Below are 72,089 nucleotides of genomic sequence, written 5' to 3'. Positions count from 1 at the left end.
TCAGCCTTTCACTTTGTTGTGCTTTCACGTGCTTTCGGAGAAACGGGACGAGGCTGTGTCTGTTTGGAATAGGACAGGGGTCCTTACTCTTAGAGGCGGCAGGGGCTTTGTACTTGAGGGGAGATTCGGTGCCCACCAATCCAGGGAACCTGCTAGGAAGGCAGCTGGTCTCAGGCAGGCATTTAGGTGGGAGAGGAAGACAGGGAGGGTATGGTCCATTTTACCAGGAGCAGAGCTTACAGTCCATTAATTTTAACATAATGCAAATCGGTTTATGGAAGTGCTGACATGCTGTTATTTAAAAAGCATGAGCAGCATGATAATTAAATCTCTGTCAATATTTTATTCTAGCACATTTATGGTATACCTTGCCCAGCTGGTGTGATAGATTTCCAGTCTTATAATTATATAAACTGCAAAGTCCCAGAAAGGGGGAGGGGGGAGTGAACCGCGATGGCAAAAACAAGGTGGGGCATATTAACTTAAGCTTCATTATTTTAAGCTGAACTTCATTTTGTCCCTGAGTTTGACCACATGCACTCACTAAATATACCCTGGAGTTACGCTTTCCAGTATATAACAGAGGGGAGTTTGGTGCCTGTTTAATGTTTCCTTTTGGCACCTTTGCTTTGAAGCGTGCATTCTTGGTGGGGAGCCGAGTGTCCTAGAATTCAGACAGTCATTCGCAGCCGAGCAGAGCAGTGGAACAGAAATGCACCCTTTGCTGGGAATCTGGAGCCCTGAGTTCTGCTTTGGGGCTGGCTGACTGGTCAAGTGACCTTCCCTCTGGGTTTCTGTGACATAAGGAGCCAAGGTGCTATAACTTCTAGTATGGACGCTTTGTGACTTGAGTTTTTCTTTTCTTATCCCTTAAAATAAAAATTCCCCTACATAACCCTTTACACAACTCTAAAGTTGAATTTCTTCTGTTCCAAAAAAATTCCACCACTGAGAATGGCCAACAAGCTTGAGGTGTCCGTGGAAGAGGGGGAGGAGGGCAAGGAGGAGAGAAGGGCTGGTCCTGAGGCCTTGAGGGAAGGGCAAGTATACAAAAGAACAGAGATGGGGACAAGGGTGGGCCACCCCCAGATTTGGGGGGTCTCCCCTTTATTCATTTATTTTTTTACACTTTTTTGTTTACTTATTTTTGAGAGAAAGAGCACAAGTGGAGGAGAGGCAGAGAGAGAGGGAGACACAGAATCTGAAGCAGGCTTTAGGTTCTGAGCTGTTAGCACAGAGCTCAACGTTGGGGCTCAAACTCAGGAACGGTGAGATCATGACCTGAGCCGAAGTTGGACGCTTACCCGACTGAGTTGCCCAGGCGCCCCGAGTCTCTCCTTTATAAGTGCATAGTTGCAGGCAGAGCATGTGGCTACACTTCCATCCTTTCCTTTGTATTAAGCCTGTTGGTAATTCATCTAAGAAATAACCACTGGGAGGATCGGTGGTTTTATTACCTTTACGCTGATCTGATATGTGAGCCACTCACGTCCCTGTGTTCAAGGAGCATAATCAGACAAGCCTGTCAACAGGCTGCAGTTGGAACAGCTTTGTGTTGAGTACCGGCTGGGGTACCAATTACCTCTGTTTGGGAAGTGCTTCCCAAGGCCATCTGTGGTCCTGGGGTATCAGGTGAGTGGTTGGGGAACTGCTGGGGAGCAGTAGAAGTCTGTGTATACTCCACAGGAAAAGGGCCCCGCGTCACAGTGAAATGTGGTAAATCAGTTGCAGGATGTGAGCCCTGCAAGAGGCTTTAGAGATCATCTCGCCCAAGTCTGTCTTTTGTGGAGGAAAGGCCCAAACTCAGCCAGTGAGGGACAGAGCCAATCCGCTGCTTGGTGCTGAACTGAACTGTCTGCGTTTCCCACTATAACACACTATATATATGTCACTGTTACCAAAAAAAAATAAAAATAAAAATAAAAATAAAAATAAAATAAAATAAAATAAAATAAAATAAAATAAAATAAAATCCCTTCTTTAGCGAAAGTAGACCTAAGTAAGACAGACATGTACAATCGGCCCTTAAACTACATTGCTTCTCTTGATTGATTTTACCCTCTAAATACTGTTTATTCCCTTAGTTTATGGATTTCATGAGACTTCCAACCTTACTGCTTCTCTCAGCCATCTGCTCTGTAGTTCTACCTTGTGTAAACACTAAACAACCCTTTTATAATCTCAAAATAATACTTAAACGTTTCTCACACATGCTCTTGCTCTCATGATCTGTGCTGAGGCCGCAAGTTCTCGGCCGCAGCTATTTGCAGGGTCTTAGCGGGATTCTCACCAGGGAGCGGAGAGGGCGTTTTCCTCGTTCCTCTCCCGGGCCGGTGATGGTTTTCTCCATGGGCAGACTATACTCAGCACAACATGGAAGCCAGTTTCCTTTCTAGTGTGTCCCCGATCCATCCATGCCTTTGCTTCTGTCTCTCTACTCCCTTCCAGCGGCCCTACCGAGCCAGGAGTCAGCTGCTAAGTCATGGCAACTTGCCGACTCTGGTCTGCATTTGGGAAGCCTGCTACTTTCTGTCACTTGACTTTTCCACCCACGGTTTGCCGTCACTGATTCTTTCTGGAACTTCTTGATACATTTGTGCAGCTAACCAATAAAAGCCCTTTTAAGAATCATGACAGCCCTGTACTTCTCATACCTTCCCTCTTTAGCTTCCTGAGGGGGCCTATTAATTAAACAAACAAAGAAAGATTACCCTGTCCGTTTATTTTTGGTAGGTTGGTGATTTGAACAGAGTTGATACTTTACTGTCCTCTCTTTTTGTAGCATCCTTTCCCAACCAAGAACATGTTGAATGTTCATGTGGAAAGACTGACACTTCCAGGACCATCAGGCCTGGTGTTACTGTTTCTCTTACGTGTAGTCCTTAGCCGGGTTAAGCTTTGATGATGGGTCCACAAGGGAAACTTCTGGCAGAAAACACATGGTCTGAGTTTATCTGAAGCCCTCACGCTTGCCAGCCATTCTTTCTGAGGAACAGACCTGTCTCTCCCTTGGCAATGACTTTGTATGGATATAAATTCCAGGATGGTCCCATAACCGAGTAACAGGCATTACCGTTTCCGCTGGGGGCAGTAATGAACACGACTGAAAGGCATGGGTCTTTTAAAATCAGGTAAATTGGAACATACTTGAACTCGACTAAAGCTTCTAGACTCGCTGGGACTTAGAAAAGAGCTTGAGAGGATTTGCTAGTATGGTGGAGTTCGTGTCAAAGAGTGCGTATGGACATCCTCTGTGGTCCTCTGTGGTGGTAGGGGTGCAAGTGTTAGAGACAGGGTCTGTCCTCCGGAGCGGACATATCAGAACAAAGGGATGAATAACTGTAGCACGGTATCATATGTGCTATGATGGAGGTTTAGCCACCGTGCTTTACAGGCTCCAGTGAGAGGAAAACGAATTCCAACCGGAGTTTGGGTATACATGGAGTAGCGGAAAGCTTAACATTTAAGCTGGATCTTGGTGCAATTTTCCATATGGATACATTGGTGGAAGGGCATTGCAGGAAGGAGGAATGGCATGGGTGAAGGCCCAGAAGTCTGAGAGCTCTGGGAAGTACTCCTTAGTCTGTGTGGCTTGTCTAGAAGTTGAGTCGGTAGGGGGATCAGGACAGGAGGCTATGAAAGTGGGCTGAGGCCAGCTTTCCAGGGACCTTTAGGCCATAACTCACATTCCTTCAACACCACCTCAGCCACCAGACACTTGCTAAACACTCTCTACTTGGTACTTCATTTAGCGATCACGGCACCTCCACCAGATCCTTCTGATATCAACGGACACGAGACACGTGAAGCAGGGATTGTCACACCTGGAAAAGCAGTGGGGCCTGAAGGAAATAAGATCTTCGTGTCACACAACTTGTTTGATTGGTTTAGGTTCTAGCGACATTTGTTTGTAACAAATCGGCCATGGTGATAAAAATCAGGCGTCCGGTTTTTTATCCGAAAGCACTTAATCTGATCACAAAATAATCCCTGATGTGCTGCAGTTTCCATTCACTTACTGGAGGCAAGTCAGAGCAGATGAGAAAGACAGTTTTATTTAGTGGTGTTTTTAAAAGTACTTCAGAGGTGTTTTCTGTGTCTTTACAAGATTGGTTCTTAAATTTGAGGTCCCCTCTGGGGCGCCTGGGTGGCTCAGTCGGTTAAGCGTCAGACTTCGGCTCAGGTCACGATCATGTGGTTTGTGAGTTTAAGCCCCACGTTGGACTCTGTGCTGACAGCTCAGAGCCTGGAGCTTGCTTCGGATTCTGTGTCTCATTCTCTCTCTCTGCCCCTCCCTCTCTCTCTCTCTCTCTCTCTCTCTGTCAAAAATAATAAACATTAAAAAAATAATAAAAAAAATTTGAGGTCCCTTACCCATAGGGAGTCATCAATGAGCTTCAAGGGGATCCAGGACAGTCTTTAAATTGTATACAAATGTTTTCTGTACTAACACATTAATGTGTCAGCTCTATGGAGAAAGTCCATGCTTTTATGCAATTTCAGAAAAGGTCTGTTGGTCCCCAAAATAATAGGAGCCTCTGATTAGTAGGTTATCTATGGAATATAATGTTCCAGCTAGTTCTTCAATGCCTGGATGATAAAATCTCAGCTTTTTGGTGCAGGAGCCATGCAGTTGAGAACCAGTCGGGGCTGGATTCAAATCCTGCCTCTGCCATTTGCTTCTCATGTGACCTCGGCCTGTGCGAAATATGGGAGCAGACAATGAGATCCACACACGTGTAATAGAGCAGGCAAGATTGCCGAATGATTGAGGAGGGAAGATGCTAAGGATGGAACCCTGGGGGCGTATCTGCATCCAAGGGGCCACTGAGGAGAGGGGACTGACAAAGGGGACGAGGAAAGGCCAGGAACCCGGGAGGGAAACCAGGAGGGAGTCCAGGAGCTCAGAGTGGTTTACACTAACCCAGTTGGATAAGAGATAAGGACTCAGAAAGCACCTTTGACTTTTCATTTTGATCTCAGATCTGACTCCTCCAAATTGTGCTCAGGAAGTAGTTGAACTAAAGAATTCAACATAATGGTGAATTCAGCATAAACCTACTGAATGCCCTCTGTTAATTCAACATAAACCTACTGAATGCCACTTGTGTACCTGGCAAAGCCATCAGTGCTACAGAGCTTGGTCCATGAGATCTCACCTTTAGAAACTTGAGGCTCCAGTGTGATTTCCGCCCCTGCATTTGCTAATGAGCATCGGGTGAACCCACCAGACAATATGTAGGTCCACCTCGTGGCCTTGAGTGGGCCACATGATCTCTCCAGGCCTGAGGCTTGGGAACTAGATTATCTGTAAAGTTTTCCCCATCTAAAATAAATCGTACAGCACTGCCCAGTCAAGATGGCGGAGGGGGTACTGGTCAATAAATGCCTTTCACATATAAACCTCTGGTTGTGTTTCCAGCCCATCATCTTGTAGGATGTCCTTCTATAAACTTCACACTCCTCCAGTTCTTCCTTGTGTTTTCTGTGCCTGTCGGGTGCCTGTCCCCGTGCTTGGTGGATGGATAAACGCATGGCATCTAAGAGTTGTTTTCCTCCCAGGGAATCCTCTTGTTTCAACACAAAAGTATTACAGATACTCTGTAAAGCAAAAATAACATTTGCTAAATGCCGGCCACGAGCTGGGCCCTGTGCTAGATTCTCTCATTATACATGACCTTGTTTGGGGTAAGAGTCCTCTTTATGGAGATTTCCATGCACTGCAGGCCAAATCATGTTTCAAATAAAGGTATTCCTGGAACAAAACCACAAGCCATAAAAGACTGATATAACTTGCTTAATGCATAAGGTTGAATGTTAATCCTGGCTACCTCACACCCAACTCACCAAGGAGCTCTTCTTTATTTGAAACTGGCCTCCAAACCTGATGACTTTCCAGGCAAGACATGCTTCCCTCCAGCTAGTTTGAAATTTGCCTCTTTCCTCTGTGTGTGTGTGTGTGTGTGTGTGTGTGTGTGCATACTCAAAATAGAAGCTCTAAATGAATGTCTGTCGGCTTATCGCCCTCTCAGCCCAGAGATATGTTTCTTGTTTTTGTGGCGAGTGCGGACCTATAGCCCCAAGGATCACGGGATTATGTCATGTTCAGTGGTGCCTTGGAAGACGGAAGGATCACGAGGTGCTGGCTCAGCCCCTGCTCAGCTGGGAATGTGCTCTTGGGCGGCCAGGCCTGGGCCTCGGATGCCAGGGCCCAAGAAGGATGCTCTTGCTTGACTGAGTTTCCATCAGCAGGACCCAGGGTCAAGGCATGAAGAAGTATTTTCTTCATGTGCCAAAAATGAAGTCTCAGCATAAGGCTTTCTGGGGAAAGTCTTCTAATTTAGTTTCTTCTGTCTAGTTCTACTTAATGTCCTCTTCCAGTGAGGCTGAGGACTCCCCCGCAGATAGTTGCTTCTGGGGCCCAAACACGTTCCAGGAGCACCCAGACCAAAGTGGCCGTGCAGTCACTCCCTGTTTGGTCCCCTGTTCCAGCTCTTTCCGCCACACCGACTACAGTCCAACGTGTGTGTGTGTGTGTGTGTGTGTGTGTGTGTGTGTGTGTGTGGAGGGACACCATAGGACATTACTTGATGAGAGTGGAGACTCATCAACCTCATTCCCTCCTGTGTTCCCAGAGCCTGGGAAAAATACTTGGTACATAGTAGGTGCTTAATGACCATGTGTTGAGGGGCCCCTGGGTGGCTCATTCAGTTAAGCATCTGACTCTTGATTTCAGTTCCGGTTATGATCTCACGGTTCAGAAGATTGAGCCTTGCTTTGGGCTCTGCGCTGACAGGTGGAGTCTGCTTAGGATTCCCTCTCTCCCCTCTCTACTCCACCCCAGTGTGCTTGTTCTCTCTCTCTCTCTCTCTCTCTCTCTCTCTCTCTGTCTCTCTCTCCCCCCCCTCAGAATAAATAAATAAACATTAAAAAAAAGAAAATGTGTTGAATGGATGAACAGGAAAGTGGAGGGAAGGAAAGAAAGGGAAGGAGAGAGGGAAGGAGGGAGGGAGGAGGTTTCAGCAGGGACAGTAACTCTTCTTGTATTGAGCAATCTGAGGTAGAGGAGACCCTAGTGGTCCAAGCTCTGGGGTGCCCTGCTCGGGGCCTCTGGGGTGTCCTGGGGTGTCCCAGGACATTAACAGTGCTATACAGTCAAAGACACCAAGGAACCGCATGCAGGAGGGCAATCGGGCCAGCCTAGGGGAGCTCCGGAGGCGTGGGGCTGCCCAGCTCAGCCTGCGCTCTCTCCTCCTCACAAGTATTATCCTCGTCCCTTTGGGGTGAGAAGAGCGTTGCCATGTCAGGACTCCCAGTGCTAAGTCGGGTGCACAGGACGTGGTAGTTGCTCCGTTCGTGTCCTGCCGCATCTGGGCCAAGGACCATTACTTCCCGGCATGCTCCTGCTCATTGTTGCGTAGAGGTGGAGAGAAACAAAGGAACGTCCCCCTCCTCCTGCCTGCCTGCCTCCCACCCCAGCTGGCTCACTGTTCACAGCCCCTCAGTTTGGGGGCTGCTGCCCGTGGGACAGGCGGTGTGCGCGGGACATCTGTGCCTTGGTGATGAAGCTGTTGCTGACCCTGCTACGGCTCAGCCCGGGAGGCGTGCGTTTCCTTGGCTACAGCTCCCGGCCCCGGGCGGGAACTGACACACGCCTCGGTGTGTGTTTCAGCAAGTCTGTCCGGGGGGGACGCCCTACAGCCCCACTTCTCCGAGAGGGCGTGGGCTGCACAGCCAAGAGCGGCGGGGGCCGCTGCCAGGTCTTGAGAAAGTATTTGAGGCATCGAGGCCACGCAGGGCCCCACGCCCTTGCTCCCTCTCTCCTCCTGGGTCTTGGGCCCGCAGTTTAATACGGGCGGGGGCCGGATTGACTGTCTTGCAGAATCTAGCCACCGGAGTCCTTTCTGGCAGAGGACGGGGAGTGCACATCAGGATCACATTCCAGATGCAGGGACAGAGATTTGGGAAGGATAAAGCAAAGAGAGTGAGAAAATTAAATGTGGCGAGGAATGGATTTTCCCTTTCTGCCGTCTGAAAACAATTGAGTTCTGTTATTCTGTAAAATAATCTGTTTGTGAGGTTTTTCCTGTTCCCCATCACACTACCAATTGCCTTACTGATTTGAAGAGGTGGGGGGAGAAAGGCATTCATTTTGGCCCCGTGCTGTGATTCCTACCAAATTCCTCAAACTTGGGCCAGGCTCTAAAGGTGGCTCCGCTGTCTGTCAAGACTGGGAAGGAGAACCTTGAGGCCTCCCCGGAGGAGGGGTGGCTAACTCCTCCCACTCTTCTAGACAAGTGCCTCACAGCATGGCCTCCCCCCGGGCCTCCCTTCTCTGGGTTTCGAAGGGCTTAGTCACATTTGGCCACAGACCTCAGAGGTGTCGGTCTCACCTCGCGATGTCTTGTCCATTTCCCTCCCTCTCCCACTCAGCTGTTTCTTGAATTCTGCTCCTGGCCTCTCTTGGCGGTGGTTTAATGGGGAGGTCCCACGACAGGGTTGCCCTTACAGTGAGATCTCTCGATTATCACTCCAGGGAATATCTAGTAACTGTTAAGAACTGTACTTTAATGGTGGAGTGCGGTAAGATGGGGCTTCGGGCAACTGTCCAACAGAAATCCCATCGGATAGGTGTCCGTGTGGAGGCAGCTTCACAGGGCGACAGACACGAACAAGCATAGGGCTTTCAGGAGCTTCAGCTCTGGAACCAGACGGCATAGATATACACCCCTGCTTAGCCACCGATCAGGGGGATGGCCTTGGCAAAGACGCCACTTCCTGTGCCTCACTTTCCCCATCCGCGAAACGGATGGGGAAACAGTATTTACCTCTCTGGCTGCTGTGCGGATTAAATGAAATGATAGACATAGCGTGCTTTGAACACTGCCAGCTGCTGCTCCCCCTGTTATTACATAACATCGTCGGCATGGCCATCGTCATTTTTACTCGCTCTCTGGGGGCTTTGTACAAGTTCCTTTGAGTCTCTGAACCTTACGTGTAAAATGAGCGTGATGCTAATAGGATTGTTGAGAGGATTCAGAGAGAATGGATGTGAGGACACTTAGCCCAGGGCTTGACACCCAGTGGAAACCTGGTGAAAATGGGTTCCCTTGTCCTGTCCGACCCAGACTGCCTCGGTACAGGCTGTCAGCTAGCGGGATGGAGGGACCCATTTTGCTCTGCGGTAGCAAGCACAGTCCTTGTTCTGTATTTTAATACGGTGCGAGTTAACATGATCTTCAGTCTGAACGGCCATCTCCTTTTCCCGCCTTTAGGTCTGCCCTTTGCTTCTTCTCTTCTGCCGCGAATCAGTCAGGCGGTTAGTCTTGAGGACCTCGTATGCGTCCGAGATACCGCCAGGTGGCCCAGAGCTCATGGGAGATGGTTGAGACTTCCTCCTTGGATGTCAGGCTCAACATGCCTAAAACTCTTTCCTGACCACCTACTCCCCACTTCCACATCATTCATGCCACCGTTCTCCCAGTCACCCTGAATGAAGGCCGTGGTCACCATGCTGGGTGACTTCACTTTGTCATCTCAGTGGTGTGCACCATAACCCTGGGAGATGGGAACTGTAAGCATCCCATTTTACAGATGAACAAACTGAGGCTTCAGGAGATTAAGAACCTTGTTGAAGGCCACTCAGTAGTAAGCTAAGCTGGGATTGAAAGCCACGTACGTGAGAGTCTGTCTTCTGCACTTCCCGCTCTGCTGTTTTGTGTCTGCTGGTTTCTTTAGGTTCTGGCTGTTTCTGTATAACAAACCACTCCAAAACTGAGTGACTTAAAATGACAGTGTATTTATGATTATTATGCTACTACCACTGCTACTACTCACAGTTCCGGGGGTGACTCCACTCAACTGAGTGATTCTTGCCTGGTCTCTTCTGTGCTCACATTCAGATGGTGGCAGACATTGGAGTCATCCAAAGGTTTCCACACTCGCATATTTGGCATCTGATCTAGGAAGAAATGGTGGATCAGGTGTCTTTCTCCCTGCATGACCCCTGCATGTGGCGAGCTTGGGCTTCCTCCCATTTCTGAGAGAGCAGCTGACTTTCCCCGGAGCAAGCTCTAAAAGATCCATTGAAAGCTACAAGACTTCTTACGGTCCAGCTTTAGGTATCCCAGACCCCTACTGCCAGCACATTTCATTGGTCGAGCAAGTTACTACGGTCATTCCAGATTCAGTGGAACCAGTTACTGGTCTTGATCTCTCAAGATGGGAAGCAGCATGTGAACACAGTGGAGGAAGTAATCGACGATTGTCATCTTTATCTATTCAGTTGTCGGGACCTATCTATGCTTTGCTTAAAAAGAAAAAAAAAACCCTCTTAGCCATTCTATTCTACCGCCACCACCTTAGTAGGATCCAAGTTTCTTGTGCTTCATCTTTTTGGTTCAGTACAAGCATCTCCTAATTGAGTTCTGACTTTCTTCCCAGCTCCTAATCCCTTGTGTATTTTGCTAGCATACAAAACCTCATCAGATGCCTCTTCCACCCATTGGTTCACAGATTCATAGATCCAAGAGGGACTTTATAAGTCATCCAATCTTACCCTCTCCTTTTTCAGAGGAGGAAACCAAGACCCCAAGAGGGCATGTTCAAAATTATATGGTTAATTTTTTATGGAGTTTCAAGTCAGTCAGTGTTTGTAAACTGTCTCCCTTCAGCCAGAAGAACAAGGGGAGAGAAGACTCAATTCCTGTCCTTGAAGAGATTACTAGGAGTGATGGATACCTTAGAGATAATTTTAATACAAGTTCGCACGTGGTCCCATAGGAGTACAGAAGAGAGGCATATAATATGATTTGCGGTTATCAATTCTTAGAGATTTGAAATCTTCCTTGATTTCTTAGAGAATGTGGCCCTTGAACTGAATCTTCAATTCTACTGACGTTATCTAGGCAAAGAAGTGGAGGGATGTTGGGACGGAGGGAATGGCCTGAGAAGCAAAGGTAAAGAGGCAGGAGCTGGGTAGGGGTGTAGGGTAGTACATGCTATTTGATGTTTCTAGAACATGAAGGACCCTGGATGTCATACTAAGGGCCATGACTTGATTCTTTAGGTAATAGGGAACCACTGAAGGGTAAGCCTAGTTCATTTATCTGGGAAGGAGTTTAAAAGCTTATTGACTAACTTCCTTCTCTGTCTTCAGACTGTATCATGGCTGTGTCACTTTGGATGGATTTTAAAGGGCCACCCTGCCCCCCCTCCATAAAAAAAGACCAGTAACCCCAAAATAAATGGACCAAAAGTACTTGAATGTATAGTTCTTAGAGATGCACATGCAAATGACTTAGCTATATGAGAAGATGCTCAGTTTCATTTATACCAAGGAAAAAGCAATTTTTAAAAAAAAATTTTTTTTTAATGTTTATTTTTGACAGAGAGGGAGAGAGAGACAGAGCATGAATGGGGTGGGTCAGAGAGAGAGGGAGACACAGAATCCGAAGCAGGCTCCAGGCTCTGAGCTGTCAGCCCAGAGCCCGACGTGGGGCTCGAACTCGTGAACCACGAGATCGTGACCTGAGCTGAAGTCGGACGCTCAACCGACTGAGCCACCCAGGCGCCCCGATAAAGCAATTTTTAAAAAAATCTTTTTAATGTTTATTTTTGAGAGAGAGAAAACACATGTGGGGGAGGGGCAGAGAGAGAGGGAGACAGAGGATCTGAAGCAGGCTCCACACTGACAGCACAGAGCCTGACGTGGGACTCAAACTCAGTAACTGTGAGATCGTGACCTGAGCTGAAGTCAGACGCTTCCAACTGAACCACTCAGGTGCCCTGGAAAAAGCAATTTTAAACTATATTAAGATAACTATTTGTCACATCTTAGAGCAGCAAAGATCAGAAAGGCTAATATCACCTGAGATGGTGAAGGTATGAGCTTTCTGATACATTGCTAGTAGAAGTGTAATTTTGGTACCTTCTCCATGGAAAACAATGTGGCAGTACCTATCAAAATTATAAATGCACATCAAATTATAAATGACCTAGCAATTCTACTTCTCAGCCTACAGATGTTCTTATATTTAGAGGAAGCAACAAATGCACACGATTGTTTATTGTAGTCTTGTTTATAATCGCAAAGGATTGGAAGTAATCTAAGTGCTCTGGAAAGAAAACTAGTCAAATAAATTATCTTTCATCCATACAAAGGAATGCTATGAAATCTCGGTAAAAGGGAATGAGAATTTCCATATACTGATCTGGATGGATTCCCAAATAAAGTATTGGATGAATAGGAAAAAAATGGAAAAAGAAACTGGAAAAATAAATATACATACATATTTGTTCAACTATATATAAAATGTCCCTGGAAGGAAGCATAAGAAGTTTATAATATGGCTCATAATGAGTAGCTGGGGTACAGAAGTAGGAGGAAACTATTTCATTGCTTAATCCTTTGTAACTTTAGAATTTTGAACCATATGAATCTTATTTAAAAAAAAATAAAAATGAAGTAAAACAAAAGCAGGAAATTCAAACAAATAAACCATTATGCCACCAAGAGTTTCTTCAGATCGGGGGGTAGAATAAATATTCCATGGATCCCCTTCATTTTACAGTCAATTAATGAGAGAGGAAACCCAGCCAAATCTTCCTAAATTAAAAAAAGGGAAAATAAAAGCTGAAACAAATGTGACAAAATATTAAACTGAGTTAAGCCCAGTACCTAAGTATTTCGTACTATCTTCTAACATGCTTATTTCATATTTTATAATAAAAAAGAAAAATTGTAGTAAGTAAATAATAGTTTATATGGCATGACTTCGGTGTTTATATTAGAATTATTGAAGGCAGTTAATTCCATTTTCATCCATACTCAACACCTCATTCTGTTTTATCACCCCCACCTTCCACCCCTGGGAACCCACTTAACTTATTGCCATTTTTGTATTCTCACCTGTGTATACTCATCACTTGCTTTCATAAGATTATAAAGTCTGTCAAGGAGAAAGATTGTATCTAACTCAGAAGTCAACAAACTTTTTCTGTAAAGGGTCAGACAGTAAATATTGTAGGTGTTGTGGGCCAATCTGTCTCTTGTGGTAACTACTCAGTTCTGCCACAGTAGCACAAAAGCCCTACGTAATGTGCATCAATGAATGCATGTGGCTGTGTTTCAATAAAACTTTATTTACAAAAAGGAGTGTTGAGCCAGATTTGGCCCAAAGGCCATAGCTTGCCATCACCTAATTCAGAGCTGTTTCTATCATTGAATTCATTGTTATATTCCCTTTTGCTCTCTTCCCTTTCCCTGTCTTCCTCTGGGAAAAGGCTGATGTTCCTGGTGTGTGTGCATTCATTTGCGTACAGGTATGTGCACATTTGTGGTCCCTGGGAAAGGGGAACTGAAGAAGGAAGAGAGAAACATTGTGTTGCTACATTAGTGAGGGATCCAGGCCTGACTAGAGAGTGAGTGGCTCAGGCAGAGGAAAAGGTTAGGGAATAACTTTTTAAGAAAAGGTTAAGTCATGACTCTCTTTCAAATATGAAATGAACATGTGTCAAAGACTTTATGTGACTCATTAATTAGCAAAGGAGTCGGTATGTTGTTACAACTGTTTCAAAAGGGGCAAGCAGGCACACATGAAGGCCGTCAGGGGTGCTGAAAGGAATTTGCTATCCATGTAAAACTGGCCTCGTGGGGAGCAAGGAGGGCTTATTATTTGCATTTCCACTGACAAAACCTATTTCCATTACTATCAGTTTTCTGCAGTTTATTGAGTTGTAAAACAGCTCAGCTAAAAACAGTGAAAGGTGCAGACCTATCAAATTAGATGATCTGGAGAAGGTTATTAAACAATGGCTCATTATTTGCTGGAAAAGATACTGAGAAATCTTCTTTTCCCCAACGTTGTTCGCAATGTTGTATGAAAGAACTAGAATTCAGAAAACTCCAGATTATAGAAGATCTTAAAATCTAGGCAGGAGGTTTTCAAACTCGCTTTGACGGGTGGTAGGCAGCCATGGCAGATTCTTCAGCCCGCTGTGGAGGAGGAAGGAGAGAGTGTGGGAGGAGAGAAGTTCCCCAGCACTACTTGAGGAGAGGACTGACCTCTGGCCAGCAGAGGTGGGCTTGCAGTTCTGGAGCCGCTTCAGAAGGGGCAGTGTGGTGACGTGGAATCATACAGGACTGGAGTTCGAGACCTGCCTCTGAGTCCCAGCCACGCGACTCACCATTCCTGCGTCGTTGGACAAGACTGGAACAGTTTGCTCACCTGTGGTTAGAGGCTATTATGAACTGCCGCAGAGGCCGCTGTGTTAAATGAGAAAGCACACGTCTTAATACTTAGCATTTTGGCTCTCATAGCAGTTTGTAATACATGTTAAGTTTCCCCCCTTCCGCGTGGGGCACTCACTGCACGCTGACAGTGTGCCCTTGGGCAAGTTACTTCAGCAAACGGAGCTTTGGTTTCTTTATCTGTTCAAATGCAGGGAGTGGCATCTACCTCATAGAGTTGCTAAGAGAATTGGCAGGTGGCCGTTTCCAGGAAATACTAGTTTCCCTTTGGGGGTTCAGGAAGGCCTCACAGAGGAGATGACCACGAAGTCAAGTCTTGATGGATGAGTAAATGTTGAATACATCAGCATTTCCAGATTTCCCAGCACGATCATCAGCATTGATAGAATTCAGTTTCATTTTATTTATTTTGATCACATCATTTGGGACCATTTGTGTTTTCTTCTTAGCCACGTATCGCATTGAGTTTTAAAGCATGTCCTGGTAAGGGGCATAGTGAGTGGGAAACTGTATGATATTGTTTGAAGCTTATTTGGCAGTGGGTTATATAAGTGGAACATACATTGCACATATGAATTCGTGGTTATTTCAAGCTCTTAAATTGTGGTTTGGGGGACAGCCCCAGTCACAAATATTTTGACCCATTGCTTCCACCTAAACAATAAGGCATCCTAGGAATTCTATTATTTGGCACTTAAATGACATCTCTCAGATTTTGTCTTTCCCCCCAAACAGTACAAAAATCATTTATCAGGCCATTGGAAACGATGCTCACTTTACAAGTTCATGAAATTGTTTCTGTGTGTGTGTATGTGTGTGCACACACGAGAGAGAGAGAGAGAGAGAGAGAGAGAGAGAGAGAGAGAGAGAAGAGACAGCTCAACTACCATGGCCCACTTTGTGTAACAACTTCAGTAATTTGCATGAGGATTCTAGGTGAATCAGAGAAAGCTCTAGCTCCTGGCTTTCTTAGCTCGCCTGCTGGTGGTCAGTCTTCTGTACCTCAAGTCACTGTTGCTGAAGTAACAGTAATAAGGCTGCCAAAATGGTGGTCCAGGCAGGACTTCAAAGTAGGAGCCTTAACTCAAGGGCGCCCTCTCCACTCCGTCAAGCTCTCTTTCTGCCTGGGATTCCTACCCTGTTGTCCTTGAGTCATAGTTGCCCTACGTCTCCCCTTCTAGTAAAAAGCCTTTTTCCGTCCTTGTAATGTCTTCCAGATCCTTCTTCTACCGTGTGTTTCCCTCTCTCCCAGCAATAGCCTTTAACAGCACAAGCTGCTAATACTCCATAGAAATACAGGGGAGTTGGGAGGGGGACAAGGAAGGGACTTTATAAAATGGAAGGTGGTCTCCTTTGTTTTTTGGATTCCTTTGGAACCCTTGATGTCATAGCATCCCTAAGTGGGTTCTAGTTGGAATAGAGATCTAGCTTGGAAGTGCATCCAGCAAGTTGACAGGATATAATTACCAGCAACTTTTTTTCTGTCTCACTGTCCTTTTTAAAGCAACTCAGTAGAAACTCTTTCACTGCCCTTGGTTGAAAACACAGGAGGCCCCAGGACTCTTCTGATCACTCTCAGTTAATAGAAATTCCCGGGGCTACTAGAGGTTGACTACATTGTCTCAATTCAGTTATTTAAAGTGTCCAGTCTACATAATCAAAATTTCCAGTTACAAAAGCTTGGCCTAACCACTATGATCACATTGGTTGAACAGTTATCCAATGCTAGACCCTCTTTGTTGTTATCTCGATCCTTGCAACAACCTCCTTCCAGAGAGAAGGAAATTGAGATATTATAGGACTTTTCCAAAAGTGTTCAGATAGAGTTAGGACAGGGACCGGAAACTAATTCTTCTAAATAGTTCATAATTTCAGTTTTGATGGCCTCTTTAATCAAAGAGTTATTTAAAGGAACACAACTTTCAAGTGGATAGATTACGAAATAAGTCTACAGTATTAATTTTCTAGTGTTATTCTTTGCCTTTTTGGTCGGAAACATAGCCCTGAAGGTGTTCCAACCTTTAGAACATAGTGAGGTTTGTATGGTGGCCTGATACATGGACAGTTTTAGTAACTGGTCCATGGATATTTGAAGAGAAATGTGTTTGCTTTTTTCGTTGTTGGGTAAAGAGTTCTGTGGCTTTCTCTTCACTTGGACTTTCCTGGCTCCTATGTCAGGGTCTTTTACACACAGAAGATCCCAGTGGCTAAAACAAAAACTTTCAGGAGATGCTTATGACCAAACTAGCAAACAATGGAAAACATTTGCATACCTACAACTCAACTCATTTTTGTTATTTCTTTCCCAGCCAACCAGGGAGTCTTTTCTACATCGATAAGATCTGGTGGTGAGTGTGTGTGGGTTTTTTTTTTCCCCCCACCTCTAATACAACTTTGGATGTGAGGCAGGACATGTGAGTTCTTGGCCCATCTCTCCCACTAACTTGCCTCTGGGCAGATTGCCTCCCCATGGAGTGCAAGGGTCAGGGCCGAGGTTCTCATGGTCATGGTCAGTTCTGCTTCTCAAAGTCTGAGACTTTGCACGGTGGGCCTCTGACTTTCCATCCTGTGAGTCATGGGCAGTTTATGAACGAGGATGTTCCCATTGAGAGTGTTTCTCGAAAAAAATCTGCATAATACACCAGCAGATGCTACACACTGGTCCCTGAGAATTACAAACTCATTCTTTTTATTTTTATGTTTTTCAATGTTTACTTATTTATTTTTGAGAGAGAGAGATCAAACTTCTCGGAGAAGGGGCAGAGAGAGGGGAGAGAGAATCCCAAGCAGGCCCCATGCTGTCAGTGCAGAGCACAAAGCGGGGCTCGAACTCACGAACTGCAAGATCACGACCTAAGCTGAAATCAAGAGTCAGACACTTAACTGAGCGAGCCACCCAAGCACCCCCACCTCCAAAATCATTATTTTTAAAATGCTGGAGCTGGTGGTCTGCAATCAGTTATTAAAAAAAAAACAAAAACAAAAAACAAAACAAACAAAAAACAAACGTAGCCCTTTCCTTGGTAAGTTCTATGAACACTAGACTGAGTTCAAATGCAGACTAAGTCAGAGGTTAGACCTGGAAGAACAGGCACGTGTTTCCTTTGTCTGGAGCGGCCGCACACACGGGCTGGGTGACCTGTGTGTACCCCCCCCTCCTCTGCAGGTGATGCAAACAATGTTTCCACACTCACTGCTGCACTTTCTCCCCTGATGCCCTTGACTGTGGGGTGAGGGAGGTTCTCAAATAGGAGAAGCAGAGGGAGCATAAGTTACCTCCTGTACAATACCCTGGGTTCATTTTCTTCCATTCGAATGTACCATTGACTCAGTGCCTTAATTATTGCATCATTTCCCATCCGTTGAGCATTCAGTGCGTGTCAGGTTGTGTTGTCTTCTGGGGAGACCAGGGCGGATGTGAGACAAGAAGGGCCGATGGTTATTTGTCACTTCTTATCCCACCTAAAGTGAGACATGAGCTAACCGCATTCTAAATATAAATAAAGGGAGTGCAGTAAGAGAGGAGACGTGGTAAGAAAATGGCCATCTAAATTTCCAAATCAAAAAATGGTGGTTCTCGGTGGAGAAGGAGTCATGGTCTACCAATTTGGCGGTCAGAAAATGCTGCCTTGACCTCATCAGAGTGCTGGGCCTGCCTCCAGCTTCCTCAGAGGCTGCACTGGAGAATGCGTCTTAAGGCTGAGCAGTGGCCCTGACCCTCAAGCTTTGAATTCTAGGAAAGATGTTGCTTACAGGAACGAGCTCAGCCTAATCACTTGAAATGAAGGCAGCGGAGGAAAACGCCCAATCTCTGTTTATGAACGTACAAAACAATTTGCCAAACACGGCTATTACTCAAGCAGGAGACCGTTCACAGATGGTGGCGTGGGCTGGTGGGGGTTGCAGAGGGCCATGGGCCATTAATCACCGGCCTCAGATATGTTGCTGGGTGCAAGCGAACATACTGGGCCGCAGGCAGGGTTTATGGTAGGGGCTGGATGTCGAATTCCCCGAATGGCTGGTATGAGAGAAGTCCTCACAGCCACAGAGATCACCAAAAGCCCATGGCAGGGGGCAGACAGGTAGTTTCAGCCAAACCCACTTGTCCTCACATCCCTCTCTTCTCCTTTCCTAAATACAGAACACTTCCAGCCTGTTGCAAGTATATGCATTCAATCAGTGAATAAAAATGTCCTTGAGGGCTAGAGCCCAAGCACCTGAGGAATGCCTGTGTAGATTAAAGATTATCTCTTTGTCTGGGGAGGTCACTGTCTAGACGGGGAGATACGGCAGTGTGTCTGTGCGTGCGTGTGTGCGTGTGTGTGTGTGTATAAAAGGTCAACAACCTAAGGCAGCAAGTGAGTTTCCTCTCCCCCTTCCCAACCTTCTCCTTACCCTTCAGGCCCCAGCTCAGCCTGTGCCTTCCCTCCGAGCAGCCTCCTCTGACCTTCCAGGCCTGGGTGGGTGAGGTCCCCAGGCTATGTACACCCACAGCTGCTTGTGCTTCCCCAATGCAGCACCCCCCACACTGAACTGTACTTACCTGTTAAATTGTCCGTGGCCTTCCTTCCCCACGCCGTGACTTTTCTGTGCTTGTGGACTTTTCCTGTCTATGTCACTCCCAGCGAAATACGTGGTGATCGACAGTTTATATAAACTGTGTCGATGATATTCTCTGAGATTGGAGTCGGAAGAGGGCATTTTAAGCCAAGGAGAAAGGATTCCAGCTTGCCCCAAGGGATGAGCCCAGACCTACTAAATCAGACACTCTGGAGGTGGGACCCGGCAATGTGGGTTTCAGTAAACCCTCCAGGTGATCATGGTGCATGTCCAACTCCAAGAACTACTCACCTAATACCTTGCTGCTATGATAACATACTATTTGCATCTGGGGCCATGAGCTCTCATGTATAGATGGAATTTATTTATGTGCTAACTTTCAATGATGGGCAGTGGCTATTTGGAGATGTTTTGTGAGGGATTCTGAGGCTATGACTGTGCCTGGAGTGAAGACCTGATTGATTAGTGATGTCTGCTGTGGGTACAGGAGTAGGGAGTACTCACATCCCTTATATCTGCCATCTCCGATCTGGAGCCATTCCTGAATTTATGTAGGAGATGATGAAAGTACTGCTTAGGGCTGACAGTTTGGTGACAGGTTCTGTTCTGACCTTCATGCTCTGGTTTTCCAGGACCCAGCCTCAGGGCCCAGTTTGGGCATCCTGACCCTTGACACTAGTGTCTCCATGATTGGGCCTTTAGTACCAGCCACTGAACCCCCCCCCCCGATATTGACCAGCACCCCTCTTGGTCTTGATTGGCGGCCTGCCCTGTCACTGTTTGACCAGACCCGTACCCCTCATCCTGAGCTGGGATCCTTTTCTAGCTGTCCTCAAGTCTTCCTGTGGCTGGGTCAGACCAGTTCGGTTTGGCCCTTGGACATACGTAATTCTGATGTGCTCTGAAAAAACAAACAAACAAACAAATGGTTCCCCCTTGCCCTCATTTGCAAACTCTTCTCTCAGTCTAGGCCAGCTGATATTTACGAACTCTGAGTCCTAGCTGATCCACATATCCAAGGAAGGGATTCCAGGGCAAACAAAGGCACAGATGTCAGAATGTAAAAGCAGGATCTTGCTCCGGGAGGCGACCAGCCTGGCTGGGTTAGAACCCATGCTGAGGCACACTGGATTGAAACACTGGCAGACAAGTGGTAAGACCACACCATGGAAGGTCTTAACCGCCCAGCTCTGGAGCTTGGCTCTGGACTGGGGAGTCCCTTGAGGGGAATGGCCGACTTCGCGCAGGGCGGAAGGGAGAGAGGAATCAAAGGTGACCCTGCTTTGAAGCTATGTGACTGGAATAACAGCGGCCCACACTTACGGGGGCAGTCCCCTGGGGAAGAGCAGAGGTGGGAGGAAGTTGATGGATGAGGAAGTGGGGATGCTGAGGGTCAGGTGCTGAGCCACGACTACGGGTAGGGTGCCAGGTGGGGGTTAATAGGAATGTGGGTCATCCCCATCCCAGGAACCTGGTGAAAAGGGGGGAATGGAAAAGGAGCTTCGGACTCTGAGTCACAACCCTCCGAGAATGTCTGCCTCCGGCCGGAGGAAGGAGAACTGGGAAGGCACAGCACAATAGCAAAGCAACCAGGGGACCACAGTGGCAGGGACAGCAGTGGACAGGGGAGCCCTGAGGGAGAAGCGGTAGGCTGCGGAGAGCACAGGGAATGAGCAGACCTGATGAGCATGCCTGGGGGGGCAGGGGTGATGGACAGCACCCAGAGTGCAGGGGGGCCATTATATGTCAGCACAGCTATTTAGTACCTAAACTAACAGTTTATCTCCAGGGAAGTCCTTTCGCAGACGGGTTTGCAGGTCAGACTTGCTGGGCCTGAGAACTTTGTGAGGGAGAGAAGTCATCCTTTATAATCCTTGGGGTTTAACTCGTGACCACCCCTTTGCCCCCTTTCCAACCCTCTAACCACACATACAAACACACTCCTACCTCTTTGTATAATGAACTCTTCTGAAAGCCAATATGAAAGCAGCAGAACGTAAATTGTTCTACCACTTGCAACCAACTCGTAGGCTCGTTTTTTCAAGGCTAGATACACAGATGCCTGAAAGAAATGATCTGCCTTCACAATTGTTCAGGTTGTGCACTGCACAGGTTACTCTAAGGGAGCGGCATTTTACATTGTAGGTATCTTTATTATTTTTATTTTTTTTCCGTATTTTTATCATGCCGTGTTGACTCGAAAGATGAGTGATTTGCATATTTACTATTACAGGTTTCTGGCAGATGGCAGTAAAGGGACTTTACAATATCAATACATTATGACAGTTTTATCTCAAGGGGAAGTAAAGTGTGTTGAGGAAGGGGCCCTTTTTCTACCACTGTGAGGGAGGCCCGGAGAGCTCCCACCAGATGAATGAGGGGCCCGCACTTTGACAAGTAGTCGGCCAGCCATCTTCTCTCCCCTCACGGACCAGTAGCGTGGGCCCTGGCCAGTCCATTTCAATTTGACGCGCACTTATCAAATACCTGTTGTGTGAGAGGACCTCTGTCGGGGCTACAACGATGCAAAACACAGGGTTCCATGACCCCCAGGGAACTGTGCATCTTAGTGGCACACAAGTAGGAGTTCAGGGCCACGCAGAAATCGTGTGCGCATAGTGCTGGCGGCCTGGGTGCAGTCCTTCGAAAAGTGCTGTCTTTAATGGAACAGGTGTAAGTACTGGCCATAATTGATCCATTATTTTAATGGGTCTTTTATTAGTGGGAGCCCCTGCTTAATCAACCTCCCAGCAGAAGAAGACAATTAGTTTTATACCACTTTGGGGGATCAAAAGCTTTGTAGGGCTTCTCTGAATTGGCAGCTATGGAGAGAGACACAGACAGAGAGCGACAGGGAGACAGAGGAAGGGGGCCAGTCTGAGGCTTTTCTCACTGTCCCATTCTCAGGGGACATTTTAGCGGAAGGCCTGCCTGTTCATCGCGGCACGTGTAAGTTCTCTTCGGGGAAGAGGGAGGGAGGTTAGGCTCAGGCTTCTCTGACCACTGCTTCTTAGAGTCAGGCGTTCTCGTACCCAGCTGGTCCTTCAGCAGCCTTCCATTCTGAAGAGGAGGACAGGACTAGCCTCGCTTTTATTTCCTTGCCAACCTCTGACTCGGTCAGGTCTGTAGCTTTCGAGAGACTGCTAAAGCACATGGCTTCTTCCCTCGTCTGCACCTCTCTTTCCTCTGCCGTCACGAATAACATCGGCCTACGAGAGCCTCCCAGTGCCCTCACTGTACAGAGAAAGAGATGGGAGCCCAGAGTCCTGCTCAGGCTCATACTGTGCCTTTAACACCAGCAAGCAGTAATTCACAAACAGACTCGTACCTCGGTTTACCTTAAAGAGAGCAATGGCCAAGTGGCGATGAAGCTCCCAAGGAAGAAGAGGAAAGTGCTGCTGAAGGAGCTAATGAAGAACAAGAAATGACAGACAAGAAGTCGTGTGTGTGTGTGTGTGTGTGTGTGTGTCCAATGTGCACAAGCCTTTCCTGGGGCTGTTCACTGAGTGGGTGCCTGGCCAAGGTGGGATGAAACTCCAGTGTCCTGAAAAGAAGACCCTTGCAGATGCCAGAAACAAGAGAGTGGCAAACACAGCCCTGTCCTCAGGGCCGAAATGTTTGTGGGTTTATTTATTTTTAAAATCAAAGACAAAACAGGCGGTTCTTTAATAGTTCGCCCAGCCAAATAAAAGAGCTCATGCTGTGAACAGCTAAGATCCTAGTTCAAAGGAATGCCAGCCCAGCCCAAAGGTGACAGGGACCCCTGACCTCCAGGTCAGTGGTATCCACATTCGGAGAAGGGTTTCAGGGCTCACCGAAGGATGGATGTGCGGCTGAAGAAAGATTCACGGACCTGCTCAGACCCTGGGGAGAGGACCAAGTAGGGGCAGGGGAGATACTGCAAATGCCATAGGGATCAAGTCTCCGGGGGTGTCGGAAGTAAGGAAAACAGGCAGATGTTTTAAATAAAATAAAGTAGCACTACAGACAAACAGGAAATGGAAATGGAAATCTGACCTAGATTTATAGGTAAATAAAACACTCATTATCTGCCTTTAATGCAGGCATCTAACTTTCCAGCAGATGGAGATGTTACCATGTGAAAGAGAAGTTGGGACAGGTGGACCCAGCCCCAGACTCCCTGGTTTCGTTTCTTAACAGTGAGACACAAGACAGAACCCCTAAAATACATAGACGCTGATCGATCTTTATGTACATAACACTTTTGAAGTGAAAATGTCAGCATTACCTAGGTTCCTAATTCGGGGGTGGGGGTGGGGGGGGTAAGCTTTTTAAGTAATGAAAGCCTTGGCCAGTTGTTTCCCTCTGGATCTGGGAGGATTTGGCAAAAATCATCTGTTTTCTAAGCTTTGTGTTTGGAAACCAGAGGCAGAAAAGGGTTCTGTTTGCCTTTTAATCAACATTCATTTGCATTACAGTACTTGCTACTTTAGAAGTCAAGGTTTCAGGGTTTTGTGTTTTTGTTTATGTTGTCTTTTTTTTTTTTCCTGGTCCCTAGAGATTCCCTGGCGGCCTTGGGCATAGGGTCAAGTTGTTTTCACAGCTTGCTTGCATTTTGTTTGAGGCTTCTGAGGACTTGGGCAGGATGCTTTTATCTGCATTTGAAGCATTGAATAGCTGTGCATTGCAAGCTAGCTGCTAGGCATAACTCATTAACATTTAGAAAAAAAAAAAACCTGTCTGAGTGGCTACAGAATGGGATCTTTTTGACAGACAATGTTGTCTGGGTGATCTCAGGTATTAGAGAAACATTTTCAGATCTGCGGAGGATGCCGTGGTTGGTGATTGCCTCCAAACCTAGAAAGTGGTACCCATGAATTAGGGCTTATGTAGGGGGTAGCCATTGATAGACTATATGGCTTTAGGGGTAAAGGACATAATGTTTTATTTCCCCAAAGTCTTTTTCCTAATGAGTTGTTGTTGTTGTTGTTGCTTTATTTATTTTTTTATTTTTATTTTTTTATTTTTGTTGTTGTTTTAAAGAAGTCAGAATTCATTCAAAGACATCTTCAGGAAAACCGTAATATGTTCTACTCTTCGTTTAGATGTTAGAATAATTTGGGGCGCCTGGGTGCCGCAGTCGGTTAAGCGTCCGACTTCAGCCAGGTCACGATCTCGCGGTCCGTGAGTTCGAGCCCCGTGTCAGGCTCTGGGCTGATGGCTCAGAGCCTGGAGCCTGTTTCCAATTCTGTGTCTCCCTCTCTCTCTGCCCCTCCCCCCTTCATGCTCTGTCTCTCTCTGTCCCAAAAATAAACGTTGAAAAAAAAATTTTTTTTAAAGATGTTAGAATAATTTGTGGAGGACGATGAATGGGTCCGTGGGCATGCATTGTGTTGCCTGGTATCCAAATTCTTTTACTAAAAGCATCGGACCAGTCATACAAAGATGCCACTTTGACCCGAGTTTGCTTTATGTGTTATCCTTGAAAAAAAAAAAAAAAGAAAAAGAAAAAAAGAAACATTTTTGTTGTTGTTGTTAATTAGAAGTGTACACAGCAAAGGCTTAGAAGTAAATATTGTGGTCTGGTCGGGGAGTTTCAGGCATGTGGCTCAGAATCCTGGTCAGCACTATTTAGAAGTGTTGTAGAGATTTTCTTCCCCGCCCGGAACCCTTTCCCACATTCCACTAAGTTCAAGCAAAGGTTACCCTCCCTTGGCCAGGGGGAACCTATTGCTGCCTGCTGGCCAGGGATGTCTGGATCTTTTTTTTTGATCTTCCTTTTTTTTTCCCCCCCTCAACCCAGAGCTATTTAATCTCTCCTGGGAGAAGCAGAGGCATTTGTGATTTTGCCCATCAACAGTTAACTGCTTTTGTGGTTTACACGCATACACAGAAGACAAATCAAAACTGGACTCAGGATATCACACGTTCTCGGGAAAACCTGAGACTTAAACAAGAACTTACTTTACCTTGTTTCACATAAATCATCTCTTGAATTTGTCCAGAAAGAGGCAATCAATTTGTGTTTTTAACACTCTTGAGGGCTTCTTACATTTCTGCTGTATAGCTGCTCGCTTCACTCCCCTTAGCCTTTCCGTGATTCATTAATTTGCTCACCAAACCCATATGGAGTACCTGCTCTGTGCCAGGCCCTTTATAGTAGGGGGGATATGGGTGGAGTGATGAAAATTTATCCCCAGTAATGGGGAACACAGCAACCTTCAGGCACGCTTTAAAATGGTTTGGGGTCAGTAATGTCCTCTCTGTTTGCAAAGAACCACTGATTTTTCCATCTACCAGGATGCACACCCTTCCAAAAGGTTCTCTGTGATTCAGCTATTGCTATCTGCCCAGCCTCACACAAAGAGGGGAAGAATAGAAACCAGCAAGCGAATCTGTGTAGGGCAGAGTGGTCTGCTAAGAGATCGTCCCAGTTACTGGAATTTGGTCACAACTTTATAGTTTCATTAGAGCGTTAACTTTGATGTAGAAATGTTGGGGTTCGGAGCTGACGGCCAAGAAAGAATTCTTGAGATGTCTGGGGTGCAAAAAGCTGGTTTTATTAAAGCACAGGGACAGGACCCCATGGGCAGAAAGTACTGGGATTGTGCAGAGCAATTGATTATATATTTGGGAGCTGGGGGAGGTAAAGACAAGGGGAAGTTTCCAAAAGGACTTTCATATGTTAAAGATTGACTGGATCCTGGTGGCCTAGCTGTTGTCAGGCTAAGGTCATTTTTTTTCCCTCTAGAAAAGCATTAACATTAAAAGAGTTTGGAGTTCCTAGAGGAATGTTACACTCTGCGAGGCCCCCAGTGTGTCATGTGTCATGGGGCTGCAGGTTATAAGGAAATTTAATTTTATCTACAATTTGTTTGCCTCTGTTCTCCACATCCATTTGATTTTTTGGAATACCCCATATGCGAAGGGGCAGACTTTGGAAGATTTGTGTGAATTCTGGCATGTTGCCTCCATGTTTTTAAAACGGTGGTTGGGGAGCCTGGGTGGCTCCGTCGGTTAAGCGTCTGACTTCAGCTCAGGTCAGGATCTCAGGTTCATGAATTCGAGCCCCACGTCGGGCTCTGTGCTGACAGCTCAGAGCCTGGAGCCTGCTTTGGATTCTGTGTCTCCCTCTCTCTCTGCCCCCCTCTCTCTCAAAAATAAATAAACATTAAAAAAACATTTTGAATGGTGGCAAAATACACATAACAAAAATTTACCGTCTTAACCACTTTTAAGTGTACAGGTCAGTAGTGTTAAGTACATTCACGCTGTTGTGCAACCCCTCTCCTGACTCTTTGCGTCTTGCAGAACTATTCAACGTTGAACGATAGCTCCCCATTTCCCCACTCCCCAACCCCTGGAAATACTATTCTATGTTCGGTTGCTGATACTTTTTTGGTTCTTTTGAGTAATGGCTGCTATGAACATAAGTTTACAAAGATCAGTTCAAGACCCTGCTTTCACTTTTTTTTGATATATACTCAGAAGTGGAGTTGCTGAATTATGTGGTAATTTTATTTTTACTTTTTTGAGGAACCGGCTTACTGTTTACCGTAGTGACTGCACTGTTTTACATTCCCATCAACGGTGCACAGGGTTCCAGTTTCTTCTGTCCTCACCAACACTTGCTCTTTTCTTTCTTTCCTTTTTTCTTTTATTTTCTTATCTTTTCCTTTCTTTTCTCTTCCCTTTCTTTCTTTGTTTTCTTTTTTCTTTCTTCCTTCCTTCCTTCCTCCCTCCCCCTCCTCCTTCCTTCCTCTTTCTTTTCTTCTTTCTTTCTTTCTTTCTTTCTTTCTTTCTTTCTTTCTTTCTTTCCCTTCCTTCCTTCCTAACTTCCTAACTTCCTTCCCTCCCTCCCTCCCTCTTTCCTTCCTTCCTCCCTCCCTCCTCCTCCCCCTTCCTTTTTCTTTCTTTCTTTCCTTTTCTTTCTTTCTTTCTTTCTTTCTTTCTTTCTTTCTCTCTTGATAATAGCCATCCCAATGGGTGTGAGATGTTGGGTCTATTTTTAATAATAAAACAGAGTGAATAATGTATTCTTAGCAATCCCTGCATTTTCAGATAAAATGATACAAATCAGCAAATGCTAACATTGCTCCTATACACCCAGTATCAAAAACCACACAGGATGGGCACAGTGGAATCTAAGCCAAAGGTTTAGGAGAGCTTATGTCACATATCCTCTCTGTTTATGTTATCTCTTTTGATTTTCATGAAACTATCTGTTTTTGGTGAACTCTTTGTATGGCTTTATCTAGACAAGGAAGGCAGGGTGGGGGGGAATAGAGGGGATGTAGAAGTATGGGTAGAACCACTGGAAAATTTCCAGATTGCATAGACCAACTGTGGAAGATTTGACTTTCCTTTACTGTGTAACCTTTACCATGTTGTGTTTTCCTGTGTCTACTCCGTCATATCACCTCCCCCTGGCCTGCAGCAGTCTGATTGTCCTTGGTCTACACTTGTGCTTGCCCATTTGCCAGTGTTTTGCCCTGAGGAGTAGTTTACTCTTGGATTATCCAGGAATTTTTCTTGGAGCCTGATCAGAGTAAAGTGAGACAGAGATAGGTAATAACTTGGATCACTCAGTCGAAAAGATCACATCCTTTCATTTAAAATATATTGGGCATTTAAGGAGAATTCTCTCTCCTTCTGGTCTCTCCCCCAATTTTGTAGGTAATTATGGATGGCTCAGTCTATCCAAAGGAAACCAGAGCGTGAGGATATAGCTACATGGTCAGAGTAAAGTAGGTCAGTGAGGAGAAGAGCCAATATCACAGAGGTTTACTAGCTATGGCTATAGTTGGGGCACATTCGTTCCAGGTTTCCAGGTCTGTCCTCACAAATTTTTCATTAAGGCAGAGTATGCTTGTTGGTGAGAACTTTTACTGAGGACAGAGTTCACCCACCAAGACCTGCGTGTGTCAGTGGCTGATGGTTGAACTGCAGGAGAGCACGGCCCTTCAGAGCCCAGCAGACGCTCCGAAGAAGGAAGATTAAAACCATTCTTCTGCGCACATCCAGGAACGAAATGCAACTTGCAGGTGGCTACTTGCAAGAACCGTAAGGAAGAAAATGGGGGTAACGAGATCCCGAATGGCAAACCCCAAGGGTTGGCCGCCCAGCAGCTCGAGTCTTGCACCGCCCCCAGAAAGCGTGGGACCTTCCTCCCGGCATTTTGTAGCTTCGGGCCATCCTTCTACGACAGTTATCAAAGAACGCTGACGGAAGAGGCAGCTCAGAAGGGCTTTGGTTTGGGGACCTCCAAACATCAATGAACGACCTACAAGCAAAGGCATACTTTTAATAAAGTCTTGGGACTGCTGGGGACTACCGCCGAGCCCATGCTTCCCCTGCCAGGGGTCGCCACGTGAGATAAAGGTAGCTAGTTCTGTGTCTGCGATTCGGGTAAAGCTTCCGGAAGCAGACATTGCACCACTTCCCTGGGCACCTAGTTTCAGGGGAGAAGAAAGGACGTGAATGTTCATTGAGTGCCTGCGCTTTTACAAGCGTTCTCTTACGTGATTATCAGGCAAGTCTGCGAGGTAAGCATTGGCATACCTGCTTTAAAAGACAAGGAACGCAAGGTTCAGGGACATAATGGGTCCAATGGCCCAAGCTTAGTGTGTGACAGGACTCACATTCAGACCCAGTGAAGGATATGTAAAATCCCCGCTCTTTTGCTTTATCTCGAAGCCTGTCGGTAGATTCACGAATGCTAGGCGGTTTGTCCACAGGTCTAACCGGCATCTCTTCTGCTGCATTTCTCTGAACACAGCTGCATTTTGAAGGTCCTAATGGGCCCGAAAGGCCTTGGCTGCGGAGCCATGATGCTGGCAGCAGCGAGTTCTGCAAAACGGCTTTGGGTCTCAGTGAGTTTGAGAGGAAGAAGGCTACACCTCATTTAACTCAGTGGCCACCGTCCAAATTGTCCCACAGTCAAGAAGTGGGCTGCTTTGCATGCTGCCTCTGTACACATACTTTGTTTTCCCTCTTTGTCTTTGCCCATCCTTTCCCCCCAAATATCACAAAACACTGTTTCAGCCTGAGGTTTCAATTAGGTTCTGGCATGATGAGCTCATGCCACACTTTGTGTGGCCACAGCAAGAACATCCTTCCCGGTGCTTCCTTTGAGAGGGAGCCGGGGCTGCTGAATTCCCTTTTCATGCTTCCACAAGGGAACCTCCGCTTCTCATTTGTCCAAATCCTTGTTTGTCTTCGAAAAGTGAAATGCTTGCATTTGATTGTGATTGGGATGGATTGACGTCTTTTAAAGTCCCCGGAATGAAAGCCAAGCTTACTCAGGGGGATTATCCCCAGCATTCAGTGGAGTTGAATGTGGAGGGCTGCATTCGTTTGGTAAATAGTGGTGGAGGGACCCGCCCTGCCTTTTTCTCCAGGCGGTTGTGCATATTTGGACAGGACGTGTTCTGCCTGCAGAGAGAGCCTGAAAAAAAAAAAGTCTCTTAGCAAATAACAGGGGCCTGAAAGGGACAAATGAGGCTGGCTGGTGAGTCCCTTCAGGGTCACCGTTTTCATCTTAAAAATGATCACTTTTCACACTTGCCATGGAAATCCAATGGGCCACCACGCAGGAGTGAATTCACCAAGCCACCGCGGAGGAGAGCCTTGGTTCTGGGCTCTTGTAGAATCTCCAGGAAAAGGCAGCAATGTAGCTAGTTGAAGCAGCCACTTGCTGGGGTCCTTTGTGTCTGTCCCCGTGTTTGTGCATGTGCAAATGGCCCCTTCTCTGTCTGGCTTGCTGTTTATTTTGTTTGGAAAGCTCCTGGCTGTCTGGGGTTGTGCCTATTCAGCCCCTTCTGTACAGAGGCATGTAAATGAGCTTGTTCATTCAACTGAGCAATTGATGAAGCTGTTTTTGTAATGTGCTCAGGGCTGTCCTAGGCATGGCAGGTAGGCATGAAGGAAGCCTTAGTGGGGTCTCTATCTATGACCTCGAGCAGCTCCGGGTACCTTTCTAAGCCTCCTATTCTTGACTGGAGAGTTAGGAGGTCAGGTTGGGTGGTTTCCAGAAGGACCTTTCCTGCTCTAAAGTTCTCTGATTGAAGTCATCAGAGACAGAAAGACATCGAACCCGCTAAAAAATAAAACCCATTGTGATGAAGAACACAAATGAGTTATATAGAAAATATGCCCTTTGGTTGTATCCAGAGTAAGGCTGCTAGCAAATAAAAATGAAGAAGGCTCAGTTAAATTTGAATTTCAGACTCATTAAAAAAATTATTTAGTACAAGTATATCCCATGCAATATATGTTATATATCTGAAAATTTTTCCTGGGCATTCTGCATTTTATCTAGCAGCCCACTCCAAAGAGGTTATGAGGACTGTGGACTTAAAGGAGAGCCACCTTTGCTGGCTGTCTTACTCTCTGCTGTCCAGCAACACTGACTTCTTTCCATTCCACCTCCTGCCACAGGGCCTTTGCATAGGTTGGTACCACTACTTCAGGATGACTTGCTTCCCATCCCCTCCCTAATAAACTAACTCTTCCTTTAGATTCCAGTTCAGAACTCACTTCCCTATCCACATTCCCTCGTGGGCTCTGCCTCCACAGCACTTGCCACAATGTTTATGTGTGTGCATTTCACAAACATATGCTAAAGGTGAGGCTTCTGTAGGCGTATTGGAATGTCAAGGACATTCTGGATAGGTAAACAAAAGAAAGAGAGCCACAAAGGTGAGAGTGCCTGTGGTGTGTTTCCAGAACAGTGAAAATAACCATCAAGTAGTTAGCGATCCAATTGTAGAGAACCATGTCCTTGAAACCCATGTTAGGTGAATGTTCCGAGGACAGTGAAGAACTCAGGAAGGCTGTCATAAGAATGGCAACACGATGAAAGTCACTCTTTGGTTGGTGCTATTAAACCGTAACAGGGAGAGCTGAGCCCAAGAGCCCTCCAGAGAGCTGGGAAGGAGCATGCTATGAGAGAGCATCACTTCAAGAAATACCTGCTGAGCTCCTACTGCCTCCCAGGCGCAAAGCATCTGCTAATGAGCAAGGGCAGTTCACAGGGGCAGTGCCCAGCTCACTGGCTTCTGTCAAACGTTGAGAGATAAGCTGGGGTCCCTTGCGGTCCTCCACCCCCACCGAATTCTGAGAATTTGTCACACTAATTAATTCTTTCCCTGAAGCCATCAAAACTTTCTTTCTGCTGAAACCTCTTTCCAATGTTTTACCATGTCTGCTCTGAAGTGTTAAGAAGACAGAGCTTTTGTTAGAACCACTGCTTGGTTTTCAGGCATGGGGATTTTTCTGCATCTGCCCACACATTCATGCAGGAAGTTTTTCCACCTTATGGACCAGCCCATGTTGTGTCCTTATCACTCTTTTTTTTTTTTTTAATGTTTACTTAAACATTAGAGGGAGAGAGAAGGAGGGGCCGAGAGAAAGGAGAAGAGCAGATCTGAAGCAGGCTCCCCACTGACAGCAGAGAGCCCAATGCAGGGCTCAAACTCATGGGGCTCGAACTCACGAACCATGAGATTATGACCTGAGCCAAAGACGGACGCTCAATCGGCTGAGCCACCGAGGCACCCGTTTTTATCACTCTTGATTGCTTTGGCCTGGTGCCATGAGACTAGAAGATACATGTGTATACACACACACACACACACACACACACACACACACACATTCACGAACTGGTACACACATACACAAACATACACATGATACATATATCATGCACCCACATATGTACATTATATACACACATCGACATAACACGTGGTACACATGCATATACACACATGTACACATATGCACACGTGCATATACGCCCATGCATATTTTGCTAAGATGATAATAGCAGGAGATGGGAAGTCAAGCCACCTTCCTTGGGGTATCACTTGCACAGGTGGTGTCGTTTCCTCTGCTTCTGGATTTCTCCGTCTTCTGAGACTTCTACTCTCCATGGCATTTGTACCAGAGTTCCCTGCCCTGAGTTCCTTCTCAGAACTCTCAACATCCTCGGTTCTTGACAAGGAAAAACCCCAGCCACATCATTTTTCTGGAGGGATATGTGTATATTCCATATATTAATATGTCCATATCCGCTCCGATAGATGTGTGTTTTCCCAGGCTCTAAGAAACCGGTTATGACCTCCTGCTTCTAGGCAGCTGTCAGGCTGCTTTCCTGACACTTGGCCAGACCGGGCCTTCTACTGACAGAACGCCCTTGAAACGTTTCTTTTTTATTAAATGTAACATGTTAAGATGTAACACTACGTGTCCCACAGCTTGAAGAGTTTTGAACAGCGTGCCGTTTTTTCCACAGTGGGATTTGTTTTCAGTCACTTTTTCCAGCCGTAGATTTACTGTGACAAGAGAGAAAAAAGGAAACCTTTCAGAAAGAGGTTGGGCAACTCGGACAACGCGGGCCTCTCCGATTCCCAGGAGACTACGTGTCTAGCAACTTTCTCCAAACAGGAAGCTACTGCTGTTCTGTGTTCAGCTCTCTGGAAGCGTGCGAGGAACACCAGCCGCGGTGCTTCGTAGACCTCTACACATGTGTGTTCCTTCTTTCTGTGAGAACGATGGTCTCGCGTGGCCTGGCTCTGCCTCCACAGACCCCTCTCGTCACATCTGCCCTCGCTTTCTGCGTCAGCCGTGGAGACGTCTCTCACCCCTTGAGGGGGCCATGCTCCTGCCTCTCGGCTGTGGCCAGACGTGTATACCTCTGCCTTGAAGGTCCTTCTCTCCTCCCCACCCCTTCACCCACTAAACCGTCCTTCCGGTTACAGTCTCACGGTTGTGTGAATGGCTAGTGAGCGGCTGCCTTCCCTGTGAGACCAGGAAAGGTCTTGGTCGTGCACTTGCACTAGACCAAGGACTCGGTGTCTTTTTCTTATCATTTCCTTGTCACTTTCGATAGTACCAGAATAAGGTAGACTCGCAGTCAATATTGGCTGAGCGAACGAATTCATAAAATGAATGGATGCGGACTGCCCATGAGGACAAAGACTCTGCCTCGTTATCTTGCTCATACCTAGATCCCAGCCCAGAGCCTGGTACACAGTAGGCGCCTACTAAGTATTTTTTGGGTGAATGCATGAGCATTGCACCATACCTGGTACCATGTGAAGAGCTGTCCCTCACCTCAGAGAAGTGAGCTTCTATTTAGGGAGATAATTTTGTACTCAGATGAAAGAAGTCAGGGTTCGGTAGGCAATGAGTCAGAACTCAGCTTCTGGGTCAAACCTGGGTTGGAACCCTGCTGACTTCACCACTTTCTAGTGGCACAGGTTTTAGCAAGGTACTTAACCTCTCTGGGCCTCGGTGCCACACCTGTCAAATGGGATAATAATAATAATAATAATAATAATAATAATATATCTTTTTTGTGGAGTTCTGAGGATAAGGGGGAATAATGCCCGGGCGGTGTCTCACACAGCACTTGGTACGCTGCGGGTACTACCTAACTAGCCCTGTGAGGCATCATTATTATGAATTGAGAAGTTCCTCTGCATTTTAAGTGTGCTGAGGTCATTGACGAACAGCATGACTCTGGGCAAATGTGTTCCCCTTTCTGAGCTTCCGTTTTCTGCTGTGTAAATTGAGAGAATTAAGTGATAGTCAGGTTCTTTCTAGGTGTGAAACTCTATTTAGAGTAGAGATTGCTAGATCAGTGGGGCGAGTATAGTCCGGGGAAGCTTCCGGGAGCAGGTGGACTGAGCCACATCTGGAAGGTCAGGTAGAATTTGTTTAAGCAGAGAATAGAATGTGAGAGACACCAACCAAGATGAAGTGCAAAGCCATGGTGGGAGGAGGGGCGTGGGGCATTCGGAGAAAGGGCGTTGGAGTGGGGAGGGTGGTCATTTAGGATTCGTGGGAGAAGAGTGTAGGGCTAGGGCAGGTTCTTGAGAGGGTCATGCCTCTTTCCTGAAGAAGGAAGTTTTGGGGGGTAATATATTTTAAGATGGATAAATGGGGAGAAGGGAGGGAGGGAGGTGGAATCCGGGCAATCAGTTAGGAGACTGTGAAGCCCTTCTGGCACAGGCTGATGAGGACCTGGGCTGGGGCTTGGCAGGAGAAGTGAAGGGGAAGAGAAGAATCCAGAATGAATGAATGACAGCCTGGTGGCAGAGCGGATAAAGGGAGCGAAAGAGGTTTCTCGAGTGCTTGCTGCCCTGGCAGAAATGTGTCCTGTCCCTAAGAAAGTGACTGCGTGCCCTAGAAAGGTGTATCGGTGGTTGTCAACCCAGCCGATGGCCTCGCTTCCACCAGCAGAAGGCTTAGACCCTCACTGGAAGCTGGAAGCCATGGGAAGAAGGCAGGTACAACACAAGATCTGCTTCTCCTCACAACACTTCTGAAACCAAATGTGTGACTTTTCCACACCAAGCAATTCTCTGATTCTCTGTGGACACCAACCAGATGTCCAACAATTGAATTCAGTTCTGCCACTACTACCCAGAGTCAGTGTAGACCCCACAGGTTAGGGGCTGTCCCGCAAGCCTGCCCCCCCACTTCAGACACCATTTACAAGTAGTGGGTCACCACGTTATACCCACTTCTGTCCAACTTGGGTACAAGTAGGAGATTCCCATGACCCCCCCTTGTCAGGTTCGATAATTTGCTAGAATGGCTCACAGAACTCAGGAGAACAGCTTACTTACTGTCACCAGCTTATTAAAGGAGATAGATCCCAGGAACAGCCCGATGGAAGAAATGCGGGGGGGGAGGGGGGTGGGTGTGAGGGAAGGAGCTCGAAGAGCTTCTGGGCCCTCGGTGGGCACGCCACCTTCCCGGCACCAGGGTGTATTCCGCCAACCCAGAAACTTTTGAACCCTGTCGTTTTTACGGAGGATCCCTTATGTAGGCACGAGTGATTAAATCATTGGCTACTGGTGATTAACCCAGTTTCCGGCCCCTTCCCCTCCCCAGAGGTCAGGGTGGAGCTGAAGTTCCAACCCTCTAATCATGCTTTGGTCTTGCTGGTGAGCAGCTCCCACCCTGAAGTTAGAGAGGGCCCACCGAGAGTCACTCATGGTGCTCAGCCTTAGAAACCCGCAACAGAAGCCGAGGCCACTTTGTGGAGCCACTGGAGTGAGGCAGGAAACCGGCTTCCTTTAGCTGGCCATCCTGAGAGAGACACAAGGTCCTCAGGTAGCCAAGAAATGCTAGCAGCCACCAGTAGGTGACTCTGGGGCGAGTGGTTCACAGCTGTAACCCATTGGCAGGGCAGCAGTTTGGAACAGGTTTGGGCTGCAGCACAGGGTGGGCGGGTAGTGGTGCAGTGTTAACACCGGCACCTTGGAGTCCCACAGACCTGGGCCCCACTCGGAGCTCTGCCGCCTACCACCTTTGCTTCGGAAGCAAGTCACTGAGCTTGCCTGACCCTCATCCCCCGTAGGTGCGGATTAGCTGAGTTAGGATCAGCGAAGGGCGTGGCACTCAGTAGGTGCTCAATAAACAGTAGGTATATAAAAATTATAAAAGATGGGAATAGGGTCGGCAGCCAGATCCAAATGCAGATGCTAAGGAAAGAGAAGCTCCATTTCTCTCTCTGCCTTCTGCACAGCATGGGCTGTACAGCTCAGAAGGGAACTTCCTTCTTGCAAGGCCTCCTGAAGGTTGCAGTCTTGACGGGCCGGCTTGCCTGGGTAGAACCGTAACCTTTTATTTAGCCAGTCGCGCATCATTTTTTTATGGCAGCTTTGGTGGTGCATCCCCAGGGTGTCGAGCAGTGGTGTGGTTGCTGGCTGGGTTCTCCTTCCTGGTTCAACAGCCTCACTTAGAGCAGTGGTTGTCAAAGTGTGGTTCCAGCAGTGGTATCGCCTGGGAACTTGTTAGAAATGCAGATTCTGGGGCTCCACCCCAGACTTAATCAATCAGAAACTGTAGGCATGGAGTCAGTCCGTCAGTCTGTGCTTTGGCGAGACCTCCAGGTGATTCCGAATACGCTGGCATTTGAGAACCACTGCATTCGAGCGTCGCACACTCGAACTGTGTTTAAGTGTGAGCAACGATGCTAAGAGGAATTTACCGTCTGTGGAACATCGAGCCAATACTTTTTCAGGATTTACAAAAAGACATTTCTGTTCACTGTGAGTCATTTAGATCTCCAAGGCTGTCAGTTAAGTAAGATTGAACGGGGCGCTGCATGTGAACTTCTGAAGTTTAAATGATATAGTTACAAGTGCGGGATAGAAGGTTAGGGGTATTAGCAATTGATAAGCTGCATGTTTTTGCATTTAAGTTTTAATGACAGAATGCGCCCCAAACAGTTTCCCTTTCAGAACAGGAAAGGCTAAGAATTAGACAGTCTCGTCGCTCTTCTCTTCTGATTTTTTCAGACCAGTTTTCTAATTCCAGAGAAGCGTCTGGGCTCTTAGAGACATGTTCCTCATCTTATTTTCCATAACTTTGTCCTGGAAAATGCAGTCTGGGGGAAAGCAGCTTCAATAGTAATCACCCGCGTCTAGTCCAGAATGCGGAGTTCAAGGGCAGGCAGATCCTTTGTCATAAACAAGAGGAATACTGCATAGATAATGCAGTTGGCAGAGGTCAAGTCTGGCTTGGCTGTGCCCTGGATTATTCACCGCCAGCCAGTGCTGCAAAGCCTGCCCCCAGCTTTGAGCAAACCCCTTTTATTTTATGTCAACCCTGCACGTACACGTAAGACATTGCATCCACGTGTTTCTAATTCGTTTACACTTCACTCATCAGCATGTGTTGGGTTAAGTACCCTGCCACGTCCGAGTTTTATGAGCTGCGTTTACGAGGCTGCTTTTCTTGAACAGGGATATCCTATATTCCACCAAAAAACACGGAACTTGAGCCTGGGAACTGAAGGTTTCGGTGCTACACTTGGAGTGAACTTGTGAAGTTTGAATGGACCCGAAACTGAGCACAGATGTTACCCGTTCTCTAAGAATAGCCTCGTGTGTTTAGTCACAGAATCTCTCCTCTTTCCTCACCCGAAAATTTCTCCCTGGGAGAAACGTGCAGTTCTGGCAAAGGTTTGAACCTTGTTTGCTGCCACTCTTGTTTACTGGCTAATGCAAACCTCCGAAGTAGCAAAGCTAGCTTAAGTCCAGGATCTGCTAGCTAAAATCGAGGATCTCCACACTGCAGCAACGTTTTGCTTTCCTAGAGAGCAACATTTTGTTTTGCTGTCGCACTTAGGCAACGTTCCCGAAAAGACGGCGGGAAGTCTGACAGTTTTGTGTTAATTCTGAACAGAGATGGGAGGAAGCCTACCATCCACGGAAACTGTGCACAAGGACTCCGTTTCTGCGAACTTGAATTGTTGAACCTGAATTTTTTACGTGTTTTTAAAATTAGCTTTTATCATTTATTATTATTTGTAATGTTTATTTTATTTTTGAGACAGAGGGAGACAGAGCATGATGGGGGAGGGGGGGGCAGAGAGAGAGGGAGACACAGAATCTGAAACAGGCTCCGGGCTCTGAGCTGTCAGCACAGAGCCCGATGCGGGGCTCGAACCCACGAACCGTGAGATCATGACCTGAGCCGAAGTCAGAGGCTTAACCAACTGATCCACCTAGGCGCCCCCTAGCTTTTATCATTTAATCCATGTGTATATTCACAGAAACAAATAGTTCTACAAACGTTGCCCCTCCCCCAGTATTTCTTCCTCCCCAGCTGTTTTAGCTGTTCTTTTGATTTACCTTCGTATCTATGAACACTGCTTACATTGTTACTGGTGAACTTCTCGGATTTCAAATATGTTCTGTTGAAGACGAGGATGGAATCCTCTTTCATCATCCTCTCCTACCTCCCCACGTGTGCACACTCCCCATCCCACACCCCCTCAAGGTAATTATGTAATTAGGCTAGAATAGTTACCTTTGAATAGTTACCTTAGAATAGTTACAGCATGACTATGTGCACGCTCCTCACAGCTGAGCCATATGGTGTACTAGCTTAGGTCAGATCTCCAGAATCCAGAGCCTGAGACGGAGATTCGTGCCCAGTGTTTACTGGGGAGTGATCCTGGAACAGCAGCACCCGTGGGGGTGCAAGATGCAGATTGGCGCATCTCTGTGCTGGGCTAGCTTGCGTAGTTACCCAAAATTGAGATAGGGTCTGCCTTTGTGCCAGCACACGGACCAGTCTTTGGCTATCCCTGGGGAAGAGGCTTAACCTTTCGTGAGGCAGGTCCCTTAGACTGAGGGCAAGTTCCAGAAAGACACAGCTGTGAGCTACCAGCAGGGGGCACTCCCAGCTGCTGGGGGAATTCTGACTTGGATTGGGTGGTGCTGGTGGGTAATCTGGGCATCACACTGTAGCATCCATTCCCTATGCTGTGATTACTGTTCTCCTCCTGAAATCCTTAGTTTCTTTGTTGCTAATAAACACCTTTTTCTCCTTGTCTTCTTTTCTAGGTACTTCATACTAATTTAACCTCAGGCACTTTGAAATTATGTGAATCTTCCTTCAGTAATTTGATTTATCAGTATCTTTAAGTTTTTATTAATTTTGAGAGAGAGCACACATGCACTCATACATGCACAAGTGGGAAAGGGGCGGAGAGAGAGAATCCCAAACATGCGTCTGTTGTCAGTGTAGAGGTCTACTGTGGGGCTCAGTCCCATGACGCTGGGGATCATGACCTGAGCTGAAATCAAGGGTCAGGCACTCAACCGACTGAGCTACCCAGATGCCCCTAAAATATCAGTATCTTAAAAATTGAGTATTGTCTCCATTTCACCTTCTCCTTGACCCTTCTGATCTGCTCTAGTCCTAGGCTCGTACACACTTGTCTTGTTAAGGTCCCCTTTCACCCTAGTCCCGAGCATTCCCTCTGGATTAGTTCTTCTATTTCCTGGATCCCACACCTTCTACTTTCTTGGTTTGTTCTTTCATTGTGGTAGAACACGTTCTCCAGGAAGTGTCCATGAGAGGAAAATTGTGCAAGAATTGAATTTCTGCACATGCCTTTATTTTTTCTCAAAGGTTGATAATTTGACTGGATATGGAATTCTGGTGATTGATGTAAAATTCTAGAAATGACTTTCACAAATTACAAGCCGTTGCTCGGTTATCTTGTAGCTTTCAAAGTGGTTGTTGAGAAATCCAATACAACACCATTTTAGTTGTTTCCTCTTTGGTAGCCTGTGTTATCTTTTCTTTGTCCCAAGTGTCTTAAAATTCCACAACCATGTGCCTTGGTGTTGTTCATTATCATCCATTCATTGGGAGACACTGCTTAGGTTCCTATAGGTCTTGTGGAGTATGCCAAGAATGCCAGGCCTTGCCCACCCTAAAACCAGGTCATTTCTCAAGATTGTGTTTTCAGTGAGCAACCTTGAAGAATGAACAACATCTCCATCCAGGACAAAAGAGCAGGGCTCCTTACTGCTTCCTGTAGACGCATCGGGTCCTCAAGCACAGTGGTCCTTGCCTACGTGTGTAATGTCCCTGTGAGGCGTGGGGGCAAGGGGAACTGACACAAACATGCCAATGCTTGTGATGTTCGCTCTTCCAAGAGCAATAAAGTCCTTTATCTCTGACTCAGGAGTCTTTTTTTTTTTTTATGTTTATTTATTTATTTTTGAGAGAGAGAGAGCATGTGAACAGGGGAGGGACAGAGAAAGAGGGAGACAGAGGATCCCAAGCAGGCTCTGTGCTGTCAGCATAGAGCCCGCCTCGGGGCTCAATCTCTAGCAAGCTCATGTGAGCGGAATTGTTAAGTCATGACCTGAGCAGAAATCAAGAGTTGGATTCCCAACCGACTAAGTCACCCAGGTGCCCCTCTGACTCAGGCGTCTCGTATCCTCTGTCTATACCCATGAAACATAACAGGCTAACTTATTAATTACAAGTAGGGTAAAATCAAGTCCTACACCTAACACCATTGTCCTGAGCACTTGATGGGCTCCTTCATTCTGGAAACAAATTTTTTTTGAGTTATTTATTTGTTGATTTCCTGGAGATCTACGAAACTGCTGCTGCTGCTGCCTTTTTTTTTAATAACAGCTTTATTGAGATAAAATTCATATACCGTAAAAGCCACCAATTTAAATACTACAATTTAGTGTTTTTAGTATAGTTAGAAAATTGTGCAACCATTACCACTAAATAATTTCAGTATGGACCCCAAGATGAAAGTCCATACCCATTAGCATTTGCTCTGCATTCTGTCCTCTGACAACTACTAATCTACTTTCTGCCTCTATAGATTTGCCTATTTCGAATATTTCATATAAATATAATTAGGGGCATCTGGGTGGCTCAGTCAATTGAGTGACAATCGATTTCAGTTTAGGTCACAGTCCCAGGGTTGTGGGATCAAGCCCCGTGTCAGTGTGAAGCGTGCTTAGGATTCTGTCTCTCTCTGTCTCTCCCTCTGCCCTTTCCCCCGCTTGTGCTCTCTCTCTCTCTCAAAAATTAAACGAATGAATGAATGAATGAATAAATAAATAAATAAATAAATAAATAAATAAATGTAATTAGACAATAGGTGACTTTTTGTGACTGACTTCTTTCATTTAGTACACTGTTTTCAAAGTTCATCTGTGTTGTAGCATGTATCAGTACATATTTCCTTTCTGTTGTCCAATAATATTCCACATATGGATAAAACACATTTTATTTATTTATTCATCAGTTGAGGGACATTTATATTGCTTCCACTTTCTAGCTATTGTGAATAATGCTGTTATGCATATTCACGTACACATTTTTTTGAAGTGTGTTTTCATTTCTCATAGTTGTATACCTAGAAGTGGAATTGCTGGGTCATAAGGTAACACTGTGTCAAACATTCTGAGAAACTGCCAAATTTATTCCAAAAAAGCCATTCCATTTTACAGTCCTTTTAGCATTGTACAAAGGTTCTGATTTCTCTACGTCCTTTTCGACTCTTCCTATTGTCTTTTTAATTGTAGCCATCCTAGTGTGTGTGAAATGTTATCTCATCATGGTTTTGATTTATATTTCTTTAATGATGAATGATATTAAGCATCTTTTCCTGTGCTTGGTAGCCATTTATGTATCTTTGTGGGAGAGGTGTCTATTCAAATTCTTCGTCCATTTTTTTCAATTGAATTGTCTTTTCATTGTTGAATTATAAAAGTTGTTTACAGATTCTAGATACAAGTCCCTGATACATGATTTGCAAAAATTTTTTCCCATTACTTGTGTTGTCATTTCATTTTCCCAATGGAGTTCTATGATGAAGCCCAACTTAGCTACTTTTTTGTTACTTGTGCTTTTGATATCATATTATCTAAGACACCATTGATGAATTGACTATCATGAAGACTTATGCCTAGGTTTCTTGTAAAAATGTTGTAGTTTTAGCTCTTACATTTAGGTTGATGTTCCATTTTAAGTTAATTTTTATATATGATGTGAAGTAGGGGTCCAGCTTCATTCTTTTGCATGTAGATATGCAAAGCTATCCCAACACTATTTATCGCAAAGACTATTTTTCTCTCATTGAATTGTCTTGGCACTGTTGTCAAAAGTCAATTGACCATATATATGAAGGTTTATTTTTGGTCTCTCCATTCTATTCCATCATTTTATATATCAGACTGTCTCCATTGCTGTACTTGCGTAGTATTCAAAATCAAGAAGTATGAGTCTTCCACTTTTTCTTCCTCCAAGGTTATTTTAGCTATTGGTCCCTTGCATTTCCCTATCCATTTCAGGATCAGCCAGTCAATTTCTGCAAAAAAAAGACAGCTGGTATATTGACTGAAATTGTGTTGAACCTATAGATCACTTTGGGGAGTATTGCCATCTTAACAATCTTAAGTCTTTTGATTCATGAACATGGAATGCCTTTCCATTTATTCAGATCTTTATTAGTTTCTTTCAAAAATATTTTGTAGTTTTCAGTGTATAAGTCTTAAACTTCCTGTGTTTAATTTATTCCCAAACGTTTCATTCTTTTTGATGCTGTTGTAAATGAAATTGTTTTCTTAATTTCATGTTCAGATTGTTTATTGATAGTGTATAGAAATACAATTGATTTTTGCATATTGATCTTATATCCTGTAACTTGGATGAACTTTTTTATTAATTCAGATACTTTTTTGGTGCATTTAAATTGTCTGTTTTATATACAAGATCAGGTCATCTGTGAATACAGATAGTTTTACTTATTCCTTTTCAATCTGGATGCTTTTTCTTTTTTTTTTTGTCTAACTGCCCTGGTTAGAAGTCCTTTTTGTTTCTATAAAATCAATAGTAATGTTCCCCCTTCGTTCCTGATTTTAGTGTTTTGAGTCTTTTCTCTTTTATTCTTAGTCGATCTAAAAGTTTGTCAATTTTGTTTATCTTTACAAAGACCAACTCTGGGTTTCATTAATTTTCTTTGTTGCCTCTCCCTGCTCTATATAATTTATTTCCATTCTAGATTTCTTTCTTCTGTTGACTTTAGGTTTAGTTTGTTCTTCTTTCTCTAGTACTTAATGTGGGAGATTAGGTTATTGATTTGAGATTTTTTTTTAACATGGGTGTTTGCAGCTATAAATTTTCCTCCAAGCACTGCTATATCTGCATCCCGTAAGTTTTGGTGTGTTGTATTTTTATTTTTATTTACCTCAAAGTATTTTCTTATTTCCCTTGTGTGTGTTTTTTTTCTTGATCAGTTATTTAGAAATATGTTGTTTAGTTTCCACATATTTTTGAAATCCCCAAACTCCTCTCTGGTTTTGATTCCTAATTTCATTCCATTGTGGCAAGTGAACATATTTTGTGTGACTTCAATCCTTTTAAATTTATTAAGGCTTGTTTTATTATTTAACATTTGTTCCCTCCTGGAGACTATTTCATGTACACTTGAGAAGAATGAGTATTTTGCTGTTGTTGGGTAGAATGTTCTATAGATAGCTATTAGGTCTAGTTGGTTCAGAGTGCTGTTCAAGTCTTCTGTTTCCTTGATGATCTTCTGTCTAGTCATTCTATTCATTATTGAAAGTGTGGTATCAACATTTCAAACTATTCTTATTGAATTGCCTAGTTCTCCTTTCAGTGCTGTCAGTTTTTGCTTCATGTGCTTTGGAGCTCTGTTGTTGTCTTCCTAATGCATTGACTCTTTTGTCATTATAAAATGCTACTATTTGTCTCTAGTAACAGTTTTTGTCTTAAAGTCTGTTTTGTCTGATAGTAGTATAGTGCTCCAGCTGTCTTTTGACAGTGTTCTCATTGCTTTTATGAAGGAGTGAATTTTCAGAGGCTTTTAGCCAACCATTCTGGAAAATGGAATCGCTAACTACTTCTTAATCACGCTTACAGATTTTCCCCCCGTTTTTAGGCCTTCTTTCTGCCCTATTTCCAAAGTTACCTCTTGGAGATGCAACAATACTAGGTAGCTTCGATGCTTCAGTTCCTGCTTAGGATCAGTTTTCTTGGGTCTGCTACGTCATTTCCATGAGTCCTTTGCTTCCCACCTTCCAAAATTTTGTAACTATTAATTCCTTTTCTATTTCCTTTGCCCTTTATCACTTGAAAAATGTCTTTTTATATCGGGGGCTTCCCAAGGGGACACAGTTCAGGGAGTGATTTAAATATTGAACCGTATTTGAGAGTAAATCCTTTAGCTGTTAGCTGTTTTATTCTAAGTAACCTGAATTTTCTTGTGTGATCTCCAGAGTTTAATAAGAAGAGAGATTTTATTAGCTATGATGGATCCAGATACCTGGCAATTCTAAGTTTAATTACAGATAGTGCTTATATTATCTTTGAAACTTGGGTGTGGAATTTGAACATCTTTGATTCAAAATAAGAAGGGTCAGCTGCTTCTAGCTCTTCTCTCACTACTTGACTTTTCTTAGAGCAGTGGCTGTGAAATTTGTGCACCAGAATCACTCTGAGGGCTTATTTAAAATATAGCTTGCCTTGGGGCGCCTGGGTGGCGCAGTCGGTTAAGCGTCCGACTTCAGCCAGGTCACGATCTCGCGGTCCGTGAGTTCGAGCCCCGCGTCGGGCTCTGGGCTGATGGCTCAGAGCCTGGAGCCTGTTTCCCATTCTGTGTCTCCCTCTCTCTCTGGCCCTCCCCCGTTCATGCTCTGTCTCTCTCTCTGTCCCAAAAATAAATAAACGTTGAAAAAAAAAAATTTAAAATATAGCTTGCCTGAGTCTCTGATGCAGGACTAGGAGGCGTGGCCTCAGAATCTACACTTTCAACAAGTTCCCAGGTGAGGCTGTGCTTCTGATCCTGGGACACAGAATCACCCTCTCAGTGTGTGGAATATAAAGGTGTTCCCTTTGGGGGTGGGGAGGACAGAGAAGGAGAGCAATAAGAGAATCAGGGGGAGAAGGAGATGCCCGCTTTGCTCTCAGCCCACTGCCCCTCCGCTGGTGGCCACTCTTCTGTTTTCCTCCTCTTTCTCTGCTGGTAAAACCAAGCCAAGATCTGCTTAGAGAAGACACTCTTGGCTCTTGGCTTCTCTTCTATAGAGAAGTATAATTATATTCACAGAAGAAAAAAAGGAATGAAGTGATTATCCATGAGAAAACTTAATCTGAGGCCCTGCAAATATAGTTTTAATGTAGTTTAAAAAGAATTTTTTTTAATGTTTATTTATTTTTGAGAGAAAGAGAAAGAGAGACAGAGCATGAGCGGGGGAGGGGCAGAGAGAGAGGGAGACAGAAACCGAAGCAGGCTCCAGGCTTTGAGCTGTCAGCACAGAGCCAGATGTGGGGCTCGAACCCTCAAACGGCGCGATCGTGACCTGAACCAAAGTCAGACACTTAACTGACTGAGCCAGCCAGGCGCCCCTATTTTTATGTGGAATTTTAAGGTGGCTGGGGAGTATACACAGGGCCTAAAGAAGTGAGTCCTTGTGTACTTTTATGAGACACACTAGGTTGAGCATTGCCAAGGCAACAGGCGGTCTGATAGTTCTGATGGGCGGTCAGTTGTCCGCAGGGGTCTATTATCTGCTAGGAGCCCCCTCTTTCCTTCTTGCAAGTCTGAGGCAGCAGGGACACTGAGCCACATAGGTAGAGGGTCAGACCTAGTGGCAGGAGAGGTGCAGACTTCAGGCCAGTCCTCCAGGTTACTTTCATGTAGCTTTTTGGAGATTCTGCCGTAATTGCCCCACATTCAGCCAGAATGTTCTCCTGTAGTATGTAGAATGTTCTCAGAATGTTGTTCTGTAGTATGGTTACGAATAGGGAGAAATAAAATTGTGGCTGCAAAAGCTAGTATCCCAAAGGCTAGAGGTAGTTGGGAGAGAGCCAGGAGAAGTGAGAACTCAAAACTCTGGCCCCTCCTGAGGCTGCCTCTCAGACGCTGTTATTACTTGAAATGCAATGCACCTGGATAGTTCCTGCTGTCACTTCAGAAAATGAAGAGCTGGGAAGGAAGAAGCAGGGTCCAGGTAGATAGATGACCTGAGGAAGCAAGCTTTGGGGACTACTTTACCTCTAACTTGTCACCTCCTTTCTTAGGCCTTTGTGGTGGTATGTTTTTAATGTATGAAATGATGACTTGGTTTTAGATAATTCCCGAAGGCACTTCCATCTTTGGTATTCTTGGATTTTTCCAAGATCACCTCTTCTATCTTTTGGGCAGCCAGGGTACGAAACCCTGCCTCTTGACTTCTAAGATAGAGCTTAACATACATAGAAGATTCAGTGTTCCCTAAACCATGTGGTCCCAGAGGCTCCATGTTATTTCCTGTTAGTGGTTTTCAATGGCTTTGGAGTGAAGTTCATTGCTATGACAGTCAGGCAGCTACACTGGGGAAAATATGATGTGTTGCATAGGAAAGAGTCAGTGTTATCCAATCCAGTAATCAGATTTTCAGACAAAGGCATGACCCTGGAACATGCTGTCTATGACTGAGCAAAGCGTTAGTCTTGTCTCCAAAAACAGTTAAAAAAAAAAAAAAAAAAGCCAGTATGTACTTGGCTTGTCTGTTTTGGATATGGAAATACATCTTGCCTGAAAATTTTTCTCATTCTTATTTTGGAGGCAACTAAATTGTTCTGAAGATATTAGTAGCAGCAGTAATTAATTAGCATGTATTGAGCACTGACTGTGTGCCAGGCTCGGTGTGAAATAACAGAAATATAGAGAAAGACTCTGTAAGGGGATATATCTCATTGGGGGAGACGAGAGAAAGGCAAAATATACAATTTTAAAAAGGCCAGTATTTACTTATTCATCCCTCCTCTTATTCCTCAGGGATTGGTAGAGCATCTGCTCTGTGCCCGCCTCTGTACTGGATGCTGGCGGTACAAAAGTGAATACGCCAGGCATGTCCCTGTGGTCCCTCAAGACTCTGCTTCAGTGAAGTTTGGTTAACCTTATTGTAGAGGGGGCCAGATCAGATGGCTGGATGTACGGGCAAGGTCGGGATCCACGGAGGGCTTCCTAGAGGAAGTGACCTGGGAACGAAAGCAAAGTAGAAACCGGTACTAGCCAAGTAAGGCAAAGGCAGAAGAACAGTTAAGCAATAGCTGGAGAGAGGAAGTGCTTAGTTGGGTACACAGCAAGGATGTAAGGAGAAACAGTAGGAAATGAGACTATAAAGGTAGGCAAGATTCAGTTCTTGACAGATGGTTTATCCCTTGCTGAGGACTTTGGATTTCAACCCAAGGTGATACGGAAACCACTTAAATATCTCATAATGGAGGAATTATTACAGGAAACTCTAGCCGTTTAAAAGAACATAAAGATGAGGGGCGCCTGGGTGGCACAGTCGGTTAAGCGTCCGACTTCAGCCAGGTCACGATCTCGCGGTCCGGGAGTTCGAGCCCCGCGTCGGGCTCTGAGCCTGGAGCCTGTTTCCGATTCTGTGTCTCCCTCTCTCTCTGCCCCTCCCCCGTTCATGCTCTGTCTCTCTCTGTCCCAAAAATAAACGTTGAAAAAAAAAATAAAAAAAAAGATGATATAATTGCATAGTAACAATTTTTTTAAAGCAGAACATAAAAATTGTGTGCTCACTGTGATTGCTGATAAGTAAGATATAATTGTGACTATGTTAAAACTTGGGAGGACTTCTAAAAGTGGAGTCTATTATTTGCATTGTGGGATTCTTGAAGAATCCCTTTATGATATCTGCTCCGCATCGAATGTCTACTATATGCCCATAGATCAAGACACAATCCCTTCCCTCGACCAGCAACTGTGGGGAGATCTAGTAACTTGGATGAAGTTTTTATTTATTTATTTTTTTATTTTTGTAAGTTTATTTATTTATTTTGAGAGAGACAGAGATAGTGTGCGTGGGGGAGGGGCAGAGAGAGAGGGAGGGGGAGAGAGAGAATCCCAGGCAGGCTCTGTGCTGCCAGCATAGAGCCCGATGTGGGGCTTGAACTCATGAAACTGTGAGATCATGACCTGAGCCGAAACCAAGAGTCAGATGCTCAACCAACTGAGCTACCCAGGTGCCCCTGATGCAGTGTTTTTAAAGTGTGTGATTATGAGACATCTGGAATAGGCAAATCCATAGATAGCAAGTAGATGGGTGGTTGCCAAGGTCCGGAGGGAATGACAGCGAACAGGTCCAGGGCTGTTTTCTGGGGGTGACAGAAATGCTCTGGAATTAGTGGTGATGGTTGTACAACATTGGGAATAGACTCAACACCACTGAATTGTACACTTTGGCTAAAATGTTTATTTTTATGTTATTATGTCGTGTGAATTTTATCTCAGTGCAGAATACCAGAAGAAAAAAAAGATGCTTTTTTTTCTTTCTTTTTTTTTTTTTTTTTTGGTAGTAAAGGGCAATCGGAAGTGTGAGTTGAACTGCCAGGCGATGGGCTACCGCTTCTATGTCCGGCAAGCCGAGAAGGTCATTGACGGTACCCCCTGTGACCAGAATGGCACGGCCATCTGCGTGTCTGGGCAGTGCAAGGTAAGTGCCCCGGGCTGGGTGTCCGTAGCACGTTCTCAGGGTGTTTGATCTGAGACTGCCAACTCCATTATGGGTGGCCAAGCTGTGACCCGCTGCTGCCCCACAACCCACAGGGGCACGGAACCACGAGCTCTGGGAGAAGCAGGCTAAGATAGGGCAGATTGGTCCTCTCTGTGTTTTTGATCCTTGGGAGTCGCCACGGCTCGGTCTGGTATTTCAAGTATTGAGTGATTTATATGTACACCCTGTGCATCCAGAGGGACTCGGTGATCCTTCCTCACCTTTGAAGTGGAGGTGATGAAAGGCACTGCCAGATCAGTCAAGAAACGGTGGGCATCATGAGGGTGGCGTTTTAAGGGCATGGTGTGTATTCTATCTCTTGCCTCCCACCAGATGGGCAGGCTTCCAAGTGAAAGGTGTTCCCTGCCTTTTGTAGCAGAGCAGTACCTCAAACGGGAATTTTCAGCACCCGTGAAGTGTGTTCCAGGAACTCCTTGCCCTGCGTTCTGCAAATACGCGGGGCTTGAGAGAATCCTTGTGGGGTGCTAACCAGTGACGGAAAGCACCATTTGGTCAGAAATAGGCACCTTAGATGAGGTGGTCCAGATTCCATAGCCGCTTTAATTTGGGCCTGGAACTGCCACCCTTCTTGTGTCTATCAATGTATCGGCGGATCGAAGCCTCTAGCAGGTACATGACTCTTTGGGGCCCAGACTAAAACTCCATCTTAATGAACACTCAGGAGCTGGCAGGCTTGACTTTCATCAAAGGAAGAGCTCTTTGGTTATCACCTCTGAAAGTTCCTGTTATGCTCTGTATGTAATTGCTCAGTATCAAAGTTACTAAAGGATGGTCGATAAGCACAGCCTTCCCTTTCCAGACTTGTTTTTGAGAGAGGGGGTGGGGGTCGGTGGTGGGGGGGGCTGAGCTGTCAGCAGAGAGCCTGATTCAGGGCTTGAACTCGTGAACCTCGAGATCGTGACCTGAGCCGAAGTCGGACGTTTAACCAACTGAGCCACCCAGGTGCCCCAAGACTCGTTTTTTAATGAGGAGGCTTTAAATAGGTTGCAAAATGACTTATTAAAGCAGTGCAGAGATGCTCAGATGTTGAATGAAAGTTCAGAAGGGAACAGCTGTCACTTTTGTATCTGTTGGGTGTGAAGGGGCTTTGGAAGAGCAAAACCCCAAAAGAAGAAGGACGTGGCACAGAAGGGGTAAGTGAGCATGGCGGGAAGAACCGTCGGGGCTGAGACTTGTCCGGCCTCCATTTTCCACCCCTTTGGGAGAACCACACATCCTCTCCGCACCTCAGTGACTTCAGATAATACCCAAGAGGGTTCTGTTAGAGGTTTTGATCTCCAGCTCAGCTGGTCTCTGCTTCTAAACGTGACTGAGCCTGAAATGGTGGCCCTTACAGCAACATAGCTTTTTCTTTCAGGCCCCGAATCTGCTGTTCACTTCCTGAATACAGGTGCACACTGCCGGGGGGTGGTGTAGGGTAATGGTTAAACACATGCCCTCGGGAAGTCAGACTGCCTGGATTCAAATCCTGCCTCTTCCACTGTGTGATTTACTGTGTTGATCTCGCACAGGTCATATAAGCTCTCTGTGCCTGTACAACGTGAGGAGTACCTACCTCCTGTGTCTCGGTGCACAGTTGTGAACCCATACATGCAGGGCCCTTGTAACAGGTCTGGCATTTAGTAAGCAGCTGACACTGATTAGTATTAATAGATTGTTTATGTCCACAGAGGTCCTACTGGATTTGAGTTTCCTATGCAAAAGCGTTTGCTTTGTTTGTTTTTTCGTTGGTAGATTATGGATTTATGAGACTCACATTCTGTCAGGGGAACGCTGGCGTGTGTTCCCACACTCTAGAGTGAGCTGCTAGGGGACAGCAGATTCTGATTCGGCAGGGCTGGGGAGGGGCCTGAATGTCTGTTCTTCCAACAGGATGCTAAGGCTTCGGGGCCACAAGTGGCAACCGTTTTAAAGGATACTTTGATGAGAATACGGTTGACAGAGAATCAGAAACATAAATACAGAGTGGCGTCGTGACTTGGAAGGAAGCTTTCCACCAGAGGGGCAGGGGCGTCGTGTTTTTTCAGTGCTGCCTTAAGGGTCTCTGACCTGATGATATGAAGGAAAAACAAACACTCATAAGGATGCGGGTGTGGATCCTCGCTGATTGTCGAACACCATCCGGGCTGCAGGGCAGCACAGTTTGTAGACGATAATTGCTAAAAGATCAAGACAGACATTCCTTAGCATGCGGGCAGATTAATAGGAATTTGATGTTACAAGGACCGCTTTGATATCGCTACGTATTTGCTCTCTGTGCACTGGCCTGAAACTTCCCTCACTGAAGTTGCTGGAATCACGGACTGTCCCGTCCTCTTTAGAACTTAAATTTAAATAATCAGAAGTACGTTTGCTTCCTAAGCTGAAGGTCTGTTTACTTTGCAGCTTTCAAAGGGTACAGTGTCCTTTTCTGAATATTTGATTGGAAGCCCAGAATCCACATTGGTATCTCTGCCTCACTGACTTGTGGCTGAGAGAGCCGTCCCTCACGGACAGGAGCATCCGCATCTGAAATGGCTCCAGAAGGCCTCTGCTGGCCACAGAAAGTTGAAATGCAAAGCCAGGCCTGCTACGGAAGTTAATGAAAGGCAATGAGCATTCAATAAGAGTACGAGCTAAACCCACAGAAGAGTAGCTGAGAGGGAATGGTGTCGTCCCCCTGGACACCAAGCCAGGGAAAGGCCCCAGGCCCACCCTGTGCAAGCTGGAATGCTGTGTTCCTATGCCGGCAGAGCGCTCCCTGGCCAGCCTGTGTTTACACTGTTGCTGGACCTCCTCTGTGTTTTAGATCCAAGAGTTGGAAGAGGGGCAGGAAGAATGCAGACATCCCAGAACTGGCTGGTGAGGGGCGGGAGGGCTGCAGAAAATGGGGGTCCCTTACCAGTCCCTCGGTGCTGGGTGATGCTTTCTTTTCTTGACAGGGACTGAAGGATCCCAAAAGTTGTCTTCAGGTTAAGGACTGCATATGGATAGGCTTTGAGGGGAAAGAACGGTCTTTTCCTCAAGCAAGAGAATGTATCTGAAGCCCACAGAGACCCTATACCTTGCTCAACTTGACCCCTTCCCTATAGATGTCAAATAGGAATATCCGGCCAATCTTCAAAGAAGTCTCTAAGGCACTTCTGGTCCTGCCCAGTCATTACTGTCATTTATGGGAACGAAATAGCATTTACGTATAATTAACAGAGCACAGTAATCATTTCTGTTAAGCATCACGTTAACTGTACTGTGATTTTTTTTTTTTTTTTTGCTTGGTCACAGCTTTGAACTGTCTAAATAATTCTGAATTTTAATAGTTTGCTGATACATGCATTCTTTTTGCTCACAACTTAATAAAACTAGATGGAAGTTTCTCTTCAGTGGTACAGCAGGCATTTGAAAGAACTAGAACAGAAAAACACTCTGAGCTCCCTAGAGAGCAGCCTTACAGAAACCTCTGACTTCTGGACTTGAGTGGTCCTGAAAGTGAGAACCACCCCAAGACCCACTCTCCTCCCCCCAACAAAAAGTCTTTGGTGGGGAAGGAACAGGCCTTGAGGATGCCTTGCAATAAATAGGCCAATGCAAAACCTTGGAGGAGGAAGATGTGGGAGAGGATATGGCTAGCTAGGAGCCTTTTCTGAGTGTGTATTGTGTTCCAGACGCTGCGCTGTGTGCTTTACATTCAAGATGATATCTGGGGCGCCGGGGTGGCTCAGTTAAGTGTCTGACTTGCGCTCAGGTCACGATCTCATGGTGCGTGAGTTCAAGCCCCGTGTCGGGCTCTGGGCTGACAGCTCAGAGCCTGGAGCCTGCTTCCGATTCTGTGTCTCCCTCTCTCTCTGCCCCTCTTCTGGTAGCCCTTTCTCTCTCCCTCTCCCCCCCTCAAAAATGAATAAACATTAAAAAAAAGTTTTTTAAAGAATCTGTTTCCAAAAAAATGATATCATTAATCCACCCGTCTTCACAATAACTCAGTCAGTGGGAATTATCAGTCCCTATTTTACAGAGGACTGTTACAACGCTGAGCTGGGTCAGGCAATAAGGGCTACCTGGCAGTTTGACTACCAATAATTCGTTTTTTAGGCTGAACTGTTCATCAGAATAGGAAGAGTCGTTTGTATGTGATGGGAAGAAACCCATGTGCTTTATTTAGCTATGTCTCCTCTTCTGAGTTTATTTTCCTCACTGCCTCTTTCCTAAACAGGCTCCTTTTTCGAAATGTGTATCAGGACATGTCTGTCTTTTGCTTAAATTCCATGCATGGCTCCCCCTCGCCTATAGGAATCAAGTCTAGGTCCTGCATCATCTGTCTCCTGCCTGGCCTCCCCGGGCCTCCAGTGCTGACTGGGCTGGGACATGTTACCCCCCAGACCGAGCAGGCCGACAGGGTTTCGTGTCCAAGAGAACGTACATGCTGTCCCCTCGGCCTCGTGTTCACGCTTGGTCCACTTGGTGGATTCTGCCCAGAAGAGGAGTCTGGGCAGAGTACTGGCTGACCCCCTTGAGCCCTGTTTCTATTCTTCTGTCCCCACTGCTTGTAACTGTTTGTTCCCATTGCCCCCACCTACCACCCAGCAAGCTGGGAGCCATTCTAGCCATTTTGCTTTAGCAAAATGCCTACCATTGAAAAGGTGCTTAAAATAAACGTGTAAATGAATTGAGGTCTTGGTGACTCAGTCTGTTGGATTGCAACAAATGAAATTAGTCTTGTAACCAGCACAGAGTTTTCTCTTTTTTGGCTGGGATGGGCAATCGAGTGCAGCTAAAACAAGGACACGAAGCCCCCTTGGCCAGATCCCCAGAACCCAAGGCCTCAAAGGTCGGGGAAAATTCTTGGCCTCTGCCAAGCTCTCCATCCCTCGTCCTGTTTTATTTTGCTCATTCTGAATTTCTTGAGTCCCTTCAGAGCAAAGGCAGGAAGGAACGAAGCCAGTGTGAGTACACACATTCCGAAGGTGCCTTCTGTGAAGGGAAAAGAACCCCTTCTGCCCTCAGACTTCCACCTCTCGTCCCCGGTGGGTCATCACCTCCCGTGCAGGGCGCTGGTTGAGGCCCACCGTCCGCCTGCACTCAGCGGGGGCCTTCACACCTCCTCTCCCAGCCGGGACACTGCTCGCCTTCAATCTGGACACATCCGCAGACGGTGTCAGATTTATTCAGTAAATTAAAGCAAGGTAACTGTTTCCAAATGTTCAGAGATAAGCTCTGGACCCGCGTGCTGCCCTGACCGGGAAGGATGACAGAATGGGGTTTGTGCACGCTCGTGTGTGTTCAGGCCATCATTCACAATATTGTGCTTTCCTGAGCCGAATGGGTAGGTACCCCCTGCTCACTTCTCTGCCCCTTTGCCCTAAGTTGCTTCTTTTTTTTGTTTTCTTTTGTGGACTTTGCTTATAGTTCTTTTGCTACCTGAATAGAACCAAGAGAATAATTGTGTTAGATAAAATGTTCTCCCCTTTGCCAGACGTCTCCATGATCAGCCTTGAAATAAGGCGGAGACCTTTTACTTTGTTTGAATTCCGAGCTTATGGGACACTTTGTGGGCTCCCACCTGCATTCCCACCCCCAGCAAACGGTGTTCTATTTGTGACTATTAAAGTGCGTATCATATTATGTTACAGTTATTTTGACACATGTCTGAATCCTATAGTAGAGGGAACAAGTGTCTTGTGTATTTGTATCTTCAGTGATTAATTAACATGTTAAGATTATTCAGTAAATATTCTTAAATCATATGAAAGAATGAATGAAAAGAACAAGTTAGAAACTGGCTGTGTAAACCTCTTTTCCTACAAATAATCAAGAATAGGATTAAAGAAGCATTGAAATGTTAGCTCCCAGGCCCTGTTCTCAGGGCCTCTTGACATCTGAAACTGACACCTCAAGTAAAACTGACGAAGTGTACTTCTTTCCCATTATCAATGATTTTTCTCACTTTCAGTCATTGGGACCACCACTAGCATAAAAACTCTGGTTACATTTCTTAGTTGATGCATGCTTATTAATTAAGCATTAACAGCCCAAGCACTATGGTATGATTATTAATTAACTCAACAAATAATCTTTTTAAAAAAAGTTTTTTTAACATTTATTTCTTTTTGAGACAGAGAGAGACAGAGCATGAACAGGGGAGGGTCAGAGAGAGGGAGACACAGAATCTGAAACAGGCTCCGGGCTCCGAGCTGTCAGCACAGAGCCCGACGCGGGGCTCGAACTCACGGACCGCGAGATCACGACCTGAGCCGAGGTCAGACGCTCAACTGACTGAGCCACCCAGGCGCCCCGAAAATAATCTTAACTGCTCCCTGATGTACACTGGGCTGGGCCTGGGGGATAAAACAGTAGAAAAGATTAACACGGTTCCTCCCCACATTGAGTTTAAAACCTAATGGAAAAAGTAATAGGAAAGGTTGGTTAACAGGCAAAAAATTACAAATTTTGACGAGCATTATGAAATTAATGGGGGAACTGTGATGGAGAACTGGTGAGGAGGCCCACCTTAGATGGACTGTAGAGGAGGGCAAGGGTCGAGGTAACAGATGGAGGTGGTGCTAGTAGGTCCCCAGGGATGGGAGAAGTTGTACACCAAGTCTGCAGCTCAGGACCCAGGACCCACGTAGTACTCCGGAGCTGATAGATATGGAGATGAACCCTTTGTGCCTTCTTCCTGCCCTCTGCCCTTAGGTTAATCTGGCATCCCCTTTATGGTGCCAAACTTCGGTCTTCCAAAGAGCCCACATGTCTTCCCGAACACATTCTGGCTTTAGCGATAGAAAGGCTTCCATTAAGTGATTCCGTGCCGCCGGAAAGACTCTCCTGGAAACTGGATGATACTAAGAGCAGGTTTTGGGGTCAGCCAGGATCTCCAAGATGAAAGCAAGTAAAAGAGGGGCTGCCCAGGTAAAATTGGGTCAGGATATCCAGAGCATCAACCTGCCCTTCCTGGTGGTCTGTCTGTACCAGAGAGAGGAATTTAGGGCACTTCCCCCTAGCTTTCTGAAGGAATGGGCAGCATTCCCCCTAAGGGATCTTAAAGAAGTGTCCTATCTAAATAGGCTGGAATGGTGACTGGCATTTGTAACTGAGACTTCAGAGGAAGCTTCAGCAGAGTCCCCTGGGCCAAATATCTCTGCCCCCATGCAACCCATCGCCACCCCTAAACCAGTCACCGACTAGAAGCACCACGTGCATATATGATCTGTTACATATAGACACTCCTGAGCTATGCCACACCCATTCCAAAAAGCTCAACTCCACAGGTACTTTTCTACAAGGCCCTGGATAACCTATAAAGTATGCAGAAAGCTGTGCTGCATATGGAAACACCAGGCAGTCTCTGTTCAGACTCACAAGCCCGAGGGGAACAGCCGCCTACTTTCCCTTTGGTCCCTCCGCATGTCCTCACTGGGTCAACTCATATTCTTAACTGATGATATTGATGTGGGATCAGACTTCTTCTTTCATGTAGACTGCTTAGCCTGAGGATGACTCTAATGGAGCCTAGAAGTCTGAGTGAAGATATGTAGGGGAAGCCCACCATCCCAACCTCAAGTTTGGGCATCTCGTTTACATTTCTGCTAAAAGTCAGGTCACACTGAGTAGTGAGGAGCTCTGCTAGTGTGTTAGAAAAGCCTTAGAGAGATATCCACAATTTTGTCATGCATCTAGGTAGAAATAGGTATTGGAGGACAAAAGTGCCAGATGAAAATACTTACATTTTGTATTTCATATTTTTAATAGATAATACATTTATATGACTCAGGCATCAAACGGTATGATCCCCTGTCCCATATCTACCCAGCTCCCCATGCCCCAACAGAAAATAACCATTGTTCGATAGTTTTTTTTGTTGTTATTAAAAATTTTTTTCTTTAATGTTTATTTATTTTTGAGAGAGAGACAGAGAGAGAGCGCAAGCAAGGGAGGGGCAGAGAGAGAGGGAGACACAGAATCGGAAGCAGGGTCCAGGCTCCAAGCTGTCAGCACAGAGCCCAAGGTGGGGCTTGACTTCACGAACCACTAGATCATGACCTGAGCCGAAGTCAGATGCTTAACCGACTGAGCCACCCAGGCTCCCCGGTAGTTTCTTTTTTAAGGCAGATATATTTATGCATCTGCAAGCCCACAATATATTATTTTCTCCTTCTTTTCGATGCATATAGTAGCTTACCACACACATGGTCCTGGACCTTGCTTTTCTTACTTAACATAACTTGGCAAGCTTTCCATTCCTCTATCTGAAGGACCTCCTCCTTCCATTTACTATGGAATGCATAGCAATGCATTGGATGAATTAACCATGGTTTATTTAACCAGGATGCACACTTAGGATAGATCCAGTCTTAACCATTACCAGGAAATCTGAAACAAATACACTGGTGTGGGGGTCGTTTTACATGTTTGCAAGTATCTGCAGGACAGACTCTTAGAAGTGAGTCGAGAGTCCGTGTGTCTTTGTGATTTTAATGCTCAGTGGGTGGCAAATTGCTCTCCAGAGCAGTTGGAACAACTAACATTCCCACCAGCGATATCTGTGGGTGGTGCATTGTCCTACATTGGATTTTCGCCAATCTGATAAATGAGAAATTGTATTTTGGGTAGTTTCCATTTGCATTTATCTTATTTTGAGTGAGGTTGAGCATCTTTTCATGGGTTGAGGAACTATTTAGGGGCCTGCAGTAGGATGGGTGAGGTGCCTTGGGTACAGAATTTAAGGAGGCATTTAATGAAATTAAATTCTCAGGGCCTCCTTCAATTTTGAGCCTTAGGCACCTCACCTGCCCTGCTTTATTCTCTGCCCCTGATAGTACTGTCCTCCTGACCCAGGAACAATTTATATTTGTTCTGTGTGATCTGTTTTTTTTTTTTTTATTGGGTTGTTGGTCTTTTCCTTAATTTGTAGGAGCTTTTTATACATGAAAGAGTTTTTTGTTTTTTTTTTATGATAGAGATTGCAAGGGTTTTTTTTTTTTTTTTCAAGTAGCCTTTTGACTTATGCCTTTGATCGTGAGGTTTTGGTCATTTTTTTGCCATGGAGACGTTTTAAATTTTTTAAATGGTGAATTTAGCAATTCTCTCTTTTATGATTCTAGATTTTGTGTCATGGAAAGACGTATTACACTCTGAAGCTTTAAAACATTCTTCTGTGTCTTCCTTCACTAATTTATGGCTCTATGCTTTTATATTTTTATATTTATATAAAAATTTTATTTTTAAATTTTTATTTAAATAAAATTTAAATTTTAAATTAAATATTTAAATTTAAATTTTAAATTTAAATTAAATTTAAATAAATTTTATTTTATATATTTATATTTTATTTTATATTTTATATTAATCCACTTAGAATTTGCCCTTGCGTATTGTGTGAGGTATGGATTTAATTATACTTTTTTTTCAGATGGCTACCCATTTATGCTTTACCATAATTGAATAAATCTTTCCCTCATTATTTTGAGGCTCCCTCTTTATTACTGTGTATATGTATGCATGTAAGCATATATTTGGGGCTTTATATTCTATTCCATTAGTCTATATGTCTATTCATACATGAATACCAGAACATACATTTTCAGAGAGAAAATATAGCAGCATTTAAACTTATGTTGGGGAGGAAAGTTTTTCTTCTATCCTTCAAGGTTCTTCTGCCTGCTACAAGAATTAAATTGTCACAAATAACATTAACAGGAGAAAATCAAATTTAATTATGTACATATGGGAAATCCACATAAACACGAGAGATTCCAAAGACAGCCAAAATGAGATATATATGTCATTCTGGACCAGGGAGAAGTGGGTAAGGGTCTAAGGCTTCAAAGAGAAGGAAGGCAATTGACAGGAAGAATGGCAAGAGTAAGTATTTGCTGGGCCATCCAGAAACAATAGGACAGAGAGGGCTTTGCTCAAACAAGCCTTGCTAGGGTCCTCCCAGTACCATACCTAGTGTATATTAAACTATAGTGATTTGTGGTGATGGAACAGGTCCTCCATCTAAATCCTTTTAGGCAGTTAGTGGGAAGGCAAAACAAACAAACAAACCCAAAAACCTTCGAGTCTTCCCTTTTTTTAAAAAAAATAAAAGCTTATTTACTTATTTATTTTGAGAGAGAGGGAGAAAAGAGAGAGAGAACATGCACAAGCAGGGAAGGGCAGAGAAAGAGGGAGACAGAGAATCCCAAACAAGCTCCGCACGGTCAGGGCAGAGCCTGATGTGGAGCTTGAACTCACGAACCGTGAGGTGATGACCTGAGCCAAAATCAAGAGTTGGACGCTTAACCGACTGTGCCACCCAGGCACCCCCTGAATCTTTTGTTTCTTAAAAATAGTCAGCCTAAAATAATTCACATGTCAAAGAGACACATTTTGCAGGGGCAGATTTTGTTGCCCTACATTTATGGACGGTAAGCTTGCTCTTTGCTTGGAACCAGTGCACTCACAACCATTTATTTTATATTTTATTTTATTTTATTTTATTTTATTTTATTTTATTTTATTTATGTAATTTTATTTTTATTTTTATTTTTATTTATTTATTTGGAGAAAGAGAGAGTGTGAGTGGGAAAGGGGCAGAGAGAGTGGGGGAGGGAGAGAGAATTCCAGGCAGGTTCCCTACTGTCAGCACGGAGCCCAATGTGGGGTTTGAACCTATGAACTGTGAAATCATGACCTGAACAGAAATCAAAAGTCAGATGCTCAACAGACTGAAGCATCCAGGCACCCCAGAGACTTTGAATGAAAACCTTTCTCTATCACTTGGAAAAAACCATCTGTGTTTAGAGGCCTTAGCAAGGCTTCAAATTCACAGCACATTTTTACTTAATGGAAAAGTGAATGTTCCATGACTTTTAGGACTGGAATAGCCAAAGTGACAATCATAAAAAGTACTCCCAATGACAAAATCATGGCAGCCCAGGTCAAGATCTCATGGATGGTTGGGGGAAAGAAAAAGAGAATTAGAAGATTTATTGAAAAACACAGAATAAAAGCTTTAGCAGCTGTTTACTTCTATAATTAACTGGATATGACAGGAAAAAAAAAATGACTGCTTCTAAGAGCAACCCAGCTCTTGAGGTACTATCTTCTGTCAGGCAGTAAATTGGCAATATCTTCTACAAGTTTTAATTTTTACAGATCCTATCAATTTCTTAAAGCTTATCAACCCATCTCCTGATAGTTTGAAATTCAGTTTATCCTAATTATTTTTCCTGTGTCTTATTTTCACCGTTATCAGCAACATGCTAATAATTGTAGCATTCAAGGATATTCTGGATCTGGTTTCCTTAACCAAACCTTGAGAAGGTGCCGGCAGGAAAGATTCTTTTTTGCCCTCCCTCTAAACTGGCCCAAATGGACTAAGGAAGGAAGATCAGTAATGGCCAAGGTTGCCAAGGGACTGAATATAATCATGTGCGCAAAAAGATCTGGGACTCAGTCAGACATTTGGCGTTCAACTACTCGCCTTGCTTTCTCAAAACCATACTTGACAAAGCTGTAAAGTATGCTCCCCCCGTGAGAAGGCTGATTAGCTTTTCCTGGGCGAAAGATCTTTGTATCCTTTGGGTTTTAGATTAGTTTCTAAAAGCCTCACCTAAATACTTCACAACGCCTAGTGTTCCTGTGGTGCTTGATGTGTTCTCGATATTATTTTTCACTTGGGGAAAAACGGGCGTTTAAAAAATCTATGTATTGGAGTCCCACAGAGTGAGGCTAGAGATCATGCAATATTTTGTACATGGAAATCCGTGTCTTACTGCCGTGCTCCAGTTTTTATAGATTATGTAGCACAATATCAAGTAAATAAGACTCGAATACTTCTCGGTGAGGACTTTTTCCAATACCTTAAGAAGGATAGTTTTGCAGAACTGGTTGACAGTGACACCTAGTGTTCAGTGTTGAAATTACATGTCCTTCTTAAAAGCAGCTCCTAAAATCAACTAGCGTAAATTACGGTTTAATTCAGAGCTGACAATAGGCTAAACAAGCCAAAATTAAAATAAGTGGAAGTGGAGAAATAGGGGGCAATAACTGGGACAAATGTAAATTAGAAGGGTGATTTCTTCTTGATGACAACACCAAGAAGTCTATGTAATACCAGGGCCATTGTGTATGGACACACAAAGTAAACTGTTTATTTTCAGTCTTAGCTCTGAATCACTTGGTTTAGTTCAATCTCTTTGACTCTTGCGACACCAGGCATGGGTGTGAATTCACTAAGCAAATTGCCTTGATCAAGTCATGTAATTTCTCTGAGAGTCAGTTCTCTTAAATATAAATTAGAGATGCTGAGATGACCTCATAAAATTCTGGGAGAATTAAATATTGTTTCATGCATAAAGACCGATGGCAATGGTGATGGTGTGGTGATGTGTCTGGGGGCTTATTTGCACAGATCGTCACATCTGGGGGTGGCACAGACAGACGGGGACCAGGTACAGAAATTGTCTAGGAAATTGGAGCTGGATCTTGGGCGTAGCGAGCAACGGGAGCCATGTCCTGACATGAACAGAAAATGTGGATTGAATGAGGCTCAGATGAAGGGAACCACGAGGACCGAAAAGTCACTGGGTTTGAGAGAGCTGCTGCCCAGCTGACCTGGGATACGGGGTGTGGGAGAGAAGGATGGAAGGAAATGCCAGGTGCCAGCAGAGCTTTAGGAAGATATACAGAAACAATTACCCACTCAGCCACTCACCAGCTGGGTCTCTTGGGCTAAATTTCTTGGCTTTTCCAAGCCCCATTGGATACCTAGCAGGGCTGCAAGGATTTAATGAGAAGATGCTTGTAAGATCCCCAGCACAAGCCCTGGCATAGCTTATTATTAGCAAGCTCACAATAACTGTGAACTCTTGCTACTATCTAAAGGCAGGACATGGAAGCAGAAGAAGAGAAATGGCTCAGCCCTTGGTCACAGGACTCTTTGATTCCTCCTTGCCTTTCTACCCTGTTCCCTAGAGATCCTTTTCTACCTCTATGCCCCACATAGGTCACCTCTGGGAAGCATTCCCTGACCCTGGGGGGCACCGTTGATGAGGTTTTGGAGTGATGGTGGGGTTCAGAGCCGACGGCCAAGAAAGAATTCCTGAAGACATCTTTGGTGCAAGAAGGTGGTTTTATTAAAGCACAGGGAGAGGACCCGTGGGCAGAAAGAGCTGCACTGGGGGTTGTGAAGAATGACTGGTTGTATACTGTGGAGTTGGGGGGAGGTAAAGTCAAGAAGTTTCTTACAGGAATTTCCATATGCTAAGACTCACAGGTTACTGGAGACCTAGCTATCGTCAGGTCAAGGTTATTTTTCTAGCAAAGCATTAACCTTAAGATAGTAGGGAGTTCCTGGACTTTAGGCTATTGATAAGATTGCCCTTTTTTTTTAATATCACTAAGATATTTGTAAACTGATGGAGACTCTATCAGTTTAACCATTTGTTTTCTTTTTTTCTAATCTTGTAACATTTATTTATTTTTGAGAGAGAGAGAGAGAGAGAGACAGAGCACGAGTCGGGGAGGGGGTGGGGAGAGAGAGAAAGGGTACACAGAATCTGAAGCAGGCTCCAGGCTCTGAGCTGTCAGCACAGAGCTGGATGCAGGGCTCAAACCCACAAAACACGAGATCATGACCTGAACTGAAGTCCAATACTTAAACAACTGAGCCACCCAGGCACCCCTAACCATTTGTTCTCTGTCCTTTCCTTTGCTCTTGGGCAGCCAGGAGTGCCTGAGGAACGTCACACATCTCCCTCCTGTTGGGGGGAAAGGTTGCTTGTGCTCTGCCCTCAGCTTGCCTTATGCTCCCTCATCACCATCACGGCTTATATTGTGTCCCCAATCCTCATAGTGCCTTGTCCTGAACCCCTTTCTCTTCTCATTAGATGTAGTGTCATTATTTGCCTATATATGTGAGTAAACACTGGTAAACAGTGAGCCCCCAGAACAGACTGACTGAGCTTAAGTGCTTGAGAAATGTGGATAAAATTGATGAATACCAGGGGGAAGAAGACGAGAGGAGCAAGAGTAAAACAAGTATGGCAAAACGTGCACCGAATCTTGGGGATGGGTGTGCAGATGTTTCTTGAACTATTCGTGCAACTATTCCTTTAGGTTTGTCATTCTTCAAAATATAAGCTTGGAGGACAAAAAGGTGCAAGATTTCGCCTGCTTTCCTTTTTGCTTTCAAAGCAGTTCTTTTGGAGGAGAGCGGACTGGCTCTGACATCTGCCATATGTTTCCGCCTTCCTTGCCTGGCCTCCCTGGGTTGCTTGGGCTGCTCATAACTACTCTTTGTGTCCAGAGGGTGAAGCTCTCTTCTCTGCCCTCATGCCTCTACCTGATTTGGCTCTGATCAACTGGCGTTCCATCTGGAATTCAGAGTAAAACTTCTGTAGTTGCTCGGAAGCCGCGACGTATTTTGGAATTTGGGATGGGGGGCAGGATGTTAAATTTTGCAAAAAGGAAGCATTGAAACAGCCTTTTGAAAGTGCATGTTTAGTTCTGAAGGAAAAAACAAAAACAAAAAAACTAGATGTTGTCACTTGCAGGTCCCCCTGCTGGACACTTGGAGAACTGCAGCATCCCGGCTCACTTGTAAAAAATTCCTTACCCTGTGCTTTTGAAAAGCATGGAAGGTGCATATGTGTTCAAATCTGTCCTATCCCATTCCCTTCTGCAGCAAGCATTGGTTAAACTGTTAAGCTCTGTACTGAATTAAAGCACAATGGGCAGATGTAATGAAAACTGTATAACAAATGCTCTGCAAAATGCTCTCTTTTCTTTTTATTTTTGTTGACCTTTAAAAACTTTTTTTTAACATTTATTTATTTTTGAGACAGAGAGAGACAGAGCATGAACAGGGGAGGGGCAGAGAGAGGGAGACACAGAATCGGAAGCAGGCTCCAAGCTGTCAGCACAGAGCCCGACACGGGGCTCGAACTCATGAACCACGAGATCATGACCTGAGCCGAAGTCGGACACTCAACCGACTGAGCCACCCAGGCACCCCATACCCTTTTAAAGAAGAAAGTGCCTGAGGCAAATCCTTGAAGTAAAGACTGCCCCATGAAGTAGACTCCCCTTCTGTTACACGGATTGCTTAAAGAACAGATGCTTCTTCTCAGTTGAAACCCTGTTTCTCCTATGATTATCCAAGGCGGAGGTGGCATTTTCTGTTTTCTAATAAGTCTTTTGTCAACATTTTTAAAAAAAGCTCTTAAGAAACAGAACTTTCTGATGCTGGGATGTCCCATTTTGCGTGGTCACGCCTTCCCTATTAAAAGCAGCGTGGATGCCTAGTGAATGTGTGGTGACCAGGGCATAGTGGGCATGTAGGCACAGAGAGAGACATACAGGCAAAGTGTGGACAAGCTGATAAGCCGCTGCTGGATGCTTCAGTTGGGTGCAGGTTGGGACAAGACCACTTCTGTATCCCTTTCTGTGTAAGATACTGCAAATGAAATGTTCCAGGGAAGTCAATGGAGAGCCTGACGCGCCAAACCAACCTGAGGGGTCCTAGACTCACACCATCTCTTCTGTGGCCACAGGTCCTAACTCCTCTGGTTGTTAATCGGTGTAATTCTTCATCAGAAGACAGAAATTTGCCGAGAGAGTCGATGTGTCTTCTGTAGCCAGACCTCTCTCCTAAGTTCCAGACTCGTACTAACTCACGACTATGCATCTCTATCTGGAGATGCTCAACACGATCAGAGCTAAACTCATTATTATTTCCCCCGACTCACTTATCCTCTTGTGTGTTTCTGATTTTGGCAAGTGGCACCCCCATTCTACTCATCTCCCAAGCCAGACCGGCTGGATGCCTTCCTCATTCTTGCCTCCCCACATCCAGTGGTGGTCAGGTTCTGTCTTCTGCATCCTTGAAGTCTCCTGTTTCCATTTCTTCCTTGCCTTCTTGAAGCCATTGCTTTATTTCAGATCTTCCCTGCCTACTTCTCTCCTCTTAAGCATAAACTCCAACCATACCAAACGAGGTACATCTCTCTGAATAGGCCAGGCCTCTGTTTTATGCCTCTGGGCTTTGCCCTCCTTCTTCTGCCTGGAACATGTTTTCTTCCCTATACAAATGGCAATAGCTGTTCACCAGGCAAGACTCAGAGTTGGGTGTCATTTCCTCTTCACTTTTGATCCCAGGGAGAGGAGATGCCTCTCCCTGTTGTACCTCCAAGAGGCTTCTATCAAGACACCTGTAATTCTTTTATTGCCCTTTTTGATTTACTTGTGCATCTCCCCATATGCCCAGAAATACCTTGAACTAGTGACCAGCCTTGTCTTACTCATCTTTGACTCTCCATTGACTAGCACAGTGAGTAGGCATATAGTACTTACTCAAAAGATATTTGTTCAAATGAACAAATCAATCTATTATTTAGCGAGCCGGGAGATTGTTCAACACTGTTCATCTGGAGCTACTGGCCTCCTATGATCTATTCATTCTTTACCACGTCTTACCTGAATATCCCCTGAATGCACAACTACACAGTACAGGTAAGTCACAGCAGCACCTCCAGGGTCCGTGTTCTGAGCTGCGTTGACTTGATCAGCAGGAGGTTCACTGTTTTCTCAGATGATCAGTCATTTGCAATGGTGATATCAAGTAGACAGCTAGATATCTGAGTCTGAGGTTCAAGGACTGGTCAGAATCATTATTTTGGCTAACTGGGAAGAAGCAATGATTTAGCCTTATGGCTAAAGCCTCAGAAAGTTCTTTTCAAAAACTATAGGATTCAGATGTTACCCATGACAATGCACAAGCTCCTTAAGATAATGTGTTTTCCTTGTGTATCAAAACATCAAGCATGGGGAAATTTGGCCAAGCTCGTTCATGGAAACCAGCCCATATTTTACCCCCTTTAGCAACTGCATGCGGAGTAGCTCTACCTAGATGTCCAACAGGGGCCTCAAACTTCAGGATCATTAAAATGGAATCTTTTCTTATCATTCCCCCCAGCTCCTCCAAAAGAAAATAGCTTTACCATCACAGATACTTTCTCATGTATCTCCATGAACAGCACCCAACTGGTTACCCAGGTCAGAAATATGGATGCCATCCATCTTCAATTCCTCTTTCCTTCCCTGCACCACAGCTGGTGGCGGGGAGGTCCCGAAGAAACCACCTCCTTGGTAGGTTTCTGTATTTTGCTCTTCATCCTCCTTCTTACCATCACTTGCTTTTGTCAAGCCTTTATCATTGCTGGTGTGGTAAGTAGAGAAACCACATTAATAAGGTCTTCCTGTCTTTGGCATTGCCCCTCCTTATACCAGATTGCCAGTGTCCTCTTCTAAAATATGAATCTGAAAGTGTCACTCCCCTGCTGGAAACCTCCCACTAGTTCCCCTCTCGGGGAGGAAGACCCCTTAGGTCTCTGCTTAATTTTGCAGTGTCGTCTCATCACACGACTCTCTCACCGTAGATGTAGACCTTTCATGCCTCCTGTTCTTAGAAGAGACCATCTTCTGTCGTAGCTCTTATTCCCTAGGTATATGCTGCTGCTTCTGCCTAGGACGCCTTTGTAGCAGGCTGCTTTTGGCTGAGGCTAACAGAAAATCCAATCCAAAAGACTAAAACCCTAAGAAGACTTACCAACTCACAGAACATAACCCCGAGCCCCTGGTGGTTCTGGGGTTGACTAACACAGCGATTCAGTGTTGCCATTGAGGGCAGGGTTCCCTTCATCTTCCCATTCTGCTGAATTCTGCGTGGGCTCGCTTCCCTCCCTTTGAGGATATCTGCCATCAGCAGATCTCAGGCAAACGTGAGGTTCAGCAGAAGAAAGAAGAGACTGCTTGTTCTTCTGCGTCTTCTTTTTAAGAGGAAACAAAACTTTTCTAGATGCCCTTATAGTGGAATTTTTCCCCTGCCTTATTAGTCAGGACCATGTCTCACACCCTCCTAAGTCAATCATCGGCAGAGGGATTTAGTGAAGCCACACAAGGGAAGAAGAGAAGGACACTTTCTGGAATGAGAACCAAGGCATTTTCAGCATGGAGGAAGGGAGAAAGATGGGGAAGCCCATCAGGTTGGCGAACAAGTGTCTGCCATAGCCCCCTTTCTAATTTTTTTTTTAACCAGGTTAGTTCCTAGTAATTTGCCAGGCTGATTCTTGAATAGTCAACTAAGGAGTCACTGTGGGGGAGACTTCTGTGACCACTTCCCTTGCCTCTGATGCCTTCTGGTGAGTTAGACTGCAGTAGAACTTATCCCACCAGAGCACAAGTGCCTGAAGGTTAAACCATTTAGTATCTGGCACAGCTACTGGCACATAGTTGAGGGCCGTTTTTGTTGAGCAACAAAATGATGACAAAAACCTGAGCTGTTGTACCAGGCATGGCTTTCTGCGTCTAAGAGAAACCCAACAGTAGTGGTCTCACCAGATGAAGGTGTGTTCTTCCTGTGGAACACCAACTCCAGAGGAAGAGGCCCTCAGCTAATGAAGATGCTCTTGCGGCTTGCCAAGGACCCACGCTCCTTCTGGTGTCTTCTTCTGTTCTCCTTAGCATGTGACTACATGTTCTCATGGGCACAGGTTGACTACTCTGTTCCTCTGAGCCCATGTTCCAAGCAGGAAGAATGGCCATGCATACTTGTCAGCCACGCCTGTGACTTTTCCTCCAGCAATAAATAGCTTTCTCAACAGCTCCACTGAACTGACTTCTGGTTACATCTCATTAGTGAGACCTGGGTCTGGTCTTATGGGGACATTGCCAACACAAACGTGCCAGGGTTCTGTTAGTTAGGAACATGGGGAAGTGGGAGAATGTGCATGCACTTAGGCAGTGCCTGCCCAGTCACCTCCAGAGCATCTCTAGACAATTTATTCTTTATTGGTTGTTCCATCTGCCAGCTTGAAACAAAATAGCGGCCATTAAAAGCTGTCAAGTGGAAGCATTGTTAGATCCTAGAGCTGGGCCTTGTTAGAATGACGTATATCACACTGTCCAGCATCCTCATGGAGAATATTTAGAGGGCAGTGTTGAGAGAACCAAGGCCCCAGGAGATGTTGTTTGCCCAAATTTAAAAAATCTGGTGGCAGACATTGCTTAGGGAATAACCTATCCTTATCTCAGTTTTAACTCTCTGAACATACTGGGCATTTAGTGATTTCAGTGCCTACGATCTTGAGGTAACAGAAATTAGCTTTATTAACTTCTTCTTCCAGTTGTACATAACAAAGTCTGCGAAAGCAGAAACCACATTTGCATGACTTGCTATATATAATGCCCAGTTTAGAGTCATGTAATGAACATCTTAATGCGGTCCTTCCTACTTTCTCTGCAAGGGCTTCTAGAAAGATGTGGGAAAGAACAGCGCAGTTGACATGTTCCCGCTGTGGCCTGAAGTTACCTCCATCCACACCTAGATGGCGCTCATACATTGATCAGAAAATGGTTGACTGGTAATACTAACCGCCTGGTAGAAACTGACAAATTCTTGAATCAAGGTGGTGAAAAGTTAAATATAGGTGGCTTTGAGGCGTGGCTGGGGGAATGGATTGGTTAAAGGAGAGGTGGTGAAAACCAGGGTCTGGCTGTAAACACATTTGATGATTACGTAGAAAGCTGCTTGCCTTCTGTTCATTCTTCCAGTCCCGGTTCCCTGCTGGGCCTACCACAGCAGACGAACCCAGAGGCAGACTGGCCAGTCTTATCTGGGGGTGTCTGACCAGCGGGCAGCCTCGGAACAAACCCCAGAGGACCCCAGGGAGCCTCTTCCCATTGGTCACAGATTCCGAGATGGCCATCACAGAAAAGACTCGGTTGCCAAGCCATGTTGTCACTTCACATGGAGAAGGCTTATGTGTGGGGTTGAATTAGTAAATAGGGCGATTGCTTTTAAACTACTCTTAAGGACATAAGCACATATGCTGTTATCTTCAACATCACTGGCATCAGACTCTTGTTCTATTGACCAAATTATCTGGAAGTATATTGGACACTGTTTCTATGTGGTATATGGCAGTTCAGTAGAGAGGTGAAGAACAAAGGCTTTGGAGTTAGTGGGACCTGGGTTCTAGTCTAAGTTCTATCACTACTCCGTGGCCTTGGGTAGATCAATGAATATCTCTGTGCCTCAGAGAAATGGTCCTACTTCCCAGAGTCAGTGTGAGGACTGAGTAAGATAATTCTCTCTCAGCCACATAACACAGGACCTGCCTACACCATCAAGGCTCAAAAAACCAAAATAGCTATTACTATTGCCATTAATCCAAACTCATGAAAGTCACAAAGGGCTGTGAGGTTTACCAGTTGTTCCCAATTGATACAGACATTTCATGATCAGTTGAACCTGAGTTGGGAAAAGTGTGGAGAGCAAAAGCAGTAAACTTTGATAGTGAAACCTATTACTAGGTCCAAGTTAAAATGGCATTTTAGAAATAAGTAGATCTAACGAGGGGGGAATTGACTTGCATCAAAAATTGTGACGCCCAACTACTAGAAAATGAAAAGTAGGTCATTTTATCATCAACCGGCATCTGTAAGATTCGTTGGCCAAAGTCAGTGCCTTGTTCTCTGGGTGGCTTTCACCGTAGAGGCATACTAGAATTTGTAGACACTTAGGAAAACCCCATTTTGGTTCAAAAGTAGGACAAAAACTGCTCCCCGTACTAAAGCCACGTGACAAGGCAAAGAGGTGGACATGATGGCCCTAAGGGAGGTGTGAGGTACAAATTTGGATGGAATCGAAAGAAGAGCCAAAGAGAGGAGCATTTTGGTGTTAGATCTATCGGCCCAGCAGTGTGTGTTTGCGAACTTGACGGGGCAGCAGGTCTGCTGCTTCTCTCTGAAACGGGGTCAGGTCATGTCACTGTAGTTAACGACTTTGGGAGTTGTGTGTCCACATGGCCTCTCATGTTCCACTAACGGCAGGGGGTGGGGGGGGTGAAGGGGGGGCATTGCTGCCTGTAGGAAACTCAGGCCTGGGGGAAAAAGCATACACTCATCCAGTGATTGCGGGCCAGGGCGAAAGTGATGCAGGCAGCTGAGGACCTCTTTTCTTGCCCTGAATTTCCCTCAGGAGAGCTGGGCCCTCTCACAGGGTTGGAAGAGAGTAGAACAGGCAACAAACCCAGTGCACATTGAACTTGTGCTCCGAAGACCCAAGTTCACACCCAGCCTCCGCCTCTTCCAGGTTGTGTGCCCATAGTTGTTGCTTCCATTCTCTGGGCTTCTGTTTTCTCATCTGCAAGACGGAAATCGTAAATCCCGTAACACCCAACACAGTGTAATAGGTACAAATGAGACAGCCACAAATGGGAGTCTGTGGAGACATGCGTTTGTTCATAACTGAGCTCAAATTGTTCACAAGACCTCCCTTTCACTTAAGGGCAGAGACACCAGGGGCCGGGGGAAGGGGTGGCATTTAATCTTGTCAAAGTTAGTCGTTTCTGCTTTAGAAGTCTCTTCTGGACTCATCCAGTCTCTTTGGGAAAAATCCTCTCTCTCCAGGCTCCTCCTACCTTCTCAAGGACCCCCTTGTCTTCCCCCTTCTCTGTCTGTCCTGCTGGAGAGAGTAGAGGTAAAGGAGGGTTTGGCCCCTGTTGTCCTTCCCTGCTAGCACCTGCTGACTGACTGTCACACTGCCTGCTGTCTGGGTATCCCCTCCGCCCTCACTGTATCTGCTCTGACGGCAATGGATGTAACTCCTGGGCTATTTTCACAGCCCAGGGCTGGTGGACTCCATTCCTCCCTTCTGCCCCTCCTCCCTAACTCAGCTTCATTTTGGCTGCACATGCGCCCAGACCCCCGCATGCCCATGAGGTCCCCAGCTCTGGGCTGTCCACCTGAAGCTTCAGCATTTCATGCAGCCCTGTGCTGGCCTCAGGACCACTGTCTTTTCTTTGCCCGGACCCGCCACCCCACTGTCCATCCTCTCCTGCAGCCGTTCTGTGTTGCTGAGGACGCTCAGTGACGGGGTCTCCCAGTTCCCACTTTTCCACGTGGAGAGGACAGCACACATCTCCTCTGCCTTGGGTTCCCAGCTCTTTCCGGAGGTTTCTATGCTCTCCTCCAGTGTTCCTGCCCTGGGCTGGGTGGGGGCTGCATGTGGTGAAGGAATGGGTGCCACACTTGCAGCCTGAGCCCCTCCCCTCCGGGTCTCCCCTCGTTCCTCTCCCGGCTCTCAAAGACACTAACGCCTGTTCTGGGCTGCATTTTGCCCCTTTCTCCTAAAATTAACATGAGGAAGACCTCACCCTAATGTGATGGTGTTTGGAGGTGGGGCCTTTGTGATGTATTTAGGTTTAGATGAGGTCATGAGGTTAGGAATCTCATGATGGGATTTGTGCCCTTATAAGAAAAGATACCAGAAAGCTGGCTTGTGCGCTCTCTCTCCACACAAACACATGGAGGAAAGGCCCTCTGAGGTCACGGCAAGAAGACGCTGTAAGCCAGGAAGAGAGTCCTCACCAGAAACTGACCCTGTGAGACCTTGGTCTTGGATTTCTAACCTCCAGAAACTGTGAGAAAGTGTCTGTTTAAGTCACGCAATCTGTGGTATTTTGTCCCACAGCCCAGGCTGAGACAAGCCCCGCCCCCTTGTGGCAAGACCCCCCCCCCCCCGCCCCCATGTCAGAGCTTGCCTCTCGCTTCCAGATGAACCCTGTGCTCAGACCCCAACTTTGGTTGATCTTATGGGCCCAGCCCTTTTGGAATTCAAAACTGAACTCCGATTCTGAAGTGCCTGGTTGCTGCACATCGGCATGTTCTGCGGTCAGACTCTTGTGTCTGAGATGAACTTCAGGAACTTGTCTGCTGTCACCTTTGTACTTCAGTGACTCAGTGGTTGGAGGGCTGTGGAGCAACATGGTGGCCCCTACCACGGAGGAACAATACATTGGATACTAATTTAGATTTTTTTTTTAATGTTTATTTTTGAGAAAGAGAGAGTGAGCGGGAGGGGCAGAGAGAGAGGGAGACACAGAATCCGAAGCAGGCTCTGAGCTGTCAGCGCAGAGCCCGACGCGGGGCTAGAACTCACGAACTATTAGATTGTGATCTAAGCCAAAGTCGGACGCCCAACCGACTAAGCCACCCAGGCGCCCCAATTGGATACTAATTTTAAATTGTACTCGGCGACATGAGCAGATGTGAAATTGTTTAGTATTGCGCCTGGCAAACAGTTGGGACTCTGAATGTTTTCTGAATCTTGACAATTGAGTAACAGCTGTAAACTTGAACGTTCTAAAAACCAAAACTGGACTACACTAAAACAACGGTTGTCTGCTGGTTGGTGGCCCTGTCCCTGGGAGGCATGATATTCGGACCTGGAGGGGTGTGGTGAGTGCAGTTGTGAAGATTCTCTGATGGGAATCTAATGGATAGTACGGTAAAAAAAAAAAAAAGGCCAGTGTGGTGGCCATTGCCTTCTTACATAGTGACCATCATGGCCACAACCGGGTGGGGAGTGTGGGAGATTTGATTATTTGATGTAAATGAGCCTTGGCCTGCCCACAGTGGGTGAATACCCTTTACAATGAAAGAACCACATGGAATATGACTCAAGATAAATGTACATTTAAAACCACTCTTCCCTCTCCTCTGGAAAGAAATGAAAAAGAAAGAATGAAAGAAAGAAAAAAAGAAAGGAAGGAAGGAAAGAAAAAGAAAAAAAAGAAGGAAAGAGGAAGAAAGAAAGAAAGAAAGAGAAAGAGAGAGAGAGGAAGAAAGAAAGAAAGAAAGAAAGAAAGAAAGAAAGAAAAAAGAAAGAGAAAGAAATAAAAAGAAAGAAAGAAAGAGAAAGAAAGAAAGAAAGAGAGAGAGAAAGAAAGAAAGAGAAAGAAAGAAAGAGAGAGAGAGAAAGAAAGAAAAAAGAAAGAAAGAAAGAAAGAAAGAAAGAAAGAAAGAAAGAAAGAAAAAAATAAAACCTGATGTTTAAGTCAAACAAGGCCGTGTCTGTAGATCACTGTAACCGGATAGCTTTGAAAAGGAGGGCGGGATCATCCCTGGCCTGGGTCTTGGAGCCGGGCTGCCAAAGAGGCGGCCTGGCCCCTCTCCCAGCTGTGGGGCTCCAGGGCTGAGGAGCCCGAGGCCCCGTGTGTGACACCTCACTCTTGAGATACTCTAATTTATAGTTAACGCCTTTTAAGCAAACAAGAGGGAGAAAAAAAAATCTGGTTCATATTATGGCAACTTGCAGTGAAGGGAAGTCTGGGAGTTCAAAGAAAAAATGTCCCAGGAAAAGCACAGCCCGTTAAAATTCATTCTAAATGGTCAGGAAGGTAATTGAAAAGAAGGCTTTCTCAGTGCACCCTTGGCAGCCCAGTCCCCTCCCTCTGCCCCTCTCCCTCCGGTCATCTCTCTCTGATACGCAGGTCATTCTAAAGAGGAACCAAATTAACAAGAATGGATTACTGAGACATGTTGTACTGACCGAATAAATAAAAACTCCAGAGCCCAGTTGAAGGGATCAAGGCGGGAAGAATAAGTACACTCTCTTTCCG

This window comes from Lynx rufus, unplaced genomic scaffold, assembly GCF_022079265.1.
Source record: "Lynx rufus isolate CCGP_SWC_20201006 ecotype Redwood Valley unplaced genomic scaffold, mLynRuf1.p SCAF_13, whole genome shotgun sequence".
Lineage (NCBI taxonomy): Eukaryota > Metazoa > Chordata > Mammalia > Carnivora > Felidae > Lynx > Lynx rufus.
The sequence above is the reverse complement of the archived record's forward strand: the minus strand, read 5'-3'. Positions refer to the sequence as shown.